A 72,089-nucleotide genomic window follows, 5' to 3' on the forward strand; every position below is an offset into this window, starting at 1 on the left:
GAAGAAAATTATCTTAGAAGATAATACGGTCAGCATTTGATTGTGAACAATTCTAGGTCAGGTGAACAAAAGAACATGAGTTCCTGTATGTTGTTACCCTGATGTGTCTCTAGTCACAGAGACTTGGTATGACGTGTCTCTAGTCACAGAGACTTGGTATGACGTGTCTCTAGTCACAGAGACTTGGTATGACGTGTCTCTAGTCACAGAGACTTGGTATGACGTGTCTCTAGTCACAGAGACTTGGTATGACGTGTCTCTAGTCACAGAGACTTGGTATGACATGTCTCTAGTCACAGAGACTTGGTATGGCGTGTCTCTAGTCACAGAGACTTGGTATGACGTGTCTCTAGTCACAGAGACTTGGTATGACGTGTCTCTAGTCACAGAGACTTGGTATGACGTGTCTCTAGTCACAGAGACTTGGTATGACGTGTCTCTAGTCACAGAGACTTGGTATGACGTGTCTCTAGTCACAGAGACTTGGTATGACGTGTCTCTAGTCACAGAGACTTGGTATGACGTGTCTCTAGTCACAGAGACTTGGTATGACGTGTCTCTAGTCACAGAGACTTGGTATGACATGTCTCTAGTCACAGAGACTTGGTATGGCGTGTCTCTAGTCACAGAGACTTGGTATGACGTGTCTCTAGTCACAGAGACTTGGTATGACGTGTCTCTAGTCACAGAGACTTGGTATGACGTGTCTCTAGTCACAGAGACTTGGTATGACGTGTCTCTAGTCACAGAGACTTGGTATGACGTGTCTCTAGTCACAGAGACTTGGTATGACGTGTCTCTAGTCACAGAGACTTGGTATGACGTGTCTCTAGTCACAGAGACTTGGTATGACGTGTCTCTAGTCACAGAGACTTGGTATGACGTGTCTCTAGTCACAGAGACTTGGTATGACGTGTCTCTAGTCACAGAGACTTGGTTGAGTGTTAGTTGTGCCTTGTTTAAAGGTCTGCATGACCTGACCTGTCAATGGCCTTCGATGGTTTTATTGTTCTAATCCAGGGGGACTAACTCATTCCATGGAGGGCTTAGTGTCTGCTGGTTGTTTCCTTTCAATAAAGCAATAGACAACCATGTGAGGGTAGTTACTAATCCGTGACCTTTATTCATCAATCAAGTACACTCGGCCCTCTGTGGAATGAGTGGCACATTGTAATCTATTCTCTTTGACAGACCGCTGACTTCTCCTCTCCGTGATCTCTGAACTGGAGGCATGAATTAAAATACTTTTTTCAGACCAAACACTTTTTATTTTTACATTGGTCAATTATAGGTAAAACATTCTGTAGATTGTCTCTCTATTCAAAATGCTCATCCTGTCTTCTGGAAAGGCTAATCTTGTCCACAGGCACATGTCTTTTCAGTAGTAATGAAGGCATGCTTCTGAAAGAGTTAAGGGTCATAACTCAGCTGTAGCACAGTCATAGGTCATGCTCAGAGTTGTGCGTCTGATATCATGCAATGGTTCATGTAGGTTTGATCTGAGGTGCATTCCAAATGGCTCCCTATTCCCTATGGGCCCTGGTCAAAAGAAGTGCACCCTATTCCCTATGGGCCCTAGTCAAAAGAAGTGCACCGCGTAGGGAATAGGGAGCCTTTTGGGACAGACTTGTTCTTCAGTTGGTACAGCATTAACGATATAACTAGGGAGATACAAGCATTCTTTAACCACAAATCCTGGATATCTAATGGAAATACATCGTAGGTGCTAACCATTTGTAACGTGGTTTTGCTTGCCAAATGGCACCCTATTCCCTACATAGTGCACTACTTTTGATCAGGGCCCATAAGGGTCTGGTGAAAAGTAGTGCACTATTTAGCGTCTGGTTCCATTTGTGACACCATCATAGTTTTGTGCTCTATGGAAGAGGCTGTATTATTGTTAGCACTCGTTATAGTCGGAGATGGTTACAGAGGTTTTAGACAGAACATTCATTATTGCTTAGGTCAAAGGAACATTTTAAAATATGGCCACATTGCCTGAGATATGAAATACATACATTAGTTGGAGGATTAGAGGAGGATCAGAGAGTTAGAGGAGGGTTAGAGAGTTAGATGGGGGTTGGAGAGTTAGAGGAGGGTTAGAGGGGGGTTAGAGGAGGGTTAGAGGAGGGTTAAAGAGTTAGAGGAGGGTTAGAGAGTTGGAGAGTTAGAGTAGGGTTAGAGATAGAGGGTTAGAGTTAGGAGGGTTAGAGAGTTAGAGGAGGGTTAGGGATAGAGGGTTAGGTCTAGAGGGTTAGGGATAGAGGGTTAGAATGTTAGAGGAGGGTTAGGGATAGAGGGTTAGAGTTAGGAGGGTTAGAGAGTTAGAGGAGGGTTAGGGATAGAGGGTTAGGTCTAGAGGGTTAGAGGAGGGTTAGGGATAGAGGGTTAGAATGTTAGAGGAGGGTTAGGGACAGAGGGTTAGAAGGTTAGGGTTAGGGCTAGTAAAGAGATCAATAAATCAGTGCAGATCAGAGGGAAAAAGAGAGCAGGTCAACACAGGAAGAGAAGAGAGGAGCTCAACAGGCAAACATTTCACTGTCGGCAATATAATTGTGCAAATATATCCTATCAGAATCTATTGTTCAAGTTGTTTTTTTGTTTTTTTACAAGCAAAGTTCTATTACATCATGCTGCAGTCCCATCCTCTTCTACAGCATAGTTAAAACATGGTATCATGCTGCAGTCCCATCCTCTTCTACAGCATAGTTAAAACATGGTATCATGCTGCAGTCCCATCCTCTTCTACAGCATAGTTAAAACATGGTATCATGCTGCAGTCCCATCTTCTTCTACAGCATAGTTAAAACATGGTATCATGCTGCAGTCCCATCCTCTTCTACAGCATAGTTAAAACATGGTATTCTGTGCAATAAGATGTGTCAGATAATGCATCCCAAATGGCACCCTATTCCCTACACACATGACTTTGACCAGAGGCCTATGGGCTACAGAGGTAATATGGTGTCATTTGGGACACAGCAGCTGGGTCAGTTTCCTCTGCTAACATCACAAGGACCAGTGCAGTGGACTAAATGTTGATTCAGTGCGATGACGGTGGGTACGAAGTGGCTCTCTGAGACAAAGTCCCCAGCTATGATGTTGAGGGAGCGGGAGTCGGAGCCGGGGCTCTGGCCCCTGACCCAGGAGAGCAGGGCAGGGTAGGTGGACATCACCAGGTCCTTCAGAGACTCAGTGGGGTGAGAACAGATGTACTTCAGATCCTCTGTCAGGTTGATGCCCGTCACAAAGAACCCTCCTGACAACAAACACCAAATCAATGTTCTGTTTGATTCTGTTACAAAAACACATTACAACACATCCCACAAACGTATGATACTCATGGAAAATATTGGGTGAAAACAATATATCGTAGACAGTGTTAGATACCCCTTTACTCTGCACAACACTACAGATACATTCTAATCACATAAGAGCGTTTGACTGTATTACTGTTCAGTACGGGGGAAATCCCACGCGAGATAAGCGAGCGTAAATGGAACTTAATTCCCTATTCTGATTCTGAACGTAAGCATGAGAATAGCATGCTATTCACCAGTTATTTCTCTAGGTGGAAATGGTATACAGAAAAGGTGTGTCTAGATACGCAGTATTCTGACAACTTAATTCCAACACCTTTACGCGAGAGGAAAACGTGAATAAGGCTTGGCGAACCAACCGGTTCCAAGTGGAAAAAGCTACAAGGTCAGTGTTTGGTGCTGAAATAAACTAATATCCATATATTTAGATTGCTTTCTTTCATTGATCCCTAATATTCTGACCCTGCTCTCTCAATATATATAAATATAGGACAAAACACACATCACGACAAGAGAGACAACACTACATAAACAGAGACCTAAGACAACAACATAGCAAGGCAGCAACACATGACAACACAACATGGTAGCAACACAAATTGGCAGCAGCACAACATGGTACAAACATTATTGGGCACAACAGCACAAACAGCACAAAGGGACAGAAGGTAGAGACAACAATACATCACGCAATGCAGTCACAACCGTCAGTAAGAGTGTCCATGACTGAGTCTTTGAATGAAGAGACTGAGATAAATCTGTCCAGTTTGAGTGTTAGTTCCAGTCGCTAGCTGCAGTGAACTGAAAAGACGAGAGAGCCAGGGATGTGTTTGCTTTGGGGACATTTAACAGAATGTGACTGGCAGAACGGATGTTATATGTGGAGAATGAGGGCTATCTCAGATAGGGGGGGCCGTATAGATGTGTTCAAGTGAGTCTATCGACAAAATTATAACCAAAAGGTACGGACTTCCATAGTGACGCAGTGATCTAAGGCACTAGCCGGGGGAGCTTTCCTTGGCTCATTGCACTCTAGCGACTCCTTGTGGTGGGCCGGGCGCCTGCAGGCTGACTTCGTTCGTCAGTTGAACGGTGTTTCCTCTGACACATTGGTGCAGCTGGCTTCTGGGTTAAGCGAGCGGGTTTGGCGGGTCATGTTATGGAAGACGCACGGCTCGACCTTCGCCTCTCCTGAGAACGTTGGGGAGTTGCAGCGATGAGACAAGATCATAAATCACGAAGTTGGGGAGAAAAAGGGTATAAAAAAATAAAAAAGAGATGGCTTAAGATAGATTACGATCTTGTACTGAAAACCCTATTGAAAATCTGTTGGCCAGCAAGTGGGAGGGGTTTCAGTGGTTGAATTACATTTATTCAAAGCGCGTAAGGTAAGTCTGAATACCAAATACTGAGAAGTGCGTAGGAAAGGAAATGCGTGCGTAGGAAAGGAAATGCATGCGTAGGAAAGGAAAGGCGTGCGTAGGAAAGGATAGGCGTGCATGGGAAAGGAAAGGTGTGCGTGGGAAAGGCGTGCGTAGGAAAGGAAAGGTGTGCGGGGGAAAGGCGTGGGTGGGAAAGGAAAGGTGTGCGTAGGAAAGGAAAGGTGTGCGTGGGAAAGGCGTGCGTGGGAAAGGCGTGCGTAGGAAAGGAAAGGCGTGCGTGGGAAAGGAAAGGCGTGCGTGGGAAAGGAAAGGCGTGCGTGGGAAAGGCGTGCGTGGGAAAGGAAAGGCGTGCGTAGGAAAGGAAAGGCGTGCGTAGGAAAGGAAAGGCGTGCGGAGGAAAGGAAAGGCGTGCGTGGGAAAGGAAAAGCGTGCGTAGGAAAGGAAAGGCGTGCGTGGGAAAGGCGTGCGTGGGAAAGCCGTGCGTGGGAAAGGAAAGGCGTGCGTGGGAAAGGCGTGCGTGGGAAAGGAAAGGCGTGCGTAGGAAAGGAAAGGCGTGCGTAGGAAAGGAAAGGCGTGCGTGGGAAAGGCGTGCGTTGGAAAGGAAAGGCGTGCGTAGGAAAGGAAAGGCGTGCGTAGGAAAGGAAAGGCGTGCGTAGGAAAGGAAAGGCGTGCGTAGGAAAGGAAAGGCGTGCGTGGGAAAGGAAAGGCGTGCGTGGGAAAGGAAAGGCGTGCGTGGGAAAGGCGTGCGTGGGAAAGGAAAGGCGTGCGTGGGAAAGGAAAGGCGTGCGTAGGAAAGGAAAGGCGTGCGGAGGAAAGGAAAGGCGTGCGGAGGAAAGGAAAGGCGTGCGTGGGAAAGGAAAAGCGTGCGTAGGAAAGGAAAGGCGTGCGTGGGAAAGGCGTGCGTGGGAAAGCCGTGCGTGGGAAAGGCGTGCGTGGGAAAGGCGTGCGTGGGAAAGGCGTAAGTGGGAAAGGAAAGGCGTGCGTGGGAAAGGCGTGCGTGGGAAAGGCGTGCGTGGGAAAGGAAAGGCGTGCGTGGGAAAGGCGTGCGTGGGAAAGGCGTGGGTGGGAAAGGCGTGCGTGGGAAAGGCGTGCGTAGGAAAGGAAAGGCGTGCGTGGGAAAGGAAAGGCGTGCGTGGGAAAGGAAAGGCGTGCGTAGGAAAGGAAAGGCGTGCGTGGGAAAGGAAAGGCGTGCGTAGGAAAGGAAAGGCGTGCGTGGGAAAGGCGTGCGTGGGACAGCCGTGCGTGGGAAAGGCGTGCGTGGGAAAGGCGTGCGTGGGAAAGGCGTGCGTGGGAAAGGAAAGGCGTGCATGGGAAAGGAAAGGCGTGCGTGGGAAAGGAAAGGCGTGCGTGGGAAAGGCGTGCGTGGGAAAGGCGTGCGTAGGAAAGGAAAGGCGTGCATGGGAAAGGAAAGGCGTGCGTGGGAAAGGAAAGGCGTGCGTGGGAAAGGAAAGGCGTGCGTGGGAAAGGAAAGGCGTGCGTAGGAAAGGAAAGGCGTGCGTAGGAAAGGAAAGGCGTGCGTAGGAAAGGATAGGCGTGCGGAGGAAAGGAAAGGCGTGCGTGGGAAAGGAAAAGCGTGCGTAGGAAAGGAAAGGCGTGCGTGGGAAAGGCGTGCGTGGGAAAGGCGTGCGTGGGAAAGGAAAGGCGTGCGTGGGAAAGGAAAGGCGTGCGTGGGAAAGGCGTGCGTGGGAAAGGAAAGGCGTGCGTGGGAAAGGCGTGCGTGGGAAAGGCGTGCGTGGGAAAGGAAAGGCGTGCGTGGGAAAGTCGTGCGTGGGAAAGGCGTGCGTGGGAAAGGCGTGGGTGGGAAAGGCGTGCGTGGGAAAGGCGTGCGTAGGAAAGGAAAGGCGTGCGTGGGAAAGGAAAGGCGTGCGTGGGAAAGGAAAGGCGTGCGTAGGAAAGGAAAGGCGTGCGTGGGAAAGGAAAGGCGTGCGTAGGAAAGGAAAGGCGTGCGTAGGAAAGGAAAGGCGTGCGTGGGAAAGGAAAGGCGTGCGTGGGAAAGGAAAGGCGTGCGGGGGAAAGGAAAGGCGTGCGTGGGAAAGGAAAGGCGTGCGTGGGAAAGGCGTGCGTGGGAAAGGCGTGCGTGGGAAAGGCGTGCGTGGGAAAGGCGTGCGTAGGAAAGGCGTGCGTAGGAAAGGCGTGCGTGGGAAAGGCGTGCGTGGGAAAGGCGTGCGTGGGAAAGGCATACGTGGGAAAGGCGTGCGTAGGAAAGGAAAGGCGTGCGTAGGAAAGGAAAGGCGTGCGTAGGAAAAGAAAGGCGTGCGTGGGAAAGGAAAGGCGTGCGTGGGAAAGGAAAGGCGTGCGTGGGAAAGGAAAGGCGTGCGTAGGAAAGGAAAGGCGTGCGTAGGAAAGGAAAGGCGTGCGTAGGAAGGAAAGGGTTGCGTGGGAAAGGAAAGGCGTGCGGGGGAAAGGAAAGGCGTGCGTGGGAAAGGAAAGGCGTGCGTGGGAAAGGCGTGCGTGGGAAAGGCGTGCGTGGGAAAGGCGTGCGTAGGAAAGGAAAGGCGTGCGTAGGAAAGGAAAGGCGTGCGTGGGAAAGGAAAGGCGTGCGTAGGAAAGGAAAGGCGTGCGTGGGAAAGGAAAGGCGTGCGTAGGAAAGGAAAGGCGTGCGTAGGAAGGAAAGGTGTGCGTGGGAAAGGAAAGGCGTGCGGGGGAAAGGAAAGGCGTGCGTGGGAAAGGAAAGGCGTGCGTGGGAAAGGCGTGCGTGGGAAAGGCGTGCGTGGGAAAGGCGTGCGTAGGAAAGGAAAGGCGTGCGTAGGAAAGGAAAGGCGTGCGTGGGAAAGGAAAGGCGTGCGTAGGAAAGGAAAGGCGTGCGTGGGAAAGGAAAGGCGTGCGTAGGAAAGGAAAGGCGTGTGTAGGAAAGGAAAGGCGTGCGTGGGAAAGGAAAGGCGTGCGTGGGAAAGGAAAGGCGTGCGTGGGAAAGGAAAGGCATGCGTGGGAAAGGAAAGGCGTGCGTGGGAAAGGAAAGGCGTGCGTAGGAAAGGAAAGGCGTGCATGGGAAAGGCGTGCGTGGGAAAGGCGTGCGTGGGAAAGGAAAGGCGTGCGTAGGAAAGGAAAGGCGTGCGTAGGAAAGGAAAGGCGTGCGTAGGAAAGGAAAGGCGTGCATGGGAAAGGAAAGGCGTGCGTGGGAAAGGAAAGGCGTGCGTGGGAAAGGCGTGCGTGGGAAAGGAAAGGCGTGCGTAGGAAAGGAAAGGCGTGCGTAGGAAAGGAAAGGCGTGCGGAGGAAAGGAAAGGCGTGCGTGGGAAAGGAAAAGCGTGGGTAGGAAAGGAAAGGCGTGCGTGGGAAAGGCGTGCGTGGGAAAGCCGTGCGTGGGAAAGGCGTGCGTGGGAAAGGCGTGCGTGGGAAAGGAAAGGCGTGCGTGGGAAAGGCGTGCGTGGGAAAGGCGTGCGTGGGAAAGGCGTGCGTGGGAAAGGAAAGGCGTGCGTGGGAAAGGCGTGCGTGGGAAAGGCGTGCGTGGGAAAGGCGTGGGTGGGAAAGGCGTGCGTGGGAAAGGCGTGCGTAGGAAAGGAAAGGCGTGCGTGGGAAAGGAAAGGCGTGCGTGGGAAAGGAAAGGCGTGCGTAGGAAAGGAAAGGCGTGTGTGGGAAAGGAAAGGCGTGCGTAGGAAAGGAAAGGCGTGCGTAGGAAAGGAAAGGCGTGCGTGGGAAAGGAAAGGCGTGCGTGGGAAAGGAAAGGCGTGCGGGGGAAAGGAAAGGCGTGCGTGGGAAAGGAGTGCGTGGGAAAGGCGTGCGTGGGAAAGGCGTGCGTGGGAAAGGCGTGCGTGGGAAAGGCGTGCGTAGGAAAGGCGTGCGTAGGAAAGGCGTGCGTGGGAAAGGCGTGCGTGGGAAAGGCGTGCGTGGGAAAGGCATACGTGGGAAAGGCGTGCGTAGGAAAGGAAAGGCGTGCGTAGGAAAGGAAAGGCGTGCGTAGGAAAAGAAAGGCGTGCGTGGGAAAGGAAAGGCGTGCGTGGGAAAGGAAAGGCGTGCGTGGGAAAGGAAAGGCGTGCGTAGGAAAGGAAAGGCGTGCGTAGGAAAGGAAAGGCGTGCGTAGGAAGGAAAGGGTTGCGTGGGAAAGGAAAGGCGTGCGGGGGAAAGGAAAGGCGTGCGGGGGAAAGGAAAGGCGTGCGTGGGAAAGGAAAGGCGTGCGTGGGAAAGGCGTGCGTGGGAAAGGCGTGCGTGGGAAAGGCGTGCGTAGGAAAGGAAAGGCGTGCGTAGGAAAGGAAAGGCGTGCGTGGGAAAGGAAAGGCGTGCGTAGGAAAGGAAAGGCGTGCGTGGGAAAGGAAAGGCGTGCGTAGGAAAGGAAAGGCGTGCGTAGGAAGGAAAGGTGTGCGTGGGAAAGGAAAGGCGTGCGGGGGAAAGGAAAGGCGTGCGTGGGAAAGGAAAGGCGTGCGTGGGAAAGGCGTGCGTGGGAAAGGCGTGCGTGGGAAAGGCGTGCGTAGGAAAGGAAAGGCGTGCGTAGGAAAGGAAAGGCGTGCGTGGGAAAGGAAAGGCGTGCGTAGGAAAGGAAAGGCGTGCGTGGGAAAGGAAAGGCGTGCGTAGGAAAGGAAAGGCGTGTGTAGGAAAGGAAAGGCGTGCGTGGGAAAGGAAAGGCGTGCGTGGGAAAGGAAAGGCGTGCGTGGGAAAGGAAAGGCGTGCGTGGGAAAGGAAAGGCGTGCGTGGGAAAGGAAAGGCGTGCGTGGGAAAGGAAAGGCGTGCGTAGGAAAGGAAAGGCGTGCGTGGGAAAGGAAAGGCGTGCGTGGGAAAGGAAAGGCGTGCGTAGGAAAGGAAAGGCGTGCGTAGGAAAGGAAAGGCGTGCGTGGGAAAGGAAAGGCGTGCGTGGGAAAGGAAAGGCGTGCGTGGGAAAGGAAAGGCGTGCGTGGGAAAGGAAAGGCGTGCGTAGGAAAGGAAAGGCGTGCGTGGGAAAGGAAAGGCGTGCGTAGGAAAGGAAAGGCGTGCGTAGGAAAGGAAAGGCGTGCGTGGGAAAGGAAAAGCGTGCGTAGGAAAGGAAAGGCGTGCGTGGGAAAGGAAAGGCGTGCGTAGGAAAGGAAAGGCGTGCGTAGGAAAGGAAAGGCGTGCGTAGGAAGGGAAAGGCGTGCGTGGGAAAGGAAAGGCGTGCGTAGGAAAGGAAAGGCGTGCGTGGGAAAGGAAAGGCGTGCGTAGGAAAGGAAAGGCGTGCGTGGGAAAGGAAAGGTGTGCGTAGGAAAGGAAAGGCGTGCGTGGGAAAGGAAAGGCGTGCGTAGGAAAGGAAAGGCGTGCGTAGGAAAGGAAAGGCGTGCGTAGGAAGGGAAAGGCGTGCGTGGGAAAGGCGTGCGTGGGAAAGGCGTACGTGGGAAAGGCGTGCGTGGGAAAGGCGTGCGTGGGAAAGGAAAGGCGTGCTAAATGATTGGCAGTGTTAGATAATCCTTACTCTGCACAATATTTCATAGCAATATGTGGTCATCTGTAGGTTACCTGGGCGGCCATGTTGTTTCCTGTGTTCGAACTCCTCGATCAGAGCCTCAGCTTTACACTTGTTGGCCCACCAGTAGGGGATGTGAGGCCAAAGGTCGCTATAGAGGCTGACCATGCTGTGCTCATAGGAGACAATCACCTGGTAACCCAACGACCACAGGTTCCTCAGCGTCACCACTTCCTGGAACAGAGGATCATGGGAATGTTGGGATCAGGGAATGGAATCATGGGAAAGTATGGGTCATACCATGCTAGGAAACATTGGGGTAACACTATATATTTACATTTTTTGTACAATTTTTGTAATTATTTTTATAATACACAACATACGCACACAAACAAAGTCATGGATTATTGAGTCAATGTTAGTTTTACACTTAAGAACACGACTCTGCCGGTGTGCTGTAGAATGTGAATTTCTCTTGTATAATAAATTATATACATTAGTTTATACTGGATTAAGTTACATTTGTCTTATTAACTGTCATTTCTTCAGTTACGTTCCAACATCCCTCCATCTTGTGCTTTTTAAGTCTTGGTTGCAATAGTTTATATTTTTTTCTAAGTTGTATAAGTTTTCTGCAAGGTTTTATATACAGTTGAAGTCGGAAGTTTACATACACTTAGGTTGTAGTCATTAAAACTCATTATTCAACCACTCCACAAATTTCTTCTTAACAAACTATCGTTTTGGAAAGTCAGTTATGCACAAAGTAGATGTCCTGAGACAAGTAATTTTTCCAACACAGACAGATCATTTCACTCATAACTCACTGTGTCACAATTCCAATGTGTCAGAAGTTTACATAAACTAAGTTAACTGTGCCTTTAAACAGTTTGGAAAATTCCAGAAAATTATGTCATGGCTTTAGAAGCTTCTGATAGGCTAATTGACATAATTTGAGTCAATTGCAGGTGCACCTGTGGATGTATTTCAAGGCCTACCTTCAAACTCAATGCCTCTTTGCTTGACATAATGGGAAAATCAAAAGAAATCAGCCAAGACCTCAGAAGAAAAATTGTAGACCTCCACAAGTCTGGTTCATCCTTGGGAGCAATTTCCAAACGCCTGAAGGTACCACGTTCATCTGTACAAACAATAGTACGCAAGTATAAACACCATGGGACCACACAGCCATCATACCGCTCAGGAAGCAGATGCGTTCTGTCTCCTAGAGATGAACGTACTTTGGTGCGAAAAGTGCAAATCAATCCCAGAACAACTGCAAAGGATCTTATGAAGATGCGGGAGGAAACAGGTACAAAGGTATCTATATCCACAGTAAATCAAGTCCTATATCGACATAACCTGAAAGGCCGCTCAACAAGGAAGAAGCCACTGCTCCAAAACCGCCATAAAAAAAAGCCAGACTACGGTTTGCAACTGCATATGGGGACAAAGATCATTATTTTTGGAGAAATGTCCTCTGGTCTGATAAAACAAAATATAACTGTTTGGCCATAATGACCATTGTTATGTTTGGAGAAAAAAGAGGGAGGCTTGCAAGCCGAAGAACACCATCCCAACGGTGAAGCACGGGGGTGGCAACATTATGTTGAGGGGGTGCTTTGCTGCAGGAAGGACTGGTGCACTTCACAAAATAGATGGCATCACGAGGTAGGAAAATTAGGTGAATATATTGAAGCAACATCTCAAGACATCAGTCAGGAAGTTAAAGCTTGGTCGCAAATGGGTCTTCCACATGGACAGTGACCACAAGCATACTTCCAAAATTGTGGCAAAATGGCTTAAGAACAACAAAGTCAAGGTATTGGAGTGGCCATAACAAAGCCCTGACCTCACACTTAGAAAATGTGTGGGCAGAACTGAAAAAGCATGTGCAAGCAAGGAGGCCTACAAACCTGACTCAGTTGCACCACCTCTGTCAGGAGGAATGGACCAAAATTCACCCAAATTATTGTGGGAAGCTTGTGGAAGGAAACCCGAAACATTTGACCCAAGTTAAACAACTTAAAGGCAATGCTACCAAATACTAATTGAGTGTATGTAAACTTCTGACCCAATGGAAATGTGATGAAAGAAATCACTCTACTATTATTTCACATTCTTAAAATAAAGTGGTGATGACCTAAAACAGGGAATTTTTGCTACGATTAAATGTCAGCAATTGTGAAAAACTGAGTTTAAATGTATTTGGCTAAGGTGTATCTGAACTTCAGACTTTAACTGTATGTACGATAAGTCCACTCTCTTTCTCTCCCCCTCTTTCTTTCCCCACCCCCTTTCCATTGTGTAACAAGCCGTCATATCGGCTTAGTCCACTAGGGACTTTTCATTACATTATGTTAGTAATCAATACAACCAATACCGTGTTTATGTAATTCTGTGTGATTATTTAGTTAGTTAGTAAATAAACAATTAAGCCAATTTCTGTATCGCTCATTCATCACTAAGGTTAGGGTTTGTGCTGATATCCAAGGATTATGCAATGTTCAGAATGAGACTGATGAGGTAATGATTAATATGTGACTGTTATTGATGTAAGAGATATCTGTATATCTTTAGAGTTTGAGTCGGGAGATAGTCACTCTTTAAACAACTTTTCCCGTGGTGCCCCAAGTTCCTAATGAGTTAATTGTTACGTGATTAATTTACTTGAGTAATAATTAAACAGAGTAGGTAATTATTTCATAAATAGCAGTCATCACATTAATGATAAAACGTCACAACACCTGGTACCCCTGCACATCAACTTGGTACTGGTACCCTGTGTATATAGCCAAGTTATTACCTGGTACCCTGTGTATATAGCCAAGTTATTACCTGGTACCCTGTGTATATAGCCAAGTTATTACCTGGTACCCTGTGTATATAGCCAAGTTATTACCTGGTACCCTGTGTATATAGCCAAGTTATTACCTGGTACCCTGTGTATATAGCCAAGTTATTACCTGGTACCCTGTGTATATAGCCAAGTTATTACCTGGTACCCTGTGTATATAGCCAAGTTATTACCTGGTACCCTGTGTATATAGCCATGTTATTACCTGGTACCCTGTGTATATAGCCAAGTTATTACCTGGTACCCTGTGTATATAGCCAAGTTATTACCTGGTACCCTGTGTATATAGCCAAGTTATTACCTGGTACCCTGTGTATATAGCCATGTTATTACCTGGTACCCTGTGTATATAGCCAAGTTATTACCTGGTACCCTGTGTATATAGCCAAGTTATTACCTGGTACCCTGTGTATATAGCCAAGTTATTACCTGGTACCCTGTGTATATAGCCATGTTATTACCTGGTACCCTGTGTATATAGCCAAGTTATTACCTGGTACCCTGTGTATATAGCCAAGTTATTACCTGGTACCCTGTGTATATAGCCAAGTTATTACCTGGTACCCTGTGTATATAGCCAAGTTATTACCTGGTACCCTGTGTATATAGCCAAGTTATTACCTGGTACCCTGTGTATATAGCCAAGTTATCGTTACTCATTGATTTTTTCCCCTAGTGTTCATATTTTTTTCTTTGGTGTGTCTCTCTGCATTGTGGGGAAGGACCTGGAAGTAAGCTTTTCACTATTAGTCTATAACTGTTATTTACGACGCATGTGACAAATACCATTTGATTTTCTATTTGATTCCAATGTTACCTTTAAGATGTGCGCAGGCTTTTATTTTGTAAAGTGGTTTCTTGCATCAAACAACACAATACAAAAACATTTTCAGTCACCTCCTTGTTTGACAGGATAAACAGGTTGATCCTGCTGACCAAGGGTCTGATCAACTGCTTGGCGTAGCAGCTAGTTATGTTCTTGTTCTATTACTGTTCTGTATTATGTCATGTTTTGTGTGAACCCCAGGAAGAGTAGCTGCTGCTTTTGTAACAGTTAATGGGGATCCAAATAAAATTCCAAGAGGCTGAATGATAGAACAGCTATTTCCATGTTCAAATATTATGGGATGCATTTTCTCCATTGTTTCTGATGGTAGGCCTACATTATGATCAAATAGCCACAGTAGCCTACTTGGTCACGGTTAAAACTAACTTAAATAGGGTCCAGCTTCAGTGTTCACAGTAAACGCTCGCTGGAAGTTGCTCAGCAGACCTGAAATTTGCTCATTGCCAAAAAAGATTAGAGGGAACATTGGAGGTGTCCCTACCGTAGTTGGACAGTGCTTGGAGGTGTCCCTACCGTAGTTGGACAGTGCTTGGAGGTGTCCCTACCGTAGTTGGACAGTGCTTGGAGGTATCCCTACAGTAGTTGGACAGTGCTTGGAGGTGTCCCTACAGTAGTTGGACAGTGCTTGGAGGTGTCCCTACCGTAGTTGGACAGTGCTTGGAGGTGTCCCTACCGTAGTTGGACAGTGCTTGGAGGTGTCCCTACAGTAGTTGGACAGTGCTTGGAGGTGTCCCTACAGTAGTTGGACAGTGCTTGGAGGTGTCCCTACGGTAGTTGGACAGTGCTTGGAGGTGTCCCTACCGTAGTTGGACAGTGCTTGGAGGTGTCCCTACCGTAGTTGGACAGTGCTTGGAGGTGTCCCTACCGTAGTTGGACAGTGCTTGGAGGTGTCCCTACCGTAGTTGGACAGTGCTTGGAGGTGTCCCTACCGTAGTTGGACAGAGCCTGGCGGTGAAGATGGTTCTGATGGTGGATATAAGTCCAGTGTGGAGGTCCTGGTTCAGACCCAGGAAGTGACTGAAGGACAGCAGAACCACCTCTCTAGAATGGACATCTAGCCAGGATCTGATCTCCTGAAGAACGGTCTGTGGAGAACAGACATTGGTCCAACTGGTGTAACACAATCACAGTAACATCTGAAATCAATTATATATCCCAAATCCTATTTGTATATGTCGTAAGGTTGTCAGATAAGAACAGGAGTCTAGTAAATGGTACAACCCCTCTCTGTAGCCCCTTGTCAGAATGTCTACTACACCTCCCTGCTAGTATAGAAGTACAGATTATACCTTTAACATTTAATGTAGTCTACACCCTGTGGTAGAATGGAAGTATCATACCTCTACATTGAGCGTAATGTACACTCAATAGTATCATACCTCTACATTGAGCATAATGTACACTCCATAGTATCACACCTCTACATTGAGCATAGTGTACACTCCGTAGTATCATACCTCTACATTGAGCGTAATGTACACTCCATAGTATCACACCTCTACATTGAGCATAGTGTACACTCCGTAGTATCATACCTCTATATTGAGCATAGTGTACACTCCATAGTATCACACCTCTACATTGAGCATAGTGTACACTCCGTAGTATCACACCTCTACATTGAGCGTAATGTACACTCCGTAGTATCACACCTCTACATTGAGCATAGTGTACACTCCGTAGTATCACACCTCTACATTGAGCAGTGTACACTCCGTAGTATCACACCTCTACATTGAGCAGTGTACACTCCGTAGTATCACACCTCTACATTGAGCGTAATGTACACTCCATAGTATCACACCTCTACATTGAGCGTAATGTACACTCCATAGTATCACACCTCTACATTGAGCATAGTGTACACTCCGTAGTATCACACCTCTACATTGAGCATAGCGTACACTCCGTAGTATCATACCTCTACATTGAGCATAATGTACACTCCATAGTATCACACCTCTACATTGAGCATAGCGTACACTCCGTAGTATCATACCTCTACATTGAGCATAGTGTACACTCCGTATTATCATACCTCTACATTGAGCGTAATGTACACTCCATAGTATCATACCTCTACATTGAGCATAGTGTACACTCCGTAGTATCACACCTCTACATTGAGCATAGTGTACACTCCGTAGTATCACACCTCTACATTGAGCATAGTGTACACTCCGTAGTATCACACCTCTACATTGAGCATAGTGTACACTCCGTAGTATCACACCTCTACATTGAGCATAGTGTACACTCCGTAGTATCACACCTCTACATTGAGCATAGTGTACACTCCGTAGTATCACACCTCTACATTGAGCATAGCGTACACTCCGTAGTATCACACCTCTACATTGAGCGTAATGTACACTCCATAGTATCACACCTCTACATTGAGCATAGTGTACACTCCGTAGTATCACACCTCTACATTGAGCGTAATGTACACTCCATAGTATCACACCTCTACATTGAGCATAGCATACAGTCGTGGTCAAAAGTTTTGAGAAAGACAAATTAATTTCTACAAAGTTTTCTGCTTCAGTATCTTTAGATATTTTTGTCAGATGTTACTATGGAATACTGAAGGATAATTACAAGCATTTCATATGTGTCGAAGGCTTTAATTGACAATTACATGAAGTTGATTCAATATTTGCAGTGTTGACCCTTCTTTTTCAAGACCTCTGCAATCCACCCTGGCATGCTGTCAATTAACTTCTGGGCCACATCCTGACTGATGGCAGCCCATTCTTGCATAATCAATGCTTGGAGTTTGTCAGAATTTGTTGGTTTTTGTTTGTCCACCTGCCTCTTGAGGATTGACCACAAGTTCTCAATGGGATTAAGGTCTGGGGAGTTTCCTGGCCATGGACCCAAAATATCGATGTTTTGTTCCCCGAGCCACTTAGTTATCACTTTTGCCTTATGGCAAGGTGCTCCATCATGCTGGAAAAGGCATTGTTCATCACCAAACTGTTCCTGGATGGTTGGGAGAAGTTGCTCTCGGAGGATGTGTTGGTACCATTCTTTATTCATGGCTGTGTTCTTAGGAAAAATTGTGAGTGAGCCCACTCCCTTGGCTGAGAAGCAACCCCACACATGAATGGTTTCAGGATGATTGACTGTTGGCATGACATAGGACTGATGGTAGCGCTCACCTTCTCTTCTCCGGACAAGCTTTTTCCGGATGCCCCAAACAATCGGAAATGGATTAATCAGAGAAAATGACTTTACCCCAGTCCTCAGCTGTCCAATCCCTGTACCTTTTGCAGAATATCAGTCTGTCCCTGATGTTTTTCCTGGAGAGAACTGGCTTCTTTGCTGCCCTTCTTGACACCAGGCCATCCTCCAAAAGTCTTCGCCTCACTGTGCGTGCAGATGCACTCACACATGCCTGCTGCCATTCCTGAGCAAGCTCTGTACTGGTGGTGCCCCGATCCCGCAGCTGAATCAACTTTAGGAGACGGTCCTGGCGCTTGCTGGACTTTCTTGGGCACTCTGAAGCCTTCTTCACAACAATTGAACCGCTCTTCTTGAAGTTATTGATGATCCGATAAATGGTTGATTTAGGTGCAATCTTACTGGCAGCAATATCCTTGCCTGTGAAGCCCTTTTTGTGCAAAGCAATGATGACGCACGTGTTTCCTTGCAGGTAACCATGGTTAACGGAGGAAGAACAATGATTCCAAGCACCACCCTCCTTTTGAAGCTTCCAGTCTGTTATTCGAATTCAATCAACATGACATTGTGATCTCCAGCCGTGTCCTCGTCAACACTCACACCTGTGTTAACGAGAGAATCACTGACATGATGTCAGCTGGTCTTTTTGTGGCAGGGCTGAAATGCAATGGAAAATGTTTTTGGGGGATTCAGTTCATTTGCATTGCAAAGGGGGACTTTGCAATTAATTGCATAACATTCTGGAGTATATGCAAATTGCCATCATTAAAACTGAGGCAGCAGACTTGGTGAAAATTAATGTGTGTCATTTTAAAAACTTTTGGCCACGACTGTACACTCCGTAGTATCATACCTCTACATTTAGCGTAGCGTACACTCCATGGTATCATACCGCTACAGTGAGGATAGTGTACACTCCGTAGTATCATACCTCTACTGTGAGTGTAGTGTACACTCCGTAGTATCATACCTCTACTGTGAGCATAGTGTACACTCCGTAGTATCATACCTCTACAGTGAGTGTAGTGTACACTCCATAATATCATACCTCTACTGTGAGCGTAGTGTACACTCCATAGTATCATACCTCTACAGTGAGTGTAGTGTATACTCCATGGTAGAAGTACAGGTCAGTAGAGGTGTCGTTGGGTCGATGTGCGATCCTCAGGTCAAGATATCTGACCCCACAGTCTAGCTGCTCCTTCACTGTCGCCTCCTATAGGACATTATCAGATTAACTTTATCAGATCATCTACATTATCAGAGCAACAACATTATCAGATCGACATTATTATCAGATCATCAACATTATCAGAGCAACAACATTATCAGATCATCAACATGATCAGATCATCTACATTATCAGATCGACATTATTATCAGATCATCAACATTATCAGATCACCAACATTATCAGATCATCTACATTATCAGATCGACATTATTATCAGATCATCAACATTTTCAGAGCAACAACATTATCAGAGCAACAACATTATCAGATCAACAACATTATCAGACCATCAACATTATCAGATCAACAACATTATCCGATCATCAACATTATGCAATTGACATTATTATCTGATCAACAACATTATCAGATCAACTTAATCAGATCAACATTATTATCAGATCGACAACATGATCAGATCAACAACTTTATTAACCCAACCAGCACTGAGGGCCAGATGTCCTGCCAGCACCGAGGGCCAGATGTCCTGCCAGCACCGAGGGCCAGATGTCCTGCCAGCAGGTGTAAAGTCTGCACCAGAAGTGTTATGCCATCTAGGTCAGGGTGGTCATCTAGGTCAGGGTGGCCAAACTCAATTCCTGGAGGGCTGTGTCTCTGCTGGTTTTTGTTATTTCGTTTCAATTTGTGTCCAATTAAGACCTAGCCAACCAGATGAGGGGAGTACCTAACTAATCAATTATCTTAATTGATCAATAAAGTGCACGCGAGGACTAAAAACCTGCACACATTGTAATCCAGAAATGTAGTTTGACACCCCTGATCAGTTGTTAAAAATCCTACCTGTGTAACTGCCCATTTATAAACAAACGGTCGTATCAGGGGCTTCATGTATTTGTCTAGCTTCTGCAGCAAATCAGGTTGGGTCAGGTCGACAGGGGAGCGGTCACTCCTATCCAGACAGTAGGTTATGGCATTATGGCTTCCTAAACAGAGAATCAAGGTACAGACAGATAGGGCCTGATATTACAAGTGTATGGTCACTGTCATGTGTCAGCCTAGTACCCATATGATGCTCCTAAGTGTATGGTCACTGTCATGTGTCAGCCTACTACCCATATGATGCTCCTAAGTGTATGGTCACTGTCATGTGTCAGCCTAGTACCCATATGATGCCCCTAAGTGCATGGTCACTGTCATGTGTCAGTCTAGTACCCATATGATGCCCCTAAGTGTATGGTCACTGTCATGTGTCAACCTAGTACCCATATGATGCTCCTAAGTGTATGGTCAATGTCATGTGTCAGCCTAGTACCCATATGATGCTCCTAAGGATGCAGTTCCTAAGGATCCAGATTACAACATACAGTAGGCGGCGGCCTATTATTCATTAAATCCCTTACTTCCCTACAAGGGAAATGGAAAGTGTTGGTGATGATATAATGCCATCTGATCAGTGTTGATGATATAATGCCATCTGATCAGTGTTGATGATGTAATGCCATCTGATTAGTGTTGATGACATAATGCCATCTGATCAGTGTTGATGACGTAATGCCATCTGATCAGTGTTGATGACATAATGCCATCTGATCAGTGTTGATAATGTAATGCCATCTGATCAGTGTTGATGATATAATGCCATCTGATCAGTGTTGATGATGTAATGCCATCTGATCAGTGTTGATGATGTAATGCCATCTGATTAAAGTGTTGGTGTTGTGACATAATGCCATCTGATCAGTGTTGATGACATAATGCCATCTGATCAGTGTTGATGACGTAATGCCATCTGATCAGTGTTGATGACATAATGCCATCTGATCAGTGTTGATGACGTAATGCCATCTGATCAGTGTTTATGACATAATGCCATCTGATCAGTGTTGATGACATAATGCCATCTGATCAGTGTTGATGACATAATGCCATCTGATCAAAGTGTTGGTGATGACATAATGCCATCTGATTAAAGTGTTGGTGTTGATGACATAATGCCATCTGATCAGTGTTGATGACATAATGCCATCTGATTAAAGTGGTGGTGTTGATGACATAATGCCATCTGATTAAAGTGTTGATGACATAATGCCATCTGATCAGTGTTGATGACATAATGCCATCTGATTAAAGTGTTGGTGTTGACATAATGCCATCTGATCAGTGTTGATGATATAATGCCATCTGATCAAAGTGTTGGTGACATAATGCCATCTGATTAAAGTGTTGGTGTTGATGACATAATGCCATCTGATCAGTGTTGATGATATAATGCCATCTGATTAAAGTGTTGGTGTGGTGACATAATGCCATCTGATCAGTGTTGATGACATAATGCCATCTGATCAGTGTTGATGACATAATGCCATCTGATTAAAGTGTTGGTGTGGTGACATAATGCCATCTGATCAGTGTTGATGACATAATGCCATCTGATCAGTGTTGATGTTGTGACATAATGCCATCTGATCAGTGTTGATGACATAATGCCATCTGATTAAAGTGTTGATGTTGTGACATAATGCCATCTGATTAAAGTGTTGATGTTGTGACATAATGCCATCTGATCAGTGTTGATGACATAATGCCATCTGATTAAAGTGTTGATGATATAATGCCATCTGATCAGTGTTGATGACATAATGCCATCTGATCAGTGTTGATGACATAATGCCATCTGATCAGTGTTGATGACATAATGCCATCTGATCAGTGTTGATGACATAATGCCATCTGATCAGTGTTGATGACATAATGCCATCTGATCAGTGTTGATGATATAATGCCATCTGATCAGTGTTGATGATGTAATGCCATCTGATCAGTGTTGATGACATAATGCCATCTGATTAAAGTGTTGGCAGTGTGACATAATGCCATCTGATCAGTGTTGATGATATAATGCCATCTGATCAGTGTTGATGATGTAATGCCATCTGATTAAAGTGTTGGTGTTGTGACATAATGCCATCTGATCAGTGTTTATGACATAATGCCATCTGATCAGTGTTGATGACATAATGCCATCTGATTAAAGTGTTGATGACATAATGCCATCTGATTAAAGTGTTGATGACATAATGCCATCTGATCAGTGTTGATGACATAATGCCTTCTGATTAAAGTGTTGATGACATAATGCCATCTGATCAGTGTTGATGACATAATGCCTTCTGATTAAAGTGTTGATGACATAATGCCATCTGATTAAAGTGTTGATGATATAATGCCATCTGATTAAAGTGTTGGTGATGATGACATAATGCCATCTGATTAAAGTGTTGATGACATAATGCCATCTGATTAAAGTGTTGATGACATAATGCCATCTGATTAAAGTGTTGATGACATAATGCCATCTGATCAGTGTTGATTATGTAATGCCATCTGATTAAAGTGTTGATGACATAATGCCATCTGATTAAAGTGTTGATGACATAATGCCATCTGATTAAAGTGTTGATGACATAATGCCATCTGATCAGTGTTGATGATATAATGCCATCTGATTAAAGTGTTGGTGATGACATAATGCCATCTGATCAGTGTTGATGATATAATGCCATCTGATTAAAGTGTTGATGACATAATGCCATCTGATCAGTGTTGTGACATAATGCCATCTGATCAGTGTTTATGACATAATGCCATCTGATCAGTGTTGATGACATAATGCCATCTGATTAAAGTGTTGATGACATAATGCCATCTGATTAAAGTGTTGATGACATAATGCCATCTGATCAGTGTTGATGACATAATGCCTTCTGATTAAAGTGTTGATGACATAATGCCATCTGATCAGTGTTGATGACATAATGCCTTCTGATTAAAGTGTTGATGACATAATGCCATCTGATTAAAGTGTTGATGATATAATGCCATCTGATTAAAGTGTTGGTGATGATGACATAATGCCATCTGATTAAAGTGTTGATGACATAATGCCATCTGATTAAAGTGTTGATGACATAATGCCATCTGATTAAAGTGTTGATGACATAATGCCATCTGATCAGTGTTGATTATGTAATGCCATCTGATTAAAGTGTTGATGACATAATGCCATCTGATTAAAGTGTTGATGACATAATGCCATCTGATTAAAGTGTTGATGACATAATGCCATCTGATCAGTGTTGATGATATAATGCCATCTGATTAAAGTGTTGGTGATGACATAATGCCATCTGATCAGTGTTGATGATATAATGCCATCTGATTAAAGTGTTGATGACATAATGCCATCTGATCAGTGTTGATGACATAATGCCATCTGATTAAAGTGTTGGTGTTGATGACATAATGCCATCTGATCAGTGTTGATGATATAATGCCATCTGATTAAAGTGTTGGTGTTGTGACATAATGCCATCTGATTAAAGTGTTGATGACATAATGCCATCTGATCAGTGTTGATGACATAATGCCATCTGATCAGTGTTGATAACATAATGCCATCTGATCAGTGTTGATGACATAATGCCATCTGATCAGTGTTGATGACATAATGCCATCTGATCAGTGTTGATGACATAATGCCATCTGATCAGTGTTGATGATATAATGCCATCTGATCAGTGTTGATGATGTAATGCCATCTGATCAGTGTTGATGATATAATGCCATCTGATCAGTGTTGATGACATAATGCCATCTGATCAGTGTTGATGACATAATGCCATCTGATCAGTGTTGATGACATAATGCCATCTGATCAGTGTTGATGATATAATGCCATCTGATCAGTGTTGATGACATAATGCCATCTGATTAAAGTGTTGGTGTTGATGACATAATGCCATCTGATCAGTGTTGATGATATAATGCCATCTGATCAGTGTTGATGATGTAATGCCATCTGATTAAAGTGTTGATGACATAATGCCATCTGATTAAAGTGTTGGTGTTGATGATATAATGCCATCTGATCAGTGTAGATGACATAATGCCATCTGATCAGTGTTGATGACATAATGCCATCTGATCAGTGTTGATGATATAATGCCATCTGATCAGTGTAGATGACATAATGCCATCTGATCAGTGTTGATGACATAATGCCATCTGATCAGTGTTGATGATATAATGCCATCTGATCAGTGTTGATGACATAATGCCATCTGATCAGTGTTGATGACATAATGCCATCTGATTAAAGTGTTCGCGGTGTGACATAATGCCATCTGATCAGTGTTGATGATATAATGCCATCTGATCAGTGTTGATGATATAATGCCATCTGATCAGTGTTGATGACATAATGCCATCTGATCAGTGTTGATGATGTAATGCCATCTGATTAAAGTGTTGGTGTTGTGACATAATGCCATCTGATCAGTGTTTATGACATAATGCCATCTGATTAAAGTGTTGATGACATAATGCCATCTGATCAGTGTTGATGATATAATGCCATCTGATTAAAGTGTTGGTGTTGTGACATAATGCCATCTGATTAAAGTGGTGGTGTTGTGACATAATGCCATCTGATTAAAGTGTTGGTGTTGTGACATAATGCCTTCTGATTAAAGTGGTGGTGTTGTGACATAATGCCATCTGATTAAAGTGTTGGTGTTGTGACATAATGCCTTCTGATTAAAGTGTTGGTGTTGTGACATAATGCCTTCTGATTAAAGTGGTGGTGTTGATGACATAATGCCATCTGATTAAAGTGTTGATGACATAATGCCATCTGATCAGTGTTGATGATATAATGCCATCTGATTAAAGTGTTGGTGATGACATAATGCCATCTGATCAGTGTTGATGACATAATGCCATCTGATTAAAGTGTTGATGACATAATGCCATCTGATCAGTGTTGATGACATAATGCCATCTGATAAGTGTTGATGACATAATGCCATCTGATCAGTGTAGATGACATAATGCCATCTGATCAGTGTTGATGACATAATGCCATCTGATCAGTGTTGATGATATAATGCCATCTGATCAGTGTAGATGACATAATGCCATCTGATCAGTGTTGATGACATAATGCCATCTGATCAGTGTTGATTATATAATGCCATCTGATCAGTGTTGATGACATAATGCCATCTGATCAGTGTTGATGACATAATGCCATCTGATTAAAGTGTTCGCGGTGTGACATAATGCCATCTGATCAGTGTTGATGATATAATGCCATCTGATCAGTGTTGATGATATAATGCCATCTGATCAGTTTTGATGACATAATGCCATCTGATCAGTGTTGATGATGTAATGCCATCTGATTAAAGTGTTGGTGTTGTGACATAATGCCATCTGATCAGTGTTTATGACATAATGCCATCTGATTAAAGTGTTGATGACATAATGCCATCTGATCAGTGTTGCTGATATAATGCCATCTGATTAAAGTGTTGATGACATAATGCCATCTGATTAAAGTGTTGATGACATAATGCCATCTGATTAAAGTGTTGATGACATAATGCCATCTGATCAGTGTTGATGACATAATGCCATCTGATCAGTGTTGATGATATAATGCCATCTGATCAGTGTTGATGACATAATGCCATCTGATTAAAGTGTTGGTGTTGATGACATAATGCCATCTGATTAAAGTGTTGATGACATAATGCCATCTGATTAAAGTGTTGATGACATAATGCCATCTGATCAGTGTTGATGACATAATGCCATCTGATTAAAGTGTTGATGATATAATGCCATCTGATTAAAGTGTTGATGATATAATGCCATCTGATTAAAGTGTTGATGATATAATGCCATCTGATCAGTGGTGATGACATAATGCCATCTGATCAGTGTTGATGACATAATGCCATCTGATTAAAGTGTTGATGATATAATGCCATCTGATTAAAGTGTTGATGACATAATGCCATCTGATTAAAGTGTTGATGACATAATGCCTTCTGATTAAAGTGGTGGTGTTGTGACATAATGCCTTCTGATTAAAGTGTTGGTGTTGTGACATAATGCCTTCTGATTAAAGTGTTGGTGTTGTGACATAATGCCATCTGATTAAAGTGTTGGTGTTGTGACATAATGCCTTCTGATTAAAGTGTTGGTGTTGTGACATAATGCCTTCTGATTAAAGTGTTGGTGTTGTGACATAATGCCTTCTGATTAAAGTGTTGGTGTTGTGACATAATGCCATCTGATTAAAGTGTTGGTGTTGTGACATAATGCCTTCTGATTAAAGTGTTGGTGTTGTGACATAATGCCATCTGATTAAAGTGTTGGTGTTGTGACATAATGCCTTCTGATTAAAGTGTTGATGACATAATGCCATCTGATTAAAGTGGTGGTGTTGTGACATAATGCCTTCTGATTAAAGTGGTGGTGTTGTGACATAATGCCATCTGATTAAAGTGGTGGTGTTGTGACATAATGCCATCTGATTAAAGTGGTGGTGTTGTGACATAATGCCATCTGATTAAAGTGGTGGTGTTGTGACATAATGCCTTCTGATTAAAGTGGTGGTGTTGTGACATAATGCCATCTGATTAAAGTGGTGGTGTTGTGACATAATGCCTTCTGATTAAAGTGGTGGTGTTGTGACATAATGCCTTCTGATTAAAGTGGTGGTGTTGTGACATAATGCCATCTGATTAAAGTGGTGGTGTTGTGACATAATGCCTTCTGATTAAAGTGTTGATGACATAATGCCATCTGATTAAAGTGTTGGTGTTGTGACATAATGCCTTCTGATTAAAGTGTTGATGACATAATGCCATCTGATTAAAGTGGTGGTGTTGTGACATAATGCCTTCTGATTAAAGTGTTGATGACATAATGCCTTCTGATTAAAGTGGTGGTGTTGTGAATGCAGCATAACAGCAGTACTGTAATGTGTTTAAAAGCTATGGTGAAGTAATTAATAGTAGATACAGTAGACCAGTTCCTCAGGGGAACATCCCATAGAGCACAGGGCTGGTGATCCATCCAGGTGTCTTACCTGGTACAGCTAGGTTCCTCAGGGGAACATCCCATAGAGCACAGGGCTGGAGATCCATCCAGGTGTCTTACCTGGTACAGCTAGGTTCCTCAGGGGAACATCCCAAAGAGCACAGGGCTGGTGATCCATCCAGGTGTCTTACCTGGTACAGCTAGGTTCCTCAGGGGAACATCCCATAGAGCACAGGGCTGGAGATCCATCCAGGTGTCTTACCTGGTACAGCTAGGTTCCTCAGGGGAACATCCCAAAGAGCACAGGGCTGGTGATCCATCCAGGTGTCTTACCTGGTACAGCTAGGTTCCTCAGGGGAACAACCCATAGAGCACAGGGCAGGTGATCCATCCAGCTGTCTTACCTGGTACAGCTAGGTTCCTCAGGGGAACATCCCATAGAACACAGGGCAGGTGATCCATCCAGGTGTCTTACCTGGTATAGCTAGGTTCCTCAGGGGAACGTCCCATAGAGCACAGGGCAGGTGATCCATCCAGCTGTCCATGGGAAGTTCCTTCAGAGACACCTGCACTTCAGACACCACCTCTGAGGACATTTGTGGGTGCTAAAGATGTACAGTTATATTTCATCAAACAATGTACTGAAATTAATGAATGACTGTATGACCGACTGTCCACTAATGACCGACTGTCCTCTAATGACCGACTGTCCTCTAATGCAGGACTGTCCTCTAATGCAGGACTGTCCTCTAATGACTGAGGCCTCTATGTATTTTAAATAGTTCTAAGGTCAGCCGTCCATCTGCCATTTAAACTAGGTCAGCCGTCCATCTGCCATTTAAACTAGGTCAGCCGTCCATCTGCCATTTAAACTAGGTCAGCCGTCCATCTGCCATTTAAACTAGGTCAGCCGTCCATCTACTATTTAAACTAGGTCAGCCGTCCATCTACCATTTAAACTAGGTCAGCCGTCCATCTGCCATTTAAACTAGGTCAGCCGTCCATCTGCTATTTAAACTAGGTCAGTCGTCCATCTGCCATTTAAACTAGGTCAGTCGTCCATCTGCCATTTAAACTAGGTCAGCCGTCCATCTGCCATTTAAACTAGGTCAGCCGTCCATCTGCCATTTAAACTAGGTCAGTCGTCCATCTGCTATTTAAACTAGGTCAGCCGTCCATCTGCCATTTAAACTAGGTCAGCCGTCCATCTGCCATTTAAACTAGGTCAGCCGTCCATCTGCCATTTAAACTAGGTCAGTCGTCCATCTGCCATTTAAACTAGGTCAGCCGTCCATCTGCCATTTAAACTAGGTCAGTCGTCCATCTGCCATTTAAACTAGGTCAGTCGTCCATCTGCTATTTAAACTAGGTCAGCCGTCCATCTGCCATTTAAACTAGGTCAGCCGTCCATCTGCCATTTAAACTAGGTCAGCCGTCCATCTGCCATTTAAACTAGGTCAGCCGTCCATCTGCCATTTAAACTAGGTCAATGCAAAAGGCTGATTGAGGACCCTTATACTGAAGAATTTGTTGTTTTTCTATGATTGTATATGGATGTGAAAATTGATGTGTATATCGGTCTATATTGATGTGTATGGTGTACATTGATGTGCATAGAGATGTGTATGGTGTATATTGATGTGTATATTGATGTGTATGGTGTATATTGATGTGTATATTGATGTGTATATTGATGTGTATGGTGTATATTGATGTGTATATTGGTGTGTATATTGATGTGTATATTGATGTGTATGGTGTATATTGATGTGTATGGTGTATATTGATGTGTATAGTGTATATTGATGTGTATAGTGTATATTGATGTGTATGGTGTATATTGATGTGTATAGTGTATATTAATGTGTATGGTGTATATTGATGTGTATGGTGTATATTGATGTGTATATTGATGTGTATGGTGTATATTGATGTGTATATTGATGTGTATGGTGTATATTGATGTGTATGGTGTATATTGATGTGTATAGTGTATATTGATGTGTATAGTGTATATTGATGTGTATGGTGTATATTGATGTGTATGGTGTATATTGATGTGTATATTGATGTGTATGGTGTATATTGATGTGTATATTGATGTGTATGGTGTATATTGATGTGTATGGTGTATATTGATGTGTATGGTGTATATTGATGTGTATATTGATGTGTATGGTGTATATTGATGTGTATGGTGTATATTGATGTGTATGGTGTATATTGATGTGTATGGTGTATATTGATGTGTATGGTGTATATTGATGTGTATGGTGTATATTGATGTGTATTGATGTGTATGGTGTATATTGATGTGTATGGTGTATATTGATGTGTATAGTGTATATTGATGTGTATGGTCTATATTGATGTGTATGGTGTATATTGATGTGTATGGTGTATATTGATGTGTATGGTGTATATTGATGTGTATGGTGTATATTGATGTGTATTGATGTGTATGGTGTATATTGATGTGTATGGTGTATTTTGATGTGTATGGTGTATATTGATGTGTATTGATGTGTATGGTGTATATTGATGTGTATGGTGTATATTGATGTGTATGGTGTATTTTGATGTGTATGGTGTATTTTGATGTGTATGGTGTATTTTGATGTGTATGGTGTATATTGATGTGTATTGATGTGTATGGTGTATATTGATGTGTATGGTGTATATTGATGTGTATGGTGTATATTGATGTGTATGGTGTATATTGATGTGTATAATGTATATTGATGTGTATGGTGTATATTGATGTGTATGGTGTATATTGATGTGTATAATGTATATTGATGTGTATGGTGTATATTGATGTGTATGGTGTATTTTGATGTGTATGGTGTATTTTGATGTGTATGGTGTATTTTGATGTGTATGGTGTATATTGATGTGTATTGATGTGTATGGTGTATATTGATGTGTATGGTGTATATTGATGTGTATGGTGTATATTGATGTGTATAATGTATATTGATGTGTATGGTGTATTTTGATGTGTATGGTGTATATTGATGTGTATGGTGTATATTGATGTGTATGGTGTATATTGATGTGTATGGTGTATATTGATGTGTATGGTGTATATTGATGTGTATGGTGTATATTGATGTGTATGGTGTATATTGATGTGTATGGTGTATATTGATGTGTATAGTGTATATTGATGTGTATGGTGTATTTTGATGTGTATGGTGTATATTGATGTGTATGGTGTATTTTGATGTGTATGGTGTATATTGATGTGTATGGTGTATATTGATGTGTATGGTGTATTTTGATGTGTATGGTGTATATTGATGTGTATAGAGTACATTGATGTGTATTTGTATTTATTATGGATCCCCATTAGTTCCTGCCAAAGCAGCAGCTACTCTTCCTGGAGTCCAGCAAAATTAAGGCAGTTTATACAATTGTAAAATATTACAAAACATTCACAACACACTGTCACGGCTACCTGCCGCCCCAATGTGTCTGTGCCAATGTTTCTGTGCCAATGTTTGTGTCAGTTACTTGATGTGGAATAGAGTTCAATGTAGTCATGGTTCTTTATAGTACTGTGCGCCTCCCATAGTCTGATCTGGACTTGGGGACTGTGAAGAGACCTCTGGTGGCATGTCTTGTGGGGTATGTATGGGTGTCCAAGCTGTGTGCCGGTAGTTTAAACAGACCTCTGGTGGCATGTCTTGTGGGGTATGCATGGGTGTCCAAGCTGTGTGCCGGTAGTTTAAACAGACACCTCGGTGCATTCAACATGTCAACCCCTCGCATAAATAAAAGTAGTGATGAAGTCAATCTCCACTTTCAGCCAGGAGAGATTGACATGCATATTATTAATATTAGCTCTGTGTTCATCCAAGGGCCAGCCGTGCGGCCCTGTTCTGAGCCAATTACAATTTTCCTAAGTTATTTTTGTGGCACCTGACCACATGACTGAACAGTAGTCAAGGTGCGACAAAATTAGGGCCTGTAGGACCTGCCTTGTTGATAGTGTTGATAGTGTTAAGAAGGCAGAGCATCGCTTTATTATAGACAGACTTCTCCCTCATCTTAGCTACTACTTCATCAATATGTTTTGACCATGACAGTTTACAATCTAGTGTTACTCCAAGCAGTTTAGTCATCTCAACTTGCTCAATTTCCATATTGTTTATTACAAGATTTAGTTGAGGTTTAGGATTTAGTGAGTGATTTGTTCCAAATACAATGCTTTTAGTTTTAGAAATATTTAGGGCTAACGGATACCTTGCCACCCACTCTGAAACTAACTGCAGCTCTTTGTTGAGTGTTGCAGTCATTTCAGTTGCTGTAGTAGCTGACGTGCATAGTGTCGAGTCATCAGCAAAAATAGAAACTCTGGCTTTACTCAAAGTCAGTAGCATGTCCTTCGTAAAATTTTAAAAAGCAAGGGGCCTAAACAGCTACCCTGGGGAATTCCTGATTCTAACTGGATTATATACGAGAGGCTTCCATTAAAGAACACCCTCTGTGTTCTGTTAGACAGGTAACTCTTTATCCACATTATAACAGGGGGTGTAAAGCCATAACACCCTCTGTGTTCTGTTAGACAGGTAACTCTTTATCCACATTATAACAGGGGGTGTAAAGCCATAACACATATGTTTTCCATCAGCAGACTATGATCAATAACATCAAAAGCTGCACTGAAGTCTACCAAGACAGCCCCCACAATCATTTTATCATCAATTTCTCTCAGCCAATCATCAGTCATCTGTGTAAATGCTGTGCTTGTTGAGTGTCCTTCCCTATAAGCATGCTGAAATTATGTTGTCAATTTGTTTACTGTGAAATAGCATTGTATCTGCTCAAACACAATTTTTTCCAGAAGTTTACTACGGGTTGGTAACAGGCTGATTGGTCGGCTATTTGAGCCAGTAAAGGGGGCTTTACTATTCTTAGGTAGCGGAATGACTTTCGCTTCCCTCCAGGTCTGAGGGCACACACTCTCTAGTAGGCTTAAATTGAAGATGTGGCAAATAGGAGTGTCAATTTTCCATCCAAATTGTCAGACCCTGGTGGCTTGTCATTGTTGATAGACAACAATAATTGTTTCACCTCTTCCACACTGACTTTACAGAATTCAAAAGCACAATTCTTGTCTTTCATAATTTGGTCCTATATACTTGGATGTGTAGTGTCAGCGTTTGTTGCTGGCATGTCATCCCTAAGTTTGTCTTGCCAATGAAAAGGTCATTAAAGTAGTTTGCAATATCAGTGGGCTTTGTGATGAATGAGCCATCTGATTCAATGAAGGCTTTTTTCCGAGTTGGCTTTTTTCCCCTAAATGTAATTTAAGGTGCTCCAAAGCTTTTTACTATCATTCTATATATAATTTATCTTTGTTTCATAGTGTAGTTTATTTGTATTTAATTTAGTCACATGACTTCTTAATTTGCAGTACGTTTGCAATTCAGTTGGGCTGCCAGACTTAATTGCCATACCTTTTTCCTTGATATTGATGTGTACTAATGTGTATATTGCTGTGTATAATGTATATGGATTTGTAGTGTATTTTGATGTTTATAAACTGGGTGGTTTGAGCAGTGAATGCTGATTGGCTGAAAGCCGTGGTATAGCAGACCGTATACCATGGGTATGACAAAACATTTATTTTTACTGCTCTAATTACGTTGGTAACCAGTTTATAACAGCAATAAGGCACCTCTGGGGTTTATGATATATGACAAATATACCACGGCTAAGGGCTGTGTCCAGGCACTCAGTGTTGCGTCGTGCATGCCGTGGTATATTGGCAATTAGTATATCAATGTGAATATTGATCTATATAGTGTATATTGCTCTGTATAATATATACTGATGTGTATAATATATATTGATGTATATAGTGTATATTGCACTGTATAATATATACTGATGTGTATAATATATATTGATGTGTATAGTGTATATTGATGTATATTGATGTGCATTGTGTACATTGATGTGTACTGATGTGTATATTGTATATTGATTGAATATTGATGTGTACTGATGTATATAGTGCATATTAATGTGTATATTGGCGTACATTAATGTGTATAATCTAGATGTGTGTATATTGATGTGTATAGTGTATATTGATATGTATATTACGTGAATACTGATGTGTAGTGTTTATTGACGTGTACATTGTGTATATTGATTGACTATTGACGTGTATTGATGTGTATACTGTATATTGATGTATATAATGTGTATAGTGTACATTAATGTGCATAGTCTAGATTTGTGTATATTGATGTATATAGTTTAATTAATGTATATTGATGTGTATAGAGTATATTGATGTGTATAGAGTATATTGATGTGTATAATGTATATTGATGTGTATAGAGTATATTGATGTGTATAGAGTATATTGATGTGTATAGAGTATATTGATGTGTATAGAGTATATTGATGTGTATAATGTATATTGATGTGTATAGAGTATATTGATGTGTATAGAGTATATTGATGTGTATAATGTATATTGATGTGTATAGAGTATATTGATGTGTATAGAGTATATTGATGTGTATAGAGTATATTGATGTGTATAATGTATATTGATGTGTATAGAGTATATTGATGTGTATAATGTATATTGATGTGTATAGAGTATATTGATGTGTATAGAGTATATTGATGTGTATAGAGTATATTGATGTGTATAGAGTATATTGATGTGTATAGAGTATATTGATGTGTATAGAGTATATTGATGTGTATAATGTATATTGATGTGTATAGAGTATATTGATGTGTATAATGTATATTGATGTGTATAGAGTATATTGATGTGTATAGAGTATATTGATGTGTATAGAGTATATTGATGTGTATAGAGTATATTGATGTGTATAGAGTATATTGATGTGTATAGAGTATATTGATGTGTATAGAGTATATTGATGTGTATAGAGTATATTGATGTGTATAGAGTATATTGATGTGTATAGAGTATATTGATGTGTATAGAGTATATTGATGTGTATAGAGTATATTGATGTGTATAGTGTATATTGATGTGTATAGTTTAATTCATGTATATTGATGTATATAGTGCATATTGATGTATATAAATGTGAATAGTGTATATTGACGTGTATGATGTATATTGATGTGTATAGTGTATATTGATGTATATAAATGTGAATAGTGTATATTGACGTGTATAATGTATATTGATGTGTATAGTGTATATTGACGTGTATAATGTATATTGATGTGTATAGTGTATATTGATGTTTATAGTGAACTGTGTATTGATGTGTATATTGGTAAAATAGTGTATATTGGTGTATTTAGCTCAGTGTGTCAAATCGAAGGGCCTGTTGTCCGGACCTCTGGCAGCCTCTTTGGGGGTGCCTCAGGGTTCAATTCTCGGGATTACTCTTTTCCCTGTATATATCAATGATGTTGCTCTTGCTGCTGGTGATTCTCTGATCCACCTCTACGCAGACGACACCATTCTGTTTACATCTGGCCCTTCTTTGGACACTGTGTTAACTAACCTCCAGACGAGCTTCAATGCCATACAACACTCCTTCCGTGGCCTCCAACTGCTCTTTATTGCAAGTAAAACTAAATGCATGATATTCAACCGATCGCTGCCAGCACCTGCCCGCCCGTCCAGCATCACTACTCTGGACGGTTCTGACTTAGAATATGTGGACAACTACAAATAACTAGGTGACTAGTTAGACTGTAAACTCTCCTTCCAAACTCACATTAAGCATCTACAATCCAAAATTAAATCTAGAATCTGCTTCCTATTTCACAACAAAGCCTCCTTCAACATACCCTCGTAAAACTGACCATCCTACCGGCCCTCGACTTCAGCGAAGTCATTTACAAAATAGCCTCCAACACTCTACTCAGCAAACTGGATCACAGTGCCATCTGTTTTGTCACCAAAGCCCCATATACTACCCACCACTGCGACCTGTACGCTCTCGTTGGCTGGCCCTCGCTTCATTCTCGTCGCCAAACCCACTGGCTCCAGGTCATCCACAAGTCTCTGCTAGGTAAAGCCCCACCTTATCTCAGCTCACTGGTCACCATAGCAGTACCCACCTGTAGCACTCGCTCCAGCAGGTATATCTCACTGGTCTCCCCCAAAGCCAATTCTTCCTTTGGCCGTCTCTCCTTCCAGTTCTCTGTTGCCACGAACTGCAAAATGACTGGAACGAACTGCAAAAATCTCTGAAGCTGGAGACTCTTACCTCCCTCACTGGCTTTAAGCATCAGCTGTCAGAGCAGCTCACAGATCACTGCACCTGTACATAGCTCATCTGTAAATAGCCCATCCAATCTACCTCATCCCCTTACTATATTTATTTATTTATTTATTTATCTTGCTCCTTTGCACCCCGGTATCTCTACTTGCACATTCTACCATTCCAGTGTTAAATTGCTATATTGTAATTACTTCGCCACCATGGCCTATTTATTGCCTTACCTCTCTTATCTCACCTCATTTGCACATGCTGTATATAGATTTTTCTACTGTATTATTGATTGTATGTTTGTTTATTCCATGTGTAACTCTGTGTTTTATGTGTCTAACTGCTTTGCTTTATCTTGGTCAGGTCGCAGTTGCAAATGAGAACTTGTTCTCAACTGGCCTACCTGGTTAAATAAAATAAAATAAAAAAATATAGAAGATAGCCCTATTTGGTAAAATACCAATTCCATATTATGGCAAGAACAGCTCGAATAAGCAAAGAGAAACGACAGACCATCATTACTCTAAGACATGAAGGTCAGTCAATCTGGAAATTTCAAGAACTTTGAAAGTTTCTTCAAGTGCAGATGCAAAAACCATCAAGCGCTATGATGAAACTGGCTCTCATGAGAACCGCCACAGGAAAGGAAGACCCAGAGTTACCTCTGCTGCAGAGGAGAAGTTCCTTAGTGTCACCAGCCTCAGAAAATGCAGCCCAAATAAATGCTTCACAGAGTTCAAGTAACAGACACATCTCAACATCAACTGTTCAGTGTGAATCAGGCCTTCATGGTCGAATTGCTGCAAAGAAACCACTACTAAAGGACACCAATAAGGAGGGTGCTCTAGCCAACAAACCGCAGAGACCTGAGGACACCATTCCAACCTGGAACTGAGCCAGATACAAATTCAATTAGCACTAAGGTGTGAAGTAAAAGGCCTTTGGGCCCAACAAGTGTCAAGAGTCCTCTGAAGCCCCCTCCTGCTGTTCAAAGAGCATTCACTGGCATTTTCTACAAGAAATCTGCCTACGGAAATATAAGCTTCTCCCAAGTGGGTGTGACACCTACTCCCATTGCCTGCTGCACTGCTGCTTGGATTCCACCTGGTTATCTGTTCATCGTCTACCCTGGCCTGTCTCCCTCCGTCTTGTACAGGTAACTCCACCACACTCTCCCTAGCCTTCAGCACACATGCACTGTTGCGCCTCCAGCACACACGTACAGTCGTTATTTATTTAACAAAAAATGATTGTGCATTTTGCTGTTTGCCTCATGACTCCTGCATGCTTGGTTGACTACAAACGTTCTTTACCAATCCGTGGGACAGACTGTTTGTTCCCACATTCGGGACTCTGACTCTCTATTGGTTACACAGACTCTTGGCCTCCCATCCTATTCTAACCACCTCTTGCCAGCTTTATATTCATGTTACCTGATGAAATTGCTGTACAATATGATCTTGTTGTCATCTAATGACATTCAGATGTCATAAATCAGCACTGCAGAGCTCTCCCTGTCCTCTGCCGTGCCCTGATTGTATTACTGCTGATGATATCTGGAAATGTACATGTACACCCTGGCCCATCTACTGTTGCTAGCCCCAATTCTGACTTGTGCACTGATATCAAGCTGATCCTAACTGTTATAGGCATATTTCTATTTCGCCCTGTTTATCAAAAGTGTTGAAAAAAATTGTCAATAATCAACTGACTGGCTTTCTTGATGTCTATAGTATTCTCTTGGGTATGCAATCTGGTTTCCGCTCAGGTTCTGGATGTGTTACTGCAACCTTAAAGGTCCTCAATGGTGTCACCATTGCCCTTGATTCTAAGCAATGACGTGCTGCTATTTGTATTGACTTGGCCAAAGCTTTTGATACGGTAGACCATTCCATTCTTGTGGGCCGACTAAGGAGTATTGGTATCTGAGGGTCTTTGGTCTGGTTTGCTCACTACCTCTCTCAAAGAGTGCAGTGTATAAAGTCAGAAAATCTGCTGTCTCAGTCACTGCCTGTCACCAAGGGAGTTCCCCAAGGCTCGATCCTAGGCCCCACGCTCTTCTTAATGTACATCAACAACATAGCTCAGGCAGTAGGAAGCTCTCTCATATGCAGATGACACAGTCTAATTCTCAGTGGGCCCCTCCCCAGATTTTGTGTTTAATGCTTTCTTAGTGTCCAACAAGCTTTCTCTACCCTTAACCTTGTTCTGAACACCTCCAAAACAAAGGTAATGTGGTTTGGTAAGAAGAACGCCCTTCCTCCCACAGGTGTGATTACTACCTCTGAGGGTTTAGAGCTTGAGGTAGTCACCTCATACAAGTACTTGGGAGTATGGCTAGACGGTACACTGTCCTTCTCTCAGCACATATCAAATCTGCAGGCTAAAGTTAAATCTAGACTCGGTTTCCTCTATCGTAATCGCTCCTCTTTCACCCGAGCTGCCAAACTAACCCTGATTCCGATGACCATCCTACCCATGCTAGATTACGGAGACGTAATTTATAGATCGGCAGGTAAGGGTGCTCTCGAGTGGCTAGATGTTCTTTACCATTCGGCCATCAGATTTGCCACCAATGCTCCTTATAGGACACATCACTGCACTCTATACTCCTCTATAAACTGGTCATATCTGTATACCCTTTGCAAGACCCACTGGTTGATGCTTATTTATAAAACTCTTAGGCCTCACTCCCCCATATCTGAGATATCTACTGCAGCCCTCATCATACAACACCCGTTCTGCCAGTTACATTCTGTTAAAGGTCCCCAAAGCGCACACATCCCTGGGTCGCTCCTCTTTTCAGTTCGCTGCAGCTAGCGACTGGAACGAGCTGCAACAGACACTCAAACTGGACAGTTTTATCTCAATCTCTTCATTCAGAGACTCAATCATGGACACTCTTACTGACAGTTGTGGCTGCTTTGTGTGATGTATTGTTGTCTCTACCTTCTTGCCCTTTGCTGTTGTCTGTGCCCAATAATGTTTGTACCATGTTTTGTGCTGCTATCATGTTGTTGTTATGTTGCTACCATGCTGTGTTGGCAGCAACACATGACTTGCTATGTTGTTGTCTTAGGTCTCTCTTTATGTAGTGTGTGTGTTGTCCTATATTCATATTTATGTATTTTAATCCCAGGAGGCCTTTTGCCTTTTGGTAGGCCATCATTGTAAATAAGAATTTGTTCTTAACTGACTTGCCTAGCTAAATGTCAATATTTTTTTTTAAACAGCTTATGTGTAAAAAAAATATATATATATCTATTCTAAAATTTGAGTGAAAGAGCATCTCTTTCACTTGGAATGGTCTGTTTTTGAAAAGATATTAAGGAACAATTATCATCTCCATTGTGAGTCATATTTACAGTTATCCAATCACCTCAGCCCAAATCTGACTGAGTAAGTGCTCATTGTCAGATGTATAGGGACAAATGACCTTCATCCAGGTGCATATCTGGTTAATTCTCACTGCATAACCATCATCCTGAAAAAGCATAATCCTTGCCTACCCCAGTTACGGTTATTCTAGTCTTAATGTGAGCAATATGTCTGGCCACCTCTCTTGGCATCAAAGTCACTTTGACAACATTTTCCAGCTTTAACACATTTTTACACTTCCTGATGAATAATACAGTGAAGAAATATCCATTCCTCAGAGTTACGGCTTTCTTCTCTTATTCATTTGTAATATTTTTAGTAGGCCATGTTTTTACTGGTTATATTTGGTGATCCATCTGTTGTGTCAGTTCGCTCCACAGTAGATTCATTTTTCCAAGCAGGAAGACACCCTGTCATATAAGTCCTATAAATCAGAGCCCCTGGTTGTTCCTGTCATTGATTCCATCGCAAGAAGTTATTCTGTTATTTCAAAGTTCTAATTTCTTCATTTATTTTTTAAAAAAAGTAAAAGTTGCACGGTGTCTCCGATGTCAGGACGCTCATCCAGTGCTATAGAAAAAAAGATTGAAGGCATCTGATTTTTTCTTCCACTCTGAGATTAGCTCTATTAGCCTATCACTTCCACACGCCTGGTGATGGTTCTACGTGATAAAGCTAATTTACTCTAATTGGCTTTTACTCTCAGGACAAAGTCCACCATACACTCTTTCACAAACTCCCCTTCAGCAAAAGGCTTGCAATGCTTTGTGAATTTATGTGCCACTACGTAGCTTGCCTTAGTTATGCAGTCTAGAGTTGAGGCCTTCCTTGCCTTTTCCTGAGAGGACAGGTTGCTAGCGTAGTTCACTTGCATGCTTGAAAAATGAAAATTGAGATTCCATTCCTTAAAATTGGCAACACTTTCTTGGTATATCAGCTAATATGTTAAAAAGTATTTTGATGTCCATTATTCTTTAAACACATGACATTCAGACTTTTCTTATTTTTGCAATACTCATTTTTCACGTCAAAAGTCATCAAGCAACTTGCAGGCCAGATTGAAGTGCCCACACTTGTCCCCCACCCTTTCCCCAGAACCACTCCGATTTACATACCGCCCAAACAGATCCACAGATGACTCAATCTCAATCGCACACTGCCCTTTCCCACCTTAACAAAAGGAACACCTATGTGAGAATGCTATTCATTGACCACAGCTCAGCATTCAACACCATAGTGCCCTCAAAGCTCATCACTAAGCTAATGACCCTGGGACTAAACACCTCCCTCTGCAACTGGATCCTGGACTTCCTGACGGGCCGCCCCTAGGTCGTAATAGGTAGGCAACAAATCAAATCAAATGTATTTATATAGCCCTTCGTACATCAGCTGATATCTCAAAGTGCTGTACAGAAACCCAGCCTAAAACCCCAAACAGCAAGCAATGCAGGTGTAGAAGCACGGTGGCTAGGAAAAACTCCCTAGAAAGGCCAAAACCTAGGAAGAAACCTAGAGAGGAACCAGGCTAACAACACGTCTGCTACGCTGATCCTCAACACGGGGGCCCCTCAGGGGTGCGTGCTAAGTCCCCTCCTGTACTCCTTGTTCACCCACAACTGCGTGGCCAAACACGACTCCAACACCATCATTAAGTTTGCTGACGACACAACAGTGGTAGGCCTGATCACTGACAACGATGAAACAGCCTATAGGGAGGAGGTCAGTGACCTGGCAGTATGGTGCCAGGACAACAACCTCTCCCTCAATGTGAGCAAGACAAAGGAGCTGATCGTGGACTACAGGAAAAGGCGGGCTGAACAGGCCCCCATTAACATCAACGGGCTGTAGTGGAGCGGGTCAAGAGTTTCAAGTTCCTTGGTGTCCACATCACCAACAAAATATTATGGTCCAAACGCACCAAGATAGTTGTGAAGAGGGCACGACAACATCGTTTCCCCCTCAGGAGACTGAAATGATTTGGCATGGGTCTCCAGATCTTCAAAAAGTTCTACAGCTGCACCATTGAGAGCATCCTGACCGGTTGCATCACCGCCTGGTATGGTCACTGCTCAGCATCTGACCTTAAGGTGCTACAGAGGGTAGTGTGTACGGCCCAGTACGCTAAGCTTCCTGCCATCCACCACCTACATACTAGGCAGTGTCAGAGGAAGGCCCAAAAAATTGTTAGACTCCAGTCCCCAAAGTCATAGACTGTTCTCTCTGCTACCGCGCGGCGATACCGGAGCGCCAAGTCTAGGTCCAAAAGGCTCCTTAACAGCTTCTACCCCCAAGACATACGACTCCTGAACAATTAATCAAATGGCCACCGGACTATTTACATTGACCCCTCCCCCCCTTTGTTTTTGACACTGCTGCTATTAGCTGTTTATTATCTATACATAGACACTTTACCCCTACCTACATGTACAAATTACCTCAACTAACCTGTACCCCAGCACACTGACTCGGTACTGGTACCCCCTGTATATAGTCTCCACACGGACTCTGTACTGGTACCCCCTGTATATAGTCTCCACACGGACTCTGAACCGGTACCACCTGTATATAGCCTCCACATTGACTCTGTACCGGTACCCCTGTATATAGCCTCCACATTGACTCTGTACTGGTGCCCCCTGTATATAGCCTCCACATTGACTCTGTACCGTAACACCCTGTAAATAGCCTCCACATTGACTCTGTACCGGTACCCCTGTATATAGCCTCCACATTGACTCTGTCCCTGTGCCCCCTGTATATAGCCTCCACAAAGACTCTGTACCGGTGCCCCCTGTATATAGCCTCGTTATTGTGTTACTTTTAATTATTTTTTACTTTAGTTTATTTGGTAAATATTTTCTTAACTCTATTTCTTGAACTGCACTGTTGGTTAAGGGCTTGTAAGTAAGCATGTAACTTCAACTGTACATAAAAGTATGTGGACACCCCTTCAAATCAGTGGATTTGGCTATTTCAGCCACAACCGTTGCTCACCAGTGTATAAAATCGAGCACACAGCCATGTCATCTCCAGTGTCAAACATTGGCAGTAGAATGGCCTTACTGAAGAGCTCAGTGACTTTGAACGTGGCACCGTCATAGGATGCCACCTTTCCAACAAGTCAGTTTGTCAAATTTCTGCCCTGCTAGAGCTGGCCCTGTCAACTCTAAGAGCGGACACATCTAGGAGCAACAACAGCTCAGCAGCGAAGTGGTAGGCCACACAAGCTCACAGAACGGGACCACTGAAGCGTGTAGAGCGTAAAAATTGTCTGTCCTCAGTTGCAACACTCACTACTGAGTTCCAAACTGCCTCTGGAAGCAACGTCAGCAAACTGTTCGTTGGGTGCTTCATGAAATGGGTTTCAATGGCCGAGCAGCCGCACGCAAGCCTAATAAGATTACCATGCACAATGCCAAGCGTCGGCTGGAGTGGTGTAAAGCTCACCGCCATTGGACTCTGGAGCAGTGGAAACATGTTCTCTGGAGTAATGAATCACGCTTCACCATCTGGCACTCTGACGGACAAATCTGTTTTGGCAGATGCCAAGAGAACGTTACCTGCTCGAAGTCATAGTGCTAACTGTAAAGTTTGGTGGAGGAGAAATAATGCTCTGGGGCTGTTTTTCATGATTCGGGCTAGACCCCTTAGTTCCAGTGAAGGGAAATCTTAACGCTACAGCATACAATGACATTCTAGACAATTATGTGCTTCCTTTGTGCTGTGGAAGAACTTGACTGGCCTGCACAGGTCCTTGAGCTCAACCCCATCGAGCACCTTTGGGATGAATTGGAATGACGACTGCGAGCCAGACCTAATCGTCCAACATCCGTGCCCGACCTCACGAATGTTTGTGGCTGAATGGAAACAAGTCGCCACAGCAATGTTCCAACATCTAGTGGAAAGCCTTCCCAGAAGAATGGAGGCTGTTATAGCAGCAATGTTCCAACATCTAGTGGAAAGCCTTCCCAGAAGAGTGGAGGCTGTTATAGCAGCAAAGTTCCAACATCTAGTGGAAAACCTTCCCAGAAGAGTGGAGGCTGTTATGGCAGCAATGTTCCAACATCTAGTGGAAAGCCTTCCCAGAAGAGTGGAGGCTGTTATAGCATAAAAGGGGGACCAACTCCATATTAATGCCCATGATTGAATTAGATGTTTGACGAGCAGGTGTCTACATAATTTTGGTAATGTAGTGTGTGTATACATACATCCGTTTTTTGTTATATTTTCGTTACAATGAAACAACCTACATACTTACGTTTCAAATTATGCAGCACTAGCTGCCAGCTGCTGACCAATCCAGTTTAAAAAGAAACCGTGGTATGGGTGACTGAAAAAAAACAAAAGGGTGTCCCACAAGACTACGTCTATTCCAAAAAATCCACAAAACACAAGGTGGGAACAGAGAAAAAAAAACTAGTCTCTATAGTACGTGGTGTCAAATCAAGTGCACTTTGCGAGTACTTGTCCGATGCTTCCCTGTAATGTGCGCTGATATCAAACGGAAGCCGGCCCAGTCTGCTCCTTCCGAGACCTTCTTTCCATCACCGGTGTCTTTATGGTTCTATCGTTTTTGCCAAATATTAAACTGTACATACATGATTATATTAGCGGAGACCTTTTTTTTCAGAATAGTAATTTTCTTCCGGACCTACCGGTCCCCAGGCTACGCTAGTTTAGTGAAGGCGGCACCAGTATTCTGCCAGCAACACAAATTATGACGTCGAGCTCGTATGGTAATGAGGAAACCTTAAAAATAAAAGCCCGCATTTCAAATCATTGCAATGTGGATAACTCATTCAAAAGACATTGCATTTTTCATCAACGGCCATTTTTATAGTGCCAACAAGAAAAAGCAGTAAGACATTTTTGAAAACAAATTTTAAAAAATATGGTTTTAAAACCTTTAGAACCAATAATTAAAAAAATACAATGTTGACGCTAGTATGTTGAGCATATTAGTTTGTAGAGATAAACTTTCTACCTGTCTCAGCTAAAGTGGGGTGGTAAATACTCAGTGGGGTCTCTACTAACAAATATGATTATAGGGCGTCTCAGCTAAAGACACAGTCCCCCTATTTCTACCTCCTAGCCAACATGGCAGTTTTTTTTGGGGGGGGGGGGGGGTTCATTCTTACATTATTTGCACAGAATGTTTAGTGTATTATTACCTACAGCTGAAAATTCCTTTTGGACATTAGATCAGCGGTTCTCACCAGAAACCTGGATCCTCTGTTTGAACTTCCAGCTCTATTCATCCCGGGGGCGGCACCACAACACTGACACCAGAGAAGAGGAACAAGAAATGGGCCCAAGTCAGACTCAGGAGAAGAGGAACAAGAAGTGGGCCCGAGTCAGACTCAGGAGAAGAGGAACAAGAAGTGGGCCCGAGTCAGACTCAGGAGAAGAGGAACAAGAAGTGGGCCCGAGTCAGACTCAGGAGAAGAGGAACAAGAAGTGGCCCCGAGTCAGACTCAGGAGAAGAGGAACAAGAAGTGGGCCCGAGTCAGACTCAGGAGAAGAGGAACCTGTATATAGCCTCGCTATTGTTATTTTACTGCTGATGCTCTTTAATTATTAGTTACTTTTATTTATTATTTTGGGGGTATTTTCCTTAAAACTGCATTGTTGTATTTGGTGCAAGTGGCAAATACCATTTGATTTGATTTGTAGCTGGGGACTTAATAAACTTAATAAATGAAAAACGAAAGCTAGTGAAAATCTGTCTCCTGCAACACTTGGTACCCTGGATCATTACTATGGTCTCATCCGGGATGGCTACGAGGCCCTCCCTCCCCCTTCCTCCCTGGATCATTACTATGGTCTCTTCCGGGATGGCTACAAGGCCCTCCCCCTCCCTCCCTGGATCATTACTATGGTCTCATCCGGGATGGCTACAAGGCCCTCCCCCTCCCTCCCTGGATCATTACTATGGTCTCTTCCGGGATGGCTACGAGGCCCTCCCCCTCCCTCCCTGGATCATTACTATGGTCTCTTCCGGGATGGCTACGAGGCCCTCCCCCTCCCTCCCTGGATCATTACTATGGTCTCTTCCGGGATGGCTACGAGGCCCTCCCCCTCCCTCCCTGGATCATTACTATGGTCTCTTCCGGGATGGCTACAGGCCCTCCCCCTCCCTCCCTGGATCATTACTATGGTCTCTTCCGGGATGGCTCCAAGGCCCTCCCCCTCCCTCCCTCCCTGGATCATTACTATGGTCTCTTCCGGGATGGCTCCAAGGCCCTCCCCCTCCCTCCCTGGATCATTACTATGGTCTCTTCCGGGAAGGCTACAAGGCCTTCCCCCGACCTTCCTTGGGAAAATCAGATCACACATCCATTCTGCTCCTCCACATCTATAGGCAGAAACTTAAGACAGGAACACACCATGATTTACTGTCAAAACACACCCACCATGACATACTGTCCATACACACCATGATGTACTGTCTATACACACCATGATATACTGTCTATACACACCATGATACACTGTCTATACAGACCATGATATAGGCTAGTTGAGAACAAGTTCTCATTTACAACTGCGACCTGGCCAAGATAAAGCAAAGCAGTCTGACACAGACAACACAGAGTTACACATGGAATAAACAATAAACAAGCCAATAACACAATAAACAAGTCAATGACACAGTAGAAAAAATAAAGTCTATATACAGTGTGTGCAAAAGGCATGAGGAGGTAGGTAATAAATATGCCATAGGAGCGAATCATTACAATTTAGCAGATTAACACTGGAGTGATAAATGAGCAGATGATGATGTGCATGTAGAGATACTGATGTGCAAAAGAGCAGAAAAGTAAATAAAATAAAAACAGTATGGGGATGAGGTAGGTAAATTGGGTGGGCTATTTACAGCTACAGCGATCGATATACACTGTCTATACACACCAGTATATACTGTCTATACACACCATTATATATCAACTATAAACACACACCATTATATACTGTCCATACTGTCTATACACACCATTATATACTGTCTATACAGACCATTATATACTGTCCATAAGGTCTATACACACTATTATACACTGTCTATACACACCATTATATACTGTCTATACACACCATTATATACTGTCTATACACACCATTATATACTGTCAAAACTGTCCATACACACCATTATATACTGTCTATACACACCATTATATACTGTCTATACACACCATTATATACTGTCTATATACACCATCATATACTGTCAAAACTGTCCATACACACCATTATATACTGTCTATACACACCATTATATACTGTCTATATACACCATTATATACTGTCTATACACACCATTATATACTGTCTATACACACCATTATATACTGTCCATACACACCATTATATACTGTCCATACTGTCAATACACACTGGGTGAATCTAGTTGACTACCCCTGGTTGGCCACCAGAAAGTGTTTTCACTGTAGGCCATCAACGACCAGAGCCCTATTCCCTATATAGTGCACTACTTTAGACCAGAGCCCTATTCCCTATGTAGTGCACTACAGTTGACCAGAGCCCTATTCCCTATATAGTGCACTACTTTAGACAAGAGCCCTATTCCCTATATAGTGCACTACTTTAGACCAGAGCCCTATTCCCTATATAATGCACTACTTTAGACCAGAGCCCTATTCCCTATATAGTGCACTACTTTAGACCAGAGCCCTATTCCCTATGTAGTGCACTACTTTAGACCAGAGCCCTATTCCCTATATAGTGCACTACTTTAGACCAGAGCCCTATTCCCTATGTAGTGGACAACTTTAGACCAGAGCCCTATTACCTATATAGTGCACTACTTTAGACCAGAGCCCTATTCCCTATATAATGCCCTACTTTAGACCAGAGCCCTATTCCCTATGTAGTGCACTACTTTAGACCAGAGCCCTATTCCCTATATAGTGCACTACTTTAGACCAGAGCCCTATTCCCTATATAGTGGACTACTTTAGACCAGAGCCCTATTCCCTATATAGTGCACTACTTTAGACCAGAGCCCTATTCCCTATATAGTGCACTACTTTAGACCAGAGCCCTATTCCCTATATAATGGACTACTTTAGACCAGAGCCCTATTCCCTATATAGTGCACTACTTTAGACCAGAGCACTATTCCCTATATAGTGCACTACTTTAGACCAGAGCCCTATTCCCTATGTAGTACACTACTTTAGACCAGAGCCCTATTCCCTATGTAGTGGACTACTTTAGACCAGAGCCCTATTCCCTATATAATGCACTACTTTAGACCAGAGCCCTATTCCCTATATAGTGTACTACTTTAGACCAGAGCCCTATTCCCTATGTAGTGCATTACTTTAGACCAGAGCCCTATTCACTATATAGTGCACTACTTTAGACCAGAGCCCTATTCCCTATGTAGTACACTACTTTAGACCAGAGCCCTATTCCCTATGTAGTACACTACTTTAGACCAGAGCCCTATTCCCTATATAGTGGACTACTTTAGACCAGAGCCCTATTCCCTATATAATGCACTACTTTAGACCAGAGCCCTATTCCCTAAATAGTGGACTACTTTAGACCAGAGCCCTATTCCCTATATAGTGCACTACTTTAGACCAGAGCCCTATTCCCTATATAGTGCACTACTTTAGACCAGAGCCCTATTCCCTATGTAGTACACTACTTTAGACCAGAGCCCTATTCCCTATATAGTGCACTACTTTAGACCAGAGCCCTATTCCCTATGTAGTGGACTACTTTAGACCAGAGCCCTATTCCCTATATAGTGCACTACTTTAGACCAGAGCCCTATTCCCTATGTAGTACACTACTTTAGACCAGAGCCCTATTCCCTATATAGTGCACTACTTTAGACCAGAGTCCTATTCCCTATATAGTGCACTACTTTAGACCAGAGCCCTATTCCCTATATAGTGCACTACTTTAGACCAGAGCCCGATTCCCTATATAGTGCACTACTTTAGACCAGAGCCCGATTCCCTATATAGTGCACTACTTTAGACCAGAGCCCGATTCCCTATATAGTGCACTACTTTAGACCAGAGCCCGATTCCCTATGTAGTGGACTACTTTAGACCAGAGCCCTATTCCCTATATTGTGCTCTACTTTAGACCAGAGCCCTATTCCCTATGTAGTACACTACTTTAGACCAAAGCCCTATTCCCTATATAGTGCTCTACTTTAGACCAGAGCCCTATTCCCTATGTAGTACACTACTTTAGACCAGAGCCCTATTCCCTATGTAGTGGACTACTTTAGACCAGAGCCCTATTCCCTATATAATGCACTACTTTAGACCAGAGCCCTATTCCCTATATAGTGCACTACTTTAGACCAGAGCCCTATTCCCTATGTAGTGCATTACTTTAGACCAGAGCCCTATTCACTATATAGTGCACTACTTTAGACCAGAGCCCTATTCCCTATATAGTGCACTACTTTAGACCAGAGCCCTATTCCCTATGTAGTGGACTACTTTAGACCAGAGCCCTATTCCCCATATAATGCACTACTTTAGACCAGAGCCCTATTCCCTAAATAGTGGACTACTTTAGACCAGAGCCCTATTCCCTATATAGTGCACTACTTTAGACCAGAGCCCTATTCCCTATATAGTGCACTACTTTAGACCAGAGCCCGATTCCCTATATAGTGCACTACTTTAGACCAGAGCCCGATTCCCTATATAGTGCACTACTTTAGACCAGAGCCCGATTCCCTATATAGTGCACTACTTTAGACCAGAGCCCGATTCCCTATGTAGTGGACTACTTTAGACCAGAGCCCTATTCCCTATATTGTGCTCTACTTTAGACCAGAGCCCTATTCCCTATGTAGTACACTACTTTAGACCAAAGCCCTATTCCCTATATAGTGCTCTACTTTAGACCAGAGCCCTATTCCCTATGTAGTACACTACTTTAGACCAGAGCCCTTTTCCCTATGTAGTGGACTACTTTAGACCAGAGCCCTATTCCCTATATAATGCACTACTTTAGACCAGAGCCCTATTCCCTATATAGTGCACTACTTTAGACCAGAGCCCTATTCCCTATGTAGTGCATTACTTTAGACCAGAGCCCTATTCACTATATAGTGCACTACTTTAGACCAGAGCCCTATTCCCTATATAGTGCACTACTTTAGACCAGAGCCCTATTCCCTATGTAGTGGACTACTTTAGACCAGAGCCCTATTCCCCATATAATGCACTACTTTAGACCAGAGCCCTATTCCCTAAATAGTGGACTACTTTAGACCAGAGCCCTATTCCCTATATAGTGCACTACTTTAGACCAGAGCCCTATTCCCTATATAGTGCACTACTTTAGACCAGAGCCCTATTCCCTATGTAGTACACTACTTTAGACCAGAGCCCTATTCCCTATATAGTGCACTACTTTAGACCAGAGCCCTATTCCCTATGTAGTGGACTACTTTAGACCAGAGCCCTATTCCCTATATAGTGCTCTACTTTAGACCAGAGCCCTATTCCCTATATAGTGCACTACTTTAGACCAGAGCCCTATTCCCTATGTAGTACACTACTTTAGACCAGAGCCCTATTCCCTATATAGTGCACTACTTTAGACCAGAGCCCTATTCCCTATGTAGTGGACTACTTTAGACCAGAGCCCTATTCCCTATATAGTGCACTACTTTAGACCAGAGCCCTATTCCCTATATAGTGCACTACTTTAGACCAGAGCCCGATTCCCTATGTAGTGGACTACTTTAGACCAGAGCCCTATTCCCTATATAGTGCTCTACTTTAGACCAGAGCCCTATTCCCTATATAGTGCACTACTTTAGACCAGAGACCTATTCCCTATATAGTGCACTACTTTAGACCAGAGTCCTATTCCCTATATAGTGCACTACTTTGGACCAGAGCCCTATTCCCTATATAGTGCACTACTTTAGACCAGAGCCCTATTCCCTATGTAGTGGACTACTTTAGACCAGAGCCCTATTCCCTATATAGTGCTCTACTTTAGACCAGAGCCCTATTCCCTATGTAGTACACTACTTTAGACCAGAGCCCTATTCCCTATATAGTGCACTACTTTAGACCAGAGTCCTATTCCCTATATAGTGCACTACTTTAGACCAGAGCCCTATTCCCTATGTAGTGCACTACAGTTGACCAGAGCCCTATTCCCTATATAGTGCACTACTTTAGACCAGAGCCCGATTCCCTATATAGTGCACTACTTTAGACCAGAGCCCGATTCCCTATGTAGTGGACTACTTTAGACCAGAGCCCTATTCCCTATATTGTGCTCTACTTTAGACCAGAGCCCTATTCCCTATGTAGTGCACTACTTTAGACCAGAGCCCGATTCCCTATGTAGTGGACTACTTTAGACCAGAGCCCTATTCCCTATATTGTGCTCTACTTTAGACCAGAGCCCTATTCCCTATGTAGTACACTACTTTAGACCAAAGCCCTATTCCCTATATAGTGCTCTACTTTAGACCAGAGCCCTATTCCCTATGTAGTACACTACTTTAGACCAGAGCCCTATTCCCTATGTAGTGGACTACTTTAGACCAGAGCCCTATTCCCTATATAATGCACTACTTTAGACCAGAGCCCTATTCCCTATATAGTGCACTACTTTAGACCAGAGCCCTATTCCCTATGTAGTGCATTACTTTAGACCAGAGCCCTATTCACTATATAGTGCACTACTTTAGACCAGAGCCCTATTCCCTATGTAGTGGACTACTTTAGACCAGAGCCCTATTCCCTATATAATGCACTACTTTAGACCAGAGTCCTATTCCCTAAATAGTGGACTACTTTAGACCAGAGCCCTATTCCCTATATAGTGCACTACTTTAGACCAGAGCCCTATTCCCTATATAGTGCACTACTTTAGACCAGAGCCCTATTCCCTATGTAGTACACTACTTTAGACCAGAGCCCTATTCCCTATATAGTGCACTACTTTAGACCAGAGCCCTATTCCCTATGTAGTGGACTACTTTAGACCAGAGCCCTATTCCCTATATAGTGCACTACTTTAGACCAGAGTCCTATTCCCTATATAGTGCACTACTTTAGACCAGAGCCCTATTCCCTATATAGTGCACTACTTTAGACCAGAGCCCGATTCCCTATATACTGCACTACTTTAGACCAGAGCCCGATTCCCTATGTAGTGGACTACTTTAGACCAGAGCCCTATTCCCTATATAGTGCTCTACTTTAGACCAGAGCCCTATTCCCTATGTAGTGCACTACTTTAGACCAGAGCCCTATTCCCTATATAGTGCACTACTTTAGACCAGAGTCCTATTCCCTATATAGTGCACTACTTTGGACCAGAGCCCTATTCCCTATATAGTGCACTACTTTAGACCAGAGCCCTATTCCCTATGTAGTGGACTACTTTAGACCAGAGCCCTATTCCCTATATAGTGCTCTACTTTAGACCAGAGCCCTATTCCCTATGTAGTACACTACTTTAGACCAGAGCCCTATTCCCTATATAGTGCACTACTTTAGACCAGAGTCCTATTCCCTATATAGTGCACTACTTTAGACCAGAGCCCTATTCCCTATGTAGTGCACTACAGTTGACCAGAGCCCTATTCCCTATATAGTGCACTACTTTAGACCAGAGCCCTATTCCCTATGTAGTGGACTACTTTAGACCAGAGCCCTATTCCCTATATAGTGCTCTACTTTAGACCAGAGCCCTATTCCCTATGTAGTACACTACTTTAGACCAGAGCCCTATTCCCTATATAGTGCACTACTTTAGACCAGAGCCCTATTCCCTATGTAGTACACTACTTTAGACCAGAGCCCTATTCCCTATATAGTGCTCTACTTTAGACCAGAGCCCTATTCCCTATGTAGTACACTACTATAGACCAGAGTCCTATTCCCTATATAGTGCACTACTTTAGACCAGAGCCCTATTCCCTATGTAGTGCACTACAGTTGACCAGAGCCCTATTCCCTATATAGTGCACTACTTTAGACCAGAGCCCGATTCCCTATATAGTGCACTACTTTAGACCAGAGCCCGATTCCCTATGTAGTGGACTACTTTAGACCAGAGCCCTATTCCCTATATTGTGCTCTACTTTAGACCAGAGCCCTATTCCCTATGTAGTGCACTACTTTAGACCAGAGCCCGATTCCCTATGTAGTGGACTACTTTAGACCAGAGCCCTATTCACTATATTGTGCTCTACTTTAGACCAGAGCCCTATTCCCTATGTAGTGCACTACTTTAGACCAGAGCCCGATTCCCTATGTAGTGGACTACTTTAGACCAGAGCCCTATTCCCTATATTGTGCTCTACTTTAGACCAGAGCCCTATTCCCTATGTAGTGCACTACTTTAGACCAGAGCCCTATCCTACCGATCCTCGACTTCGGCGATGTCATCTACAAAATTGCTTCCAACACTCTACTCAGCAAACTGGATGCAGTTTATCACAGTGCCATCCGTTTTGTCACTAAAGCACCTTATACCACCCACCACTGCGACTTGTATGCTCTAGTCGGCTGGCCCTCGCTACATATTCGTCGCCAGACCCACTGGCTCCAGGTCATCTACAAGTCCATGCTAGGTAAAGCTCCGCCTTATCTCAGTTCACTGGTTACGATGGCAACACCCATCCGTAGCACGCGCTCCAGCAGGTGTATCTCACTGATCATCCCTAAAGCCAACACCTCATTTGGCCGCCTTTCGTTCCAGTTCTCTGCTGCCTGTGATTGGAACGAATTGCAAAAATCGCTGAAGTTGGAGACTTTTATCTCCCTCACCAACTTCAAACATCTGCTATCTGAGCAGCTAACCGATCGCTGCAGCTGTACATAGTCTATTGGTAAATAGCCCACCCATTTTCACCTACCTCATCCCCATACTGTTTTTATTTATTTATTTTTCTGCTCTTTTGCACACCAATATCTCTATCTCTACCTTTACATAACCATCTGATCATTTATCACTCCAGTGTTAATCTGCATAATTGTAATTATTTGCCTACCTTCTCATGCCTTTTGCACACAATGTATATATAGACTCCCCTTTTTTCTACTGTGTTATTGACTTGTTAATTGTTTACTCCATGTGTAACTCTGTGTTGTCTGTTCACACTGCTATGCCTTATCTTGGCCAGGTCGCAGTTGCAAATGAGAACTTGTTCTCAACTAGCCTACCTGGTTAAATAAAGGTGAAATAAAAAAAATAAAATAAATATTCCCTATGTAGTGCATTACTTTAGACCAGAGCCCTATTCACTATATAGTGCACTACTTTAGACCAGAGCCCTATTCCCTATGTAGTGGACTACTTTAGACCAGAGCCCTATTCCCTATATAATGCACTACTTTAGACCAGAGCCCTATTCCCTAAATAGTGGACTACTTTAGACCAGAGCCCTATTCCCTATATAGTGCACTACTTTAGACCAGAGCCCTATTCCCTATATAGTGCACTACTTTAGACCAGAGCCCTATTCCCTATGTAGTACACTACTTTAGACCAGAGCCCTATTCCCTATATAGTGCACTACTTTAGACCAGAGCCCTATTCCCTATGTAGTACACTACTTTAGACCAGAGCCCTATTCCCTATATAGTGCACTACTTTAGACCAGAGTCCTATTCCCTATATAGTGCACTACTTTAGACCAGAGCCCTATTCCCTATATAGTGCACTACTTTAGACCAGAGCCCTATTCCCTATGTAGTACACTACTTTAGACCAGAGCCCTATTCCCTATATAGTGCACTACTTTAGACCAGAGTCCTATTCCCTATATAGTGCACTACTTTAGACCAGAGCCCTATTCCCTATATAGTGCACAACTTTAGACCAGAGCCCGATTCCCTATATAGTGCACTACTTTAGACCAGAGCCCGATTCCCTATGTAGTGGACTACTTTAGACCAGAGCTCTATTCCCTATATAGTGCTCTACTTTAGACCAGAGCCCTATTCCCTATGTAGTACACTACTTTAGACCAGAGCCCTATTCCCTATATAGTGCTCTACTTTAGACCAGAGCCCTATTCCCTATGTAGTACACTACTTTAGACCAGAGCCCTATTCCCTATATAGTGCTCTACTTTAGACCAGAGCCCTATTCCCTATGTAGTACACTACTTTAGACCAGAGCCCTATTCCCTATATAGTGCACTACTTTAGACCAGAGTCCTATTCCCTATATAGTGCACTACTTTAGACCAGAGCCCTATTCCCTATGTAGTGGACTACTTTAGACCAGAGCCCTATTCCCTATATAGTGCTCTACTTTAGACCAGAGCCCTATTCCCTATGTAGTACACTACTTTAGACCAGAGCCCTATTCCCTATGTAGTGCACTACTTTAGACCAGAGCCCTATTCCCTATATAGTGCACTACTTTAGACCAGAGCCCGATTCCCTATATAGTGCACTACTTCTGAATAGCGTCTCATGGGTCCTGGTCTAAAGTAGTGTGGGAATAGGCTGCTGTCCCCAGATATGAGAGGTTACTAATCTGTCGACATTTTACATCAAACTAAAACACAGCCTTTGCCCATTCACATTTCTACTAGGATCCTTGTTGCACAACTGTTTGCAAGTGTGGTGATAAACAACATGACAGAGTCCTCTATTGTCCCAAATTGCTTCCTAAATAGTGCACTAAATTGACCAAAGCTCTGTGGGGATTGGATGCCATTTGGACGAAGTCTCCATGATAAATGAGGGAGGGATCGTAAATCTCAGTTTGACTATTAGCATGCGTAATGGATTTTCTTACTGGAGCCGGGCAAGGTTGCTGTTTCAGAATAAAACTGGTGACTAACGCAAGTCAGTTAGGTTTGAATCAGCTGCTTTCATTCTGTGGATCAATACACCCTGTCTGAGCCAGCAGTGACCATACCACTGGAATAACCTCCCACATGGTGCCATAGTCCTTTATATAGGGCACGACATTTGACCAGGGCCTGGTAGTAGTGCAGTAGATATGGAATAACCTCCCACATGGTGCCATAGTCCTTGATATAGGGCACGACATTTGACCAGGGCCTGGTAGTAGTGCAGTAGATATGGAATAACCTCCCACATGGTGCCATAGTCCTTTATATAGGGCACGACATTTGACCAGGGCCTGGTAGTAGTGCAGTAGATATGGAATAACATCCCACATGGGGCCATAGTCCTTGATATAGGGCACTACATTTGACCAGGGCCTGGTAGTAGTGCAGTATATACAGTGGGGGAAAAAAGTATTTAGTCAGCCACCAATTGTGCAAGTTCTCACACTTAAAAAGATGAGAGAGGCCTGTAATTTTCATCATAGGTACACTTCAACTATGACAGACAAAATGAGAAAAAAAATCCAGAAAATCACGTTGTAGGATTTTTAATGAATGTATTTGCAAATTATGGTGGAAAATAAGTATTTGGTCAATAACAAAAGTTATCTCAATACCCCACTGTATGGAATAGGGTGCCATTTGGGATGCAGTCAAGCACCCAAGTGTTGAGAAATAGAAGCGCCCCAAATCCACCTCAAGACACTTGCCCTTAGCTCAGATCAGAAAGAACTAGGTAGATGTAAGCCATACGGAGATGGTTCCACCTAGCCCTGCCACAGGCAAACTGCAGCTTCCTACAGATTACTTTCACCTATACAGTATTTTCAGACTGGAGCTCTGCAGGTAAGTCAAACCACTACATTTAGCCTTGGAAAAGGGAAACTTGTGAGGTGCAATTCAAAAATATTCCCTGCTTTGAGTTGCTTTCTCACAGCTCTTAAAACATAAAGCTTCCTCTCTCATAGAGAGTAGGCCTAAATGTTCCCTCTGCAGATGGGCCCAATATTTTCATGACCTTGTTAAAAGCTTTAATCACTGAGAATAAAGGAACTAGGTGACAGACTGTGTAAAGCCATAGGGGTCAGAGGCCTGACAGTAGGCTATAACCGGGTGAGGTATACCTACCTCAGCCGACAATCTGAGAGACAAGGCAAGGAGGGCCTTCTACGCCATCAAAAGGAACATAAAAATTTGACATCCCAATTAGGATCTGGCTAACAATACTTGATTCAGTTATAGAACCCATGTCCCTTTATGGTTGTGAGGTCTGGAGTCCGCTCACCAACCAAGAACTCACAAAAAATGGGACAAACACCAAATTGCAGAATTCTGCAACATCCTCTGTGTAAAACACCAAATAATGCACGCAGAGCAGAATTGGGATGATACCCGCGAATTATAAAATCCAGAAAGAGAGTCATTAAATTCCACCTAAAAGGAAGTGATTCCCAAACCTTCCATAACAAAGCCATCACCAACAGAAAGATGAACCTAGAGAAGAGATAACCTGGAGAAGAGTCCCCTCAGCTAGCTGATTCCCCACAAAGCCCCAGGACAGCAACACAATTAGACCCAACCAATCCATTGGGAAAGCAAAAAGATAAACTGAGCAAAAATATAAAACACAACATGCAACAATTTCAAAGATTTTACTGAATTACAGTTCATATTAGGAAATCAGTCAATTGAAATAAATTAATTAGGCCCTAATCTATGAATTTCACATGACTGGGTATACAGATATGCATCTGTTGGTCACAGATACCTTAAAAAAAGGTAGGGGGGTTGATCAGAAAACCAGTCAGTATCTGGTGTGACCACCATTTGCCTCATGCAGCGTGACACGTCTCCTTCACATAGAGTTGATTAGGCTGTTGATTGTGGCCTGTGGAATGGTGTCCCACTCCTCTTCAATGGCTGTGGGATGTTCCTGGATATTGGCGGGAACTGGAACACGCTGTCGTACACGTCGATCCAGAGCATCCCAAACATGCTCAATGGGTGACATGTCTGGTGAGTGTGCACGGCTCCATGCAACAAGGATTTGTACACAAAACGTGTTTTTGCTTCGTCTTTATGGGGTATTGTGTGTAGATTGATCAGGAAAAAAACAATTTAATCAATTTTAGAATAAGGCTGTAACAACAAAATGTGGAAAAAGTCAAGAGGTCTGAATATGTTTCAAATGCACTGTATGTTGAACCTAATAAACATCTCCCTACACTCAAATCACAAATCAAATCAAATGTTATTTGTCACATACACATGGTTAGCAGATGTTAATGCGAGTGTAGCAAAATGCTTGTGCTTTTAGTTACGACAATGCAGTAATAACCAACGAGTAATCTAACCTAACAATTCCACAACTACTACCTTATACACACAAGTGTAAAGGGATAAAGAATATGTACATAAAGATATATGAATGAGTGATGGTACAGAACGGCATAGGCAAGATGCAGTAGATGGTATCGAGTACAGTATATACATATGAGATGAGTAATGTAGGGTATGTAAACATAAAGTGGCATAGTTTAAAGTGGCTAGTGATACATGTATTACATAAAGATGGCAAGATGCTGTAGATGATATAGAGTACAGTATATACATATACATATGAGGTGAGTAATGTAGGGTATGTAAACATTATATTAAGTGACATTGTTTAAAGTGGCTAGTGATACATTTTTTACATCAATTTCCATCAATTCCCATTATTAAAGTGGCTGGAGTTGAGTCAGTATGTTGGCAGCAGCCACTCAATGTTAGTGGTGGCTGTTTAACAGTCTGATGGCCTTGAGATAGAAGCTGTTTTTCAGTCTATCGGTCCCAGCTTTGATGCACCTGTACTGACCTCGCCTTCTGGATGATAGCGGGGTGAACAGGCAGTGGCTCGGGTGGTTTTTGTCCTTGATGATCTTTATGGCCTTCCTGGGACATCGGGTGGTGTAGGTGTCCGGGAGGGCAGGTAGTTTGCTCCCGGTGATGCGTTGTGCAGACCTCACTACCCTCTGGAGAGCCTTACGGTTGTGGGCGGAGCAGTTGCCGTACCAGGCGGTGATACAGCCCAACAGGATGCTCTCGATTGTGCATCTGTAGAAGTTTGTGAGTGCTTTTGGTGACAAGCCGAATGTCTTCAGCCTCCTGAGGTTGAAGAGGTGCTGCTGCGCCTTCTTCACAACGCTGTCTGTGTGGGTGGACCAATTCAGTTTGTCCGTGATGTGTACGCCGAGGAACTCAAAAAACGTACTACTCTCTCCACTACTGTCCCGTCGATGTGGATAGGGGGGTGCTCCCTCTGCTGTTTCCTGAAGTCCACAATCATCTCCTTTGTTTTGTTGACGTTGAGTGTGAGGTTATTTTCCTGACACCACACTCCGAGGGCTCTCACCTCCTCCCTGTAGGCCGTCTCGTCGTTGTTGGTAATCAAGCCCACTACTGTTGTGTCGTCCGCAAACTTGATGATTGAGTTGGAGGCGTGCATGGCCACGCCGTCGTGGGTGAACAGGGAGTACAGGAGAGGGCTCAGAACGCACCCTTGTGGGGCCCCAGTGTTGAGGATCAGCGGGGTGGAGATGTTGTTACCTACCCTTACCACCTGGGGGGCGGCCCGTCGGGAAGTCCAGTACCCAGTAGCACAGGGTGGGGTTGAGACCAAGGGACATCCCTGCCGGCCAAACCCTCCCCTAACCCAGACGAAGCTGGGCCAATTGAACCCCACGAGTCTCCCGGTCACGGCCGGCTGCGACAAAGCCTGGACTCGAACTCAGCGGCTGCTAGAATCTTGACGAAAACTCCCCAAAATGTATCTCTACACTGGCTTCCTGTTGAGGCTAGTGCTGATTTCAAGGTTCTACTGCTAACCTATAAAGCATTACACTTGCTCCTACCTACACTCCATGACCAAAAGTATGGACACCTAACCCTAGAACAGCTCATTCCAAATTATGCTGCAACAGTCCATGTGCCAGGGGGCCAGGGTCAGTCTGTCCTATGTTGTGAAAGTCTTATCTGGTGTCCTGTGTGAACTTCTCTCTCAGCCCTAGGATCATGCCTCAGGACTACCTGGCCTGGTGACTCCTGGCTGTCCCCGTCCCCAGTCCACCTGGTCGTGCTGCTGATACAGTTTCTGCTGTTCAGCCTGCGGCTATTGAACCCTGACCTGTTGAACAGACGTGCTACCTTGTACCGGACACTGTCTCTCTCCCACCCCTCCTCCCAGACACGCTTTCTAATTGATATTGACTTGGTATAGTTTAGAATTGACATGGTATAGTTTATACGGACTTGGTATAGTTGACTTGTTAACGTTGATATGGACATGGCCCAGTTGATATGGACTATGTTCCAGCCTCAATTAGAAAAGGGGGCCATCTTAAACAGCTAAACCAAAGTGAAAGTTTTGGGATTTACAAACTACAGGCCACTAATAAAGCTGGTTTGAATGAACATATGGATTTACAAACTACAGGCCACTAAGTACCCTGGTTTAAATGGAGATATGGACATTGTATTATCATATCTTTGTACTCTCTGACGAAGGCCATGCATCTGAAACGCAGAGTTTTTAAACTTTGTTTCCATTGAACATACCATACAAATAAAGGCATTTTAATGAATTATATTAAGAGTACCTTGGTCCTTCTTTCTTTTTGATGGTCTAGTATCTGTTGACATGTGTGGTGGTAATTCTAACCAAAAGGGAGACACTATTCTGCAAAACAACTTTATTATAAGATTTGCAAAAATGAAGCACTCAATAATAAGCACTAAATCAGTGCATCGTTAGGAAAGCTCAACGAACAGAATTGTCTCTCTCCACTTATAGAAAAGTACAACCTATTTTTGTCTACGTGGCAGTTTAGCAGATGGTTGGAAACAGGGACGGAACATGGTGTGTAAAAGCTGATTTAGCTGGTCACCCCTACCTACCTGTACAACTTATCTCTGACCTGTACCGCCGTACACGGACTCGGTGCATATAGCCCCATGATTGTTACATTTTACTTTAATTTATTTGGTAAATATTTTCTTAACTCTTCTTGAAATGCACTGTTGGTTAAGGGCTTGTAAGTAAGCATTTCAAATGTAAAGTCTACACTTGTATTCGGCGCATGTGACTAAAAGTTAGATTTGTTCAGATTAAGATACGTTGCCACCATTGTCTGTTCCTTTCTGCATGTTTCCACATATCTAAGTTCCTGTAGATTGTGAAAACAGGATTTCACATACTGCGGTCACACCCAAACAGCTCACATTTGTACGACTGATGACTGTCACACAAGACCATCCTGTATCAGTAAAAATACTAACAAAAGACAATTCTCTAAGTAAAACTGCATAGTAGGTCTAATTAAACACTACAGTATGTAATTAATATTTCATTACCACCACACGTGTTATAGTTTACACAGACTTGGTATAGTTTTTTTTTTTTTTCTACTGTGTTATTGACTTGTTAATTGTTTACTTACTCCATGTGTAACTTTGTGTTGTCTGTTCACACTGCTTTGCTTTATCTTGGCCAGGTCACAGTTGCAAATGAGAACTTGTTCTCAACTAGCCTACCTGGTTAAATAAAGGTGTTCTCAACTAGCCTACCTGGTTAAATAAAGGTGAAATAAAATCAAAAAAAAAAAAAATAGTTAACTTGGTCTAGTTTACACCGACCTGGTCTAGTTTACATGAACTTGGTCTAGTTTACATGAACTTGGTCTAGTTTACATGAACTTGGTCTAGTTTACACCGACCTGGTCTAGTTTACATGAACTTGGTCTAGTTTACATGAACTTGGTCTAGTTTACATGAACTTGGTCTAGTTTACATGAACTTGGTCTAGTTTACATGAACTTGGTCTAGTTTACATTAACTTGGTCTAGTTTACATGAACTTGGTCTAGTTTACATAAACTTGGTCTAGTTTACATGAACTTGGTCTAGTTTACATGAACTTGGTCTAGTTTACATGAACTTGGTCTAGTTTACATGAACTTGGTCTAGTTTACATGAACTTGGTCTAGTTTACATGAACTTGGTCTAGTTTACATAAACTTGGTCTAGTTTACATGAACTTGGTCTAGTTTACATGAACTTGGTCTAGTTTACATGAACTTGGTCTAGTTTACATGAACTTGGTCTAGTTTACATGAACTTGGTCTAGTTTACATGAACTTGGTCTAGTTTACATGAACTTGGTCTAGTTTACATGAACTTGGTCTAGTTTACATGAACTTGGTCTAGTTTACATGAACTTGGTCTAGTTTATATGGAATTGGTCAGAAATGTTCTTATAGAATAGATGTTCCGGCGGTTGTTGGTGTAACAGTATAACTTTATACTTTATCCCCTCGCCCATACCCTTTATCCCCTCGCCCATACCCGGGCGCGAACCAGGGACCCTCTGCACACATCAACAACAATCACCCTCGAAGCATCGTTACCCATCGCTCTACAAAAGCCGCGGCCCTTGCAGAGCAAGGGGAACTACTACTTCAAGGTCTCAGAGCAAGTGACGTCACTGATTGAAACGCTATTTAGCACGCACCGCTAACTAAGCTAGCCGTTTCACATCCGTTACATTGGTCCACGCGTTCACGGGTACATAATTCCTAGCTGCAGACTACTAATTAGTATTGAAGATTTACTCTTATTCTGTCGGTATCGATAGTCTCAGAGTTTAACAACCATTACAACCTTAGCTTATACTGAAGGTACGCATGGGCTCTACTAAAACCTTAGCCCTCTTGGTAATCGAGGTACGCTTGGTCTGAAGGGGCTTCTCCAGGTGGGGTTTTTATTCAGAACAGCAGAAAAGGCTGTCCCATGACGCCAGATCGATGTGCACATGGGGGCGGGCCAATGACTTAGTGAAACTTTAAACAGAAATATAATTCTATCACATTAACGGTTTAAAATCACATTACACAATTTCACAAATAGTTTAATCTTTACTCATTCATTTTATTCAATAATTAGATGCAAGCCTCAGAACAGAGGCTCCTGAATAAACAGAGTTATGGAAATGTCACAATCATAAAACAAAATGGCCCGGGTCGTAGCTGGATTCAACACCGACCGTTTACACATTCTCCAAAACATGGACATTGTTCAGTTATCAAGTTCTGTGAGGTAGAAGAAGTTCCTTTGTTCTACTGTGAACCCTCTCTCTATACTGCATGGCCGGGAAGAGAATTTCCTCCAGGAATTTACGACCTGAGATTTCAGAGCCTGGGTGTGTAGGGGGAAGAGAGAGGTTTGCGTGAGAGAAAGTTGGTGCTTGTTATAGGCAAAGAGGGCCACGTCATGACAACGTTACCCAAACAAGCTGTTGCATGGAAACTTTTAGCCTATCGTATGTACTTCACACTGGGCTGTGACTAGTTATAGTGGAGGTTATAGTGGAGGCCAGTAGGAAAGAGGACTGGGCTGTGACTAGTTATAGTGGAGGCAGTAGGAAGGAGGACTGGGCTGTGACTGGTTATAGTGGAGGCCAGTAGGAAGGAGGAGGACTGGGCTGTGACTGGTTATAGTGGAGGCCGGTAGGAAGGAGGAAGACAGGGCTGTGACTGGTTATAGTGGAGGCCAGTAGGAAAGAGGACCGGGCTGTGATAGCTGTCAGACCCTCCACCACCAGTCAGACCCTCCACCACCACTACCAGTCAGACCCTCCACCACCACTACCAGTCAGACCATCCACCACCACTACCAGTCAAACCATCCACCCCCACCACCAGTCAGACCATCCACCCCCACCACCAGTCAGACCATCCACCCCCACCACCAGTCAGACCCTCCACCACCAGTCAGACCCTCCACCACCAGTCAGACCCTCCACCACCACTACCAGTCAGACCATCCCACACCACTACCAGTCAGACCATCCACCCCCACCACCAGTCAGACCATCCACCCCCACCACCAGTCAGACCCTCCACCACCAGTCAGACCCTCCACCACCACCACTACCAGTCAGACCCTCCACCACCACCACTACCAGTCAGACCCACCACCCCCACAAGACCTTCCACCCCCACCCCCACCAGACCTTCAACCACCAGTGAGAACCTCCACCCCCTCCACCACCAGTCAGACCATCCACCCCCACCCCCACCAGACCCTCCACCCCCTCCACCAGTCAGACCCTCCACCCCCACCACCAGTCAGACCCTCCACCCCAAGTCAGACCATCCACCACCAGTCAGACCCTCCACCACCAGTCAGACCCTCCACCACCAGTCAGACCCTCCACCCCCACCAGACCCTCCACCCCCTCCACCACCAGTCAGACCATCCACCCCCACCACCAGTCAGACCCTCCACCACCACTACCAGTCAGACCCTCCACCCCCACCACCAGTCAGACAATCCACCCCCACCACCAGTCAGACCCTCCACCACCAGTCAGACCCTCCACCACCACCACTACCAGTCAGACCCTCCACCACCACCAGTCAGACCTTCCACCCCCACCACTACCAGTCAGACCCACCACCACCAGTCAGACCCTCCACCACCACTACCAGTCAGACCATCCCACACCACTACCAGTCAGACCATCCACCCCCACCACCAGTCAGACCATCCACCCCCACCACCAGTCAGACCCTCCACCACCAGTCAGACCCTCCACCACCACCACTACCAGTCAGACCCTCCACCACCACCACTACCAGTCAGACCCACCACCCCCACAAGACCTTCCACCCCCACCCCCACCAGACCTTCAACCACCAGTGAGAACCTCCACCCCCTCCACCACCAGTCAGACCATCCACCCCCACCCCCACCAGACCCTCCACCCCCTCCACCAGTCAGACCATCCACCCCCACCACCAGTCAGACCCTCCACCCCAAGTCAGACCATCCACCACCAGTCAGACCCTCCACCACCAGTCAGACCCTCCACCACCAGTCAGACCCTCCACCCCCACCACCACCAGTCAGACCATCCACCCCCACCACCAGTCAGACCATCCACCCCCACCACCAGTCAGACCCTCCACCACCAGTCAGACCCTCCACCACCAGTCAGACCCTCCACCACCACTACCAGTCAGACCATCCCACACCACTACCAGTCAGACCATCCACCCCCACCACCAGTCAGACCATCCACCCCCACCACCAGTCAGACCCTCCACCACCAGTCAGACCCTCCACCACCACCACTACCAGTCAGACCCTCCACCACCACCACTACCAGTCAGACCCACCACCCCCACAAGACCTTCCACCCCCACCCCCACCAGACCTTCAACCACCAGTGAGAACCTCCACCCCCTCCACCACCAGTCAGACCATCCACCCCCACCCCCACCAGACCCTCCACCCCCTCCACCAGTCAGACCCTCCACCCCCACCACCAGTCAGACCCTCCACCCCAAGTCAGACCATCCACCACCAGTCAGACCCTCCACCACCAGTCAGACCCTCCACCACCAGTCAGACCCTCCACCCCCACCAGACCCTCCACCCCCTCCACCACCAGTCAGACCATCCACCCCCACCACCAGTCAGACCCTCCACCACCACTACCAGTCAGACCCTCCACCCCCACCACCAGTCAGACAATCCACCCCCACCACCAGTCAGACCCTCCACCACCAGTCAGACCCTCCACCACCACCACTACCAGTCAGACCCTCCACCACCACCAGTCAGACCTTCCACCCCCACCACTACCAGTCAGACCCACCACCAGTCAGACCCTCCACCACCACTACCAGTCAGACCATCCCACACCACTACCAGTCAGACCATCCACCCCCACCACCAGTCAGACCATCCACCCCCACCACCAGTCAGACCCTCCACCACCAGTCAGACCCTCCACCACCACCACTACCAGTCAGACCCTCCACCACCACCACTACCAGTCAGACCCACCACCCCCACAAGACCTTCCACCCCCACCCCCACCAGACCTTCAACCACCAGTGAGAACCTCCACCCCCTCCACCACCAGTCAGACCATCCACCCCCACCCCCACCAGACCCTCCACCCCCTCCACCAGTCAGACCATCCACCCCCACCACCAGTCAGACCCTCCACCCCAAGTCAGACCATCCACCACCAGTCAGACCCTCCACCACCAGTCAGACCCTCCACCACCAGTCAGACCCTCCACCCCCACCACCACCAGTCAGACCATCCACCCCCACCACCAGTCAGACCCTCCACCACCACTACCAGTCAGACAATCCACCCCCACCACCAGTCAGACCCTCCACCACCAGTCAGACCCTCCACCACCACCACTACCAGTCAGACCCTCCACCACCACCAGTCAGACCTTCCACCCCCACCACTACCAGTCAGACCCACCACCCCCACCAGACCTTCCACCCCCACCCCCACCAGACCCTCAACCACCAGTCAGACCATCAACCAGACCTTCCACCACCAGTCAGACCCTCCACCACCAGTCAGACCATCCACCCCCACCACCAGTCAGACCCTCCACTACCAGTCAGACCCTCCACCACCAGTCAGACCCTCCACCACCAGTCAGACCCTCCACCACCAGTCAGACCATCCACCCCCACCACCAGTCAGACCCTCCACTACCAGTCAGACCCTCCACCACCAGTCAGACCCTCCACCACCAGTCAGACCCTCCACCACCAGTCAGACCCTCCACCACCAGTCAGACCCTCCACCCCCTCCAGCCCCACCCGACCATCCACCACCAGTCAGACCCTCCACCACCAGTCAGACCCTCCACCACCAGTCAGACCCTCCACCACCACCACTACCACTACCAGTCAGACCATCCACCCCCACCACCAGTCAGACCCTCCACCCCGAGTCAGACCCTCCACCCCGAGTCAGACCCTCCACCCCGAGTCAGACCCTCCACCACCAGTCAGACCCACCACCCCCACCACCCAGACCCTCCACCACCACCACCAGTCAGACCATCCACCACCACCAGTCAGACCATCCACCACCACTACCAGTCAGACCATCCACCCCCAGTCAGACCATCCACCCACACGACCACCAGTCAGACCCTCCACCCCCAACCACCACCCCCACCAGACCATCCACCCCCACTACCAGTCAGACCCTCCACCAGACCCTCCACCCCCACCAGACCCTCCACCCCCTCCACCACCAGTCAGACCCTCCACCCCCTCCACCACCAGTCAGACCATCCACCCCCACCACCAGTCAGATCCTCCACCACCAGTCAGACCCTCCACCACCAGTCAGACCCTCCACCACCAGTCAGACCCTCCACCACCAGTCAGACCCTCCACCACCAGTCAGACCCTCCACCACCAGTCAGACCCTCCACCCCCACCAGACCACCCACCCCCACCAGACCCTCCACCACCAGTCAGACCATCCACCCCCACCACCAGTCAGACCCTCCACCACCAGTCAGACCCTCCACCACCAGTCAGACCCTCCACCCCCTCCACCCCCACCCGACCCTCCACCACCAGTCAGACCATCCACCCCGAGTCAGACCATCCACCCCGAGTCAGACCCTCCACCACCAGTCAGACCATCCACCACCAGTCAGACCCTCCACCACCAGTCAGACCCTCCACCACCACCACTACCAGTCAGACCATCCACCCCCACCACCAGTCAGACCATCCACCCCCACCACCAGTCAGACCATCCACCCCGAGTCAGACCATCCACCCCGAGTCAGACCCTCCACCACCAGTCAGACCATCCACCACCAGTCAGACCCTCCACCACCAGTCAGACCCTCCACCACCAGTCAGACCCTCCACCACTAGTCAGACCCTCCACCACCACCACTACCAGTCAGACCATCCACCCCCACCACCAGTCAGACCATCCACCCCCACCACCAGTCAGACCATCCACCCCGAGTCAGACCCTCCACCCCGAGTCAGACCCTCCACCCCGAGTCAGACCCACCACCACCAGTCAGACCATCCACCCCCACCACCAGTCAGACCCTCCACCACCACTACCAGTCAGACAATCCACCCCCACCACCAGTCAGACCCTCCACCACCAGTCAGACCCTCCACCACCACCACTACCAGTCAGACCCTCCACCACCACCAGTCAGACCTTCCACCCCCACCACTACCAGTCAGACCCACCACCCCCACCAGACCTTCCACCCCCACCCCCACCAGACCCTCAACCACCAGTCAGACCATCAACCAGACCTTCCACCACCAGTCAGACCCTCCACCACCAGTCAGACCATCCACCCCCACCACCAGTCAGACCCTCCACTACCAGTCAGACCCTCCACCACCAGTCAGACCCTCCACCACCAGTCAGACCATCCACCCCCACCACCAGTCAGACCCTCCACTACCAGTCAGACCCTCCACCACCAGTCAGACCCTCCACCACCAGTCAGACCCTCCACCACCAGTCAGACCCTCCACCACCAGTCAGACCCTCCACCCCCTCCAGCCCCACCCGACCATCCACCACCAGTCAGACCCTCCACCACCAGTCAGACCCTCCACCACCAGTCAGACCCTCCACCACCACCACTACCACTACCAGTCAGACCATCCACCCCCACCACCAGTCAGACCCTCCACCCCGAGTCAGACCCTCCACCCCGAGTCAGACCCTCCACCCCGAGTCAGACCCTCCACCCCGAGTCAGACCCTCCACCACCAGTCAGACCCACCACCCCCACCACCCAGACCCTCCACCACCACCACCAGTCAGACCATCCACCACCACCAGTCAGACCATCCACCACCACTACCAGTCAGACCATCCACCCCCAGTCAGACCATCCACCCACACGACCACCAGTCAGACCCTCCACCCCCAACCACCACCCCCACCAGACCATCCACCCCCACTACCAGTCAGACCCTCCACCAGACCCTCCACCCCCACCAGACCCTCCACCCCCTCCACCACCAGTCAGACCCTCCACCCCCTCCACCAGTCAGACCATCCACCCCCACCACCAGTCAGACCCTCCACCACCAGTCAGACCCTCCACCACCAGTCAGACCCTCCACCACCAGTCAGACCCTCCACCACCAGTCAGACCCTCCACCACCAGTCAGACCCTCCACCCCCACCAGACCACCCACCCCCACCAGACCCTCCACCACCAGTCAGACCATCCACCCCCACCACCAGTCAGACCCTCCACCACCAGTCAGACCCTCCACCACCAGTCAGACCCTCCACCCCCTCCACCCCCACCCGACCCTCCACCACCAGTCAGACCATCCACCCCGAGTCAGACCATCCACCCCGAGTCAGACCCTCCACCACCAGTCAGACCATCCACCACCAGTCAGACCCTCCACCACCAGTCAGACCCTCCACCACCACCACTACCAGTCAGACCATCCACCCCCACCACCAGTCAGACCATCCACTCCCACCACCAGTCAGACCATCCACCCCGAGTCAGACCATCCACCCCGAGTCAGACCCTCCACCACCAGTCAGACCATCCACCACCAGTCAGACCCTCCACCACCAGTCAGACCCTCCACCACCAGTCAGACCCTCCACCACTAGTCAGACCCTCCACCACCACCACTACCAGTCAGACCATCCACCCCCACCACCAGTCAGACCATCCACCCCCACCACCAGTCAGACCATCCACCCCGAGTCAGACCCTCCACCCCGAGTCAGACCCTCCACCCCGAGTCAGACCCTCCACCACCAGTCAGACCCACCACCCCCACCACCCAGACCCTCCACCACCACCAGTCAGACCATCCACCACCACTACCAGTCAGACCATCCACCCACACCACCAGTCAGACCCTCCACCCCCACCACCACCCCCACCCCCATCAGACCCTCCACCACCAGTCAGACCATCCACCCCCACCACCAGTCAGACCCTCCACCCCGAGTCAGACCCTCAACGACCAGTCAGACCCTCCACTACCAGTCAGACCCTCCACCCCCACCCCCACCAGACCCTCCACCCCCTCCACCACCAGTCAGAACATCCACCCCCACCACCAGTCAGACCCTCCACCACCACCACTACCAGTCAGACCCTCCACCACCACCAGTCAGACCATGCACCCACACCACCACCAGTCAGAACCTCCACCACCAGTCAGACGCTCCACCACCAGTCAGACAATCCACCCCCACCAGTCAGACCATCGACCCCCACCACCACCAGTCAGACCCTCCACCCCCACCAGTCAGACCCCCCACCCCCACCACCAGTCAGAACATACACCTCTACCAGTCAGAACATCCACCACCACCACCAGTCAGACCCTCCGCCACCAGTGAGACCATCCGCCACCAGTCAGACCATCCACCCCCACCACCACCAGTCAGACCCTCCACCACCACCACCCAGACCCTCCACCCCCACCACCTCCAGTCAGACCATCCACCACCACTACTAGTCAGACCATCCACCCCCACCACCACCAGTCAGACCCTCCACCCCCACCACCACCAGTCAGACCCTCCACCCCCACCAGTCAGAACATACACCCCCACCACCCCCACCAGTCAGACCCTCCACCTCCACCAGTCAGACCCTCCACCTCCACCAGTCAGACCCTCCACCAGTCAGACCCTCCACCTCCACCAGTCAGACCCTCCACCCCCACCAGTCAGAACATACACCTCCACCCCCACCAGTCAGACCCTCCACCCCCACCAGTCAGACCCTCCACCCCCACCAGTCAGAACATACACCCCCACCAGTCAGAACATACAACCCCACCAGTCAGACCCTCCACCCCCACCAGTCAGAACATACACCTCCAACCCCACCAGTCAGAACATACACCCCCACCAGTCAGACCCTCCACCCCCACCAGTCAGAACATGGCGGACTGCACTAACATCGAATAGTCCCCGCGATATGCAACTGTTCAGGGAAGTCAGGAACCAATACACACAGTCAGTCAGGAAAGCTAAAGCCAACTTCTTCAGGCAGAAGTTTGCATCCTGTAGCTCCAACTCCAAAAAGTTCTGGGACACTGTGAAGTCCATGGAGAACAAGAGCACCTCCTCCCAGCTGCCCACTGCACTGAGGCTAGGTAACACGGTCACCACCGATAAATCCATGATTATCGAAAACTTCAACAAGCATTTCTCAACGGCTGGCCATGCCTTCCGCCTGGCTACTCCAACCTCGGCCAACAGCTCCCCCCCCCCCCGCAGCTACTCGCCCAAGCCTCTCCAGGTTCTCCTTTACCCAAATCCAGATAGCAGATGTTCTGAAAGAGCTGCAAAACCTGGACCCGTACAAATCAGCTGGGCTTGACAATCTGGACCCTCTATTCCTGAAACTATCCGCCGCCATTGTCGCAACCCCTATTACCAGCCTGTTCAACCTCTCTTTCATATCGTCTGAGATCCCCAAGGATTGGAAAGCTGCCGCAGTCATCCCCCTCTTCAAAGGGGGCGACACCCTGGACCCAAACTGTTACAGACCTATATCCATCCTGCCCTGCCTATCTAAGGTCTTCGAAAGCCAAGTCAACAAACAGGTCACTGACCATCTTGAATCCCACCGTACCTTCTCCGCTGTGCAATCTGGTTTCCGAGCCGGTCACGGGTGTACCTCAGCCACGCTCAAGGTACTAAACGATATCATAACCGCCATCGATAAAAGACAGTACTGTGCAGCCGTCTTCATAGACCTTGCCAAGGCTTTCGACTCTGTCAATCACCGTATTCTTATCGGCAGACTCAGTAGCCTCGGTTTTTCGGATGACTGCCTTGCCTGGTTCCCCAATTACTTTGCAGACAGAGTTCAGTGTGTCAAATCGGAGGGCATGCTGTCCGGTCCTCTGGCAGTCTCTATGGGGGTGCCACAGGGTTCAATTCTCGGGCCGACTCTTTTCTCTGTATATATCAATGATGTTTCTCATGCTGCGGGCGATTCCCTGATCCACCTCTACGCAGACGACACCATTCTATATACTTCCGGCCCGTCCTTGGACACTGTGCTATCTAACCTCCAAACGAGCTTCAATGCCATACAGCACTCCTTCCGTGGCCTCCAACTGCTCTTAAACGCTAGTAAAACCAAATGCATGCTGTTCAACCGTTCGCTGCCTGCACCCGCACGCCTGACCAGCATCACCACCCTGGATGGTTCCGACCTTGAATATGTGGACACCTATAAGTACCTAGGTGTCTGGCTAGACTCTAAACTCTCCTTCCAGACCCATATCAAACATCTCCAATCGAAAATCAAATTCAAGAGTGCTTCCAACACTCTACTCAGCAAACTGGATGCAGTTTATCACAGTGCCATCCGTTTTGTCACTAAAGCACCTTATACCACCCACCCCTGCGACTTGTATGCTCTAGTCGGCTGGCCCTCGCTACATATTCGTCGCCAGACCCACTGGCTCCAGGTCATCTACAAGTCCATGCTAGGTAAAGCTCCGCCTTATCTCAGTTCACTGGTTACGATGGCAACACCCATCCGTAGCACGCGCTCCAGCAGGTGTATCTCACTGATCATCCCTAAAGCCAACACCTCATTTGGCCGCCTTTCGTTCCAGTTCTCTGCTGCCTGTGACTGGAACGAATTGCAAAAATCGCTGAAGTTGGAGACTTTTATCTCCCTCACCAACTTCAAACATCTGCTATCTGAGCAGCTAACCGATCGCTGCAGCTGTACATAGTCTATTGGTAAATAGCCCACCCATTTTCACCTACCTCATCCCCATACTGTTTTTATTTATTTATTTTTCTGCTCTTTTGCACACCAATATCTCTACCTGTACATAACCTTCTAATCATTTATCACTCCAGTGTTAATCTGCATAATTGTAATTATTTGCCTACCTTCTCATGCCTTTTTGCACACAATGTATATATAGACTCCCCTTTTTTCTACTGTGTTATTGACTTGTTAATTGTTTACTCCATGTGTAACTCTGTGTTGTCTGTTCACACTGCTATGCCTTATCTTGGCCAGGTCGCAGTTGTAAATGAGAACTTGTTCTCAACTAGCCTACCTGGTTAAATAAAGGTGAAATAAATAAATAAAAAAAACATACACCCCCACCCCCACCAGTCAGACCCTCCACCCCCACCAGTCAGAACATACACCCCCACCAGTCAGACCCTGTACCCCCACCAGTCAGACCCTCCACCCCCACCAGTCAGACCCTCCACCCCCACCAGTCAGACCCTCCACCCCCACCAGTCAGAACATACACCCCCACCAGTCAGACCCTCCACCCCCACCAGTCAGAAAATACACCTCCACCCCCATCAGTCAGAACATACACCCCCACCAGTCAGAACATACACCCCAGCCAGTCAGACCCTCCACCCCCACCAGTCAGAACATACACCCCCACCAGTCAGAACATACACCCCCACCAGTCAGACCCTCCACCCCCACCAGTCAGACCCTCCACCCCCACCAGTCAGAACATACACCTCCACCCCCACCAGTCAGAACATACACCCCCACCAGTCAGACCCTCCACCCCCACCAGTCAGACCATCCACCCCCACCACCACCAGTCAGACCCTCCACCACCACCACCCAGACCCTCCACCCCCACCACCTCCAGTCAGACCATCCACAACCACTACTAGTCAGACCATCCACCCCCACCACCACCAGTCAGACCCTCCACCCCCCACCAGTCAGACCCTCCACCCCACCAGTCAGAACATACACCCCCACCAGTCAGAACATACACCCCCACCAGTCAGAACATACACCCCCACCAGTCAGAACATACACCCCCACCAGTCAGAACATACACCCCCACCAGTCAGACCCTCCACCCCCACCAGTCAGAACATACACCTCCACCCCCACCAGTCAGAACATACACCTCCACCAGTCAGACCCTCCACCCCCACCAGTCAGACCATCCACCCCCACCAGTCAGACCCTCCACCACCACCACCCAGACCCTCCACCCCCACCACCTCCAGTCAGACCATCCACCACCACTACTAGTCAGACCATCCACCCCCACCACCACCAGTCAGACCCTCCACCCCCACCAGTCAGAACATACACCTCCACCAGTCAGACCCTCCACCCCCACCAGTCAGTACATACACCCCCACCACCCCCACCAGTCAGACCCTCCACCTCCACCAGTCAGACCCTCCACCTCCACCAGTCAGACGCTCCACCTCCACCAGTCAGACCCTCCACCCCCACCAGTCAGTACATACACACCCACCAGTCAGAACATACACCCCCACCAGTCAGAACATACACCCCCACCAGTCAGAACATACACCCCCGCCAGTCAGAACATACAACCCCACCAGTCAGACCCTCCACCCCCACCAGTCAGAACATACACCCCCACCAGTCAGACCCTCCACCCCCACCAGTCAGAACATACACCCCCACCAGTCAGAACATACACCCCCACCAGTCAGAACATACACCCCCACCAGTCAGAACATACACCCCCACCAGTCAGACCCTCCACCCCCACCAGTCAGAACATACACCCCCACCAGTCAGAACATACACCCCCACCAGTCAGACCCTCCACCCCCACCAGTCAGAACATACACCCCCACCAGTCAGAACATACACCCCCACCAGTCAGACCCTCCACCCCCACCAGTCAGACCCTCCACCCCCACCAGTCAGAACATACACCTCCACCCCCCCCAGTCAGAAC

At 45.8% G+C, this 72,089-nt stretch overlaps 1 protein-coding gene across 1 annotated transcript; it reads right to left on the reverse strand.

Moving 5' to 3' along the window:
• Positions 1 to 1,094: 1,094 nt before the first annotated feature.
• Positions 1,095 to 42,369, reverse strand: plcxd1.1 (phosphatidylinositol-specific phospholipase C, X domain containing 1, tandem duplicate 1). The gene is made up of 7 exons (XM_090222634.1): positions 41,893 to 42,369; positions 26,498 to 26,627; positions 18,973 to 19,115; positions 18,025 to 18,153; positions 14,681 to 14,836; positions 10,101 to 10,281; positions 1,095 to 3,259 (listed from the first exon to the last, which is right to left on the reverse strand). The coding sequence occupies exons 2-7, from the start codon at positions 26,616 to 26,618 to the stop codon at positions 2,991 to 2,993; spliced, it is 999 nt and encodes a 332-aa protein (XP_090078760.1). The 5' UTR covers positions 26,619 to 26,627; positions 41,893 to 42,369; the 3' UTR covers positions 1,095 to 2,990.
• Between the last annotated feature and the right edge of the window lie 29,720 nt (positions 42,370 to 72,089).

This window comes from Oncorhynchus mykiss, chromosome 1 (assembly GCF_057628025.1).
Source record: "Oncorhynchus mykiss isolate SJ-2025 chromosome 1, ASM5762802v1, whole genome shotgun sequence".
Classification (NCBI taxonomy): domain Eukaryota; kingdom Metazoa; phylum Chordata; class Actinopteri; order Salmoniformes; family Salmonidae; genus Oncorhynchus; species Oncorhynchus mykiss.

Excerpts from the sequence above, each read along its gene's own strand:
- plcxd1.1 (XM_090222634.1), bottom strand. The coding sequence starts at position 26,618 with ATGTCCTCAGAGGTGGTGTCTGAAGTGCAGGTGTCTCTGAAGGAACTT. Across the intron at positions 19,116-26,497 it reads GAGGAACCTAGCTATACCAG|GAAGCCATAATGCCATAACC; the intron begins GTAAGACACCTG and ends TTCTCTGTTTAG. Across the intron at positions 14,837-18,024 it reads ACACTACACTCACTGTAGAG|ACCGTTCTTCAGGAGATCAG; the intron begins GTATGATACTAT and ends TGTTCTCCACAG.